Here is a 72,089-nt window from a genome sequence, read left to right on the forward strand (position 1 = left end):
TGGCATAGGAGCTGTACTAATGCAAGGAGGACGTCCCATAGCCTTTCTTAGAAAGGCTTTATCACAAAAATCCCAGCAATTATCGACCTACGAGAGAGAGATGTTGACAATTCTGCATGCAGTGATAAAGTGGAGGCCTTATTTGATCGGTAGGTGATTCATTATTCGAATTGATCAAAGAAGCCTTCCATACTTTATGGGAGCGTATTCACACTCCGGCACAGCAGAGATAGGTCACAAAATTGCTAGGGTATGATTATGAAATTCAATACAAGAAGGGAATGGAAAATAGAGCGGTGGATGCACTATCGCGCCAACCCGATACTGCTGAGCTCGCAGCCTATTCTTCTCCAACTTTCTTTTTCTTGACAAGTTGAGATACGCATGTACATCTAACCTAAATTTTATGAGATTGTTATAGGAGGTATTGGATGATCCAGAGCACCATCCGGAGTTGGAGAATCGAGGTGGTTTGCTGCTAGACCGCGGGTGCATTTGGGTGCCCGCAAATTACAGATTGCGGTAGAAATTATTAGAGCACTTCCACCAAACTCCAGAGGCTAGTCATGAGGGTGTCTTGAAGACTTATAGGAGGATAATACAGAGCTACATGTGGCCAGGACTAAGGCGAGATGTGAGGAGTTTTGTCCGTATTTACGAAGTCTGTCAAATGGCTAAGGCAACCACATTAAAACTGATTGGATTACTTCAGCCTCTACTGATACCAGACCATATTTCAAAAGATATTTTATAGATTTTATAGAAGGTCTTTCGCTGGTACGTAGTTATTCTATTATTTTTGTGGTGGTTGATAGATTGAGCAAGTATGCACACTTTTTCTACATTATCACATCCATTTTCAACTAAGTCAGTGGCTAAAATTTTTTTAGAGATGTTGCTCGATTGCATGGCATGCCACGCACGATTATCTTGGATTGTGATCATGTATTTGTGAGCGACTTTTAGATAGAGTTTTTCATATTGCAAAAGACTCGATTGAACATTAATTCAGCCTACCATTCACAAACGGACAGCCAAACCGAGGTGGTCAATCGAGGTATTGAACATTACTAGCAATACTTTGTTGGAGAGATGCTAAGACGATGGTTGGAGTCTTACCGTGGGCGGAGTGGTCTTACAACACCGCCCACCACAGTAGTATTGACATGACTCTATTCGAGATGGTGTAAGGGTGCATGGCTCCGACATTACGCGCCTACGACCTAGTGGCATCTGCAGATTGAACAGAGGTGGATTTAGCTTTGATGGATAGAGACGCCACATTGAGAAGGTTGCGTACCCATCTTAAACTTACTCAAAACCGCATGAAGCAAGTTTATGATCACAGCCATTAGGGGCAGGATTTTGACATCGACAGTTCGGTGTTCGTGAGGGTGCAACCGTATCGATAAGTGTCCTTGCGTCCGATACGAAACCAAAAGCTAGCACATCACTATTTCAGTCCATTTCGAGTGTTAAAGCATATCAGTCCATTTGCATATCACTTAGAGCTACCTAAAGGGTCGAGAGTACATCCTGTCTTCCATGTTTAATTGTTGAGGGAGCAGATTAGTGATCATCAAGTTGTTGGATCAGTTTTACCGGAGCCATTGGAGGAGAAACAGATTATGGAGCCAGTTCATGTACTTGCAAGGCGCCAATGACGTCATGATACTAGATTAGAGATGGAGGCCCTAGTTGAGTGCATGGCAAGCCATCCAAATGAGCCGACATGGGAGTTGGAGATGGATATTTTGGAGCATTTCCCTGACTTTTCATCTTGAGAACAAGGTGGGGGAAGCGTGGTGGCCTAATACACATAGTTCGAGTCTTTTCTTATTATATTAGTTATTTATTTTTATTAAAATAAATTTTTTGTAGGTCGCATTCGAATACGGAAGGGGGCGCGTTCGAACGCCTTTGTGAATGCCTGCATCAGTTCACAAAAATAGAGACGTGAAATATGCGTTCAAACGCGATCGGGCACATTCGAACGCCCGCATACAAACACCTGCATCAGTTCACATCCACAGAGAACGTCTTTTGTGCATGAATGCAGTCGACCCCGTTCAAATGCGATCGGCAGGAGTCCACTAGAATTAGGGTTAATAAATATTATTTTGGCTTGTTGGCTAGCCTCTATAAAGGTGTAGATGGCAGCCAAAATTATTATAATGAATGAATATTAGTTTTTATCTTCTTCTATCCTCTCTCTAGTCTCTCTACTCTAATCTACCTCCTCCCTCTTCACCAACATGCCACCTCTACCGTTGACAAGGTCTCATCTATCTTCTAATCTCCCTTATCTATCGAGTCCTCCCTCCTCCTTGAGATCTCGACCACTTCTTCCCTTTCGTCCCTATCTTTTAAACTACATCAACCATCCACCCTTATCTCCATTATCATCCATAACCCTAACATCCACTCTACCCGTCACCATCACCTTCATCCCCACTCTATCGTGTTTTTATTCTAGCTACAATTCAAATCTGCGAAGAGCATAAATACAAAATTGTCATGCATCCTCTCTCTTCATAATTTTTTGACTACGGGAGAATATTTGGTAAATATTTTTATTCTAGTCACATCCCCACTCTTCGTAATTTTCTAACTATGAGAGAATATTTGGTGAATATTTTTTCTCGATTGCGTGAACTGCTTCCTACAATCAATCTAGATCTCGAAGGGATCATTCTGTAACTTATCAATTGCATAGCCACAAACTACCACACATTGCCATGTAGCCTACACTGCTATGCATTGCCATGCACTATCACGCATTGTCATGCACTACCATGCACTGCATAGTTATATGTCTGTATTATCACGCAGTACATAATTATATATATTTTCACTACGATGCACTATATGGCTATATGTCTGTATTGCCACACACTACATGGCTAAATTTCTGCATTGTCATGTAGTACATGATTATATATTTGCATTGTCATGTAGTACATGATTATATATCTACACTACAATGCACTATATGACTATATATTTGTACTGCTACACACTACATGCTTAATGTCTATATTGTTATGTGTTACATGGCTATATGTCTGCATTGTCATGCACTACATGGTTATATGTCTGCATTGCCATATATTTATAAGTTCGTATTTTTTAATATGAATATATGAAGCATTTATAGCCTATATTTATAATAAAAATATTATAATGTCAAAAAATATATATTAATACTATTCTTCACATCCAATTAAGAATTTTCTAATACAAATTCGCTGTTGTCCAATATTTCAATATCAACTTTATGTCACATCAAATATAATTTTTGCTCCTTATACAAGTATTAGCTTTCTTCTTCTGGTATTAAAATTTTAAATAATTATTCTAGAATAGGCCTTATTCCACAAGTGAACAAGACATTGAAATGATACGAATGATGATACTTGAAAGTCATTGTAGTGAAATGAAATTCTTTAAGTGGCGATCGCAGTTGTTGTTGGTATAATGTGAGGTCCTCATTTTATTGTTAGTGTATACCCTTCTTTCTTAATTCATTGGTAGTTGGCATTATTTTTTTTTTTGTAGAAAGTTTATGTTGTGGTTCATGATTAGGAAGTAGTTTTCTTGTTTATGGATTGTAGTAGTTTATGAATTGTTGAGTACTTAGTTTGTTGCTGGAATAAGCCCAGAGAATTCAAGTCTCTAGTTCCAGTGTTTGAACGGCCCAGCCCGACGTTTGAACATTTAGCCCGAGAGAAAAAGAATAGTTCTAGCGTTTAAACATCCCTAGCCCGATGTTCGAACCAGTAGCCCAAGAGCAGAATAGTAGTTTAGGCGTTCGAACGGCGAGCCTGTTATTCGAATGTTGTAGCCCGAGAGTAGTAGAGCAGTTTAGGCAATCGAATGGCCTAGTTCGACGTTTGAACACTATACCCTAAGAGCAGAAGTGCAGCTTAGGCATTTGAATGACTAATGATTGGGATATTTCGTATTAGGGTTTATTTATTATTTTTAAACGTATGGCTATCCTTTAAATGTGCGGAATGATAGCTACTTTGGCATTATAAATAATTTTGGGCATTTGTTTAGTAGTTAGGCTTGAGCCAACATTCTCCCTCCTCCTCTCTCCCTAATACAGTTAGTTAGAATATTTTCTTATTACATTTGGTATTTATTTTTATTAAAATAGAATGCTTGCATCAAGTTTGCAAATACAGAGAATACATATGGTGCATTTGAACGCGGTCGGGCGAGTTCGAACACCTATGTTTGAATGCCTGCATCGCATTCGCACATACAGAGAACGTGTTTTGGTGCGTTCGAACGTGATCGGGCACGTTCGAACGCGATCGACGAGAATCCTCTAGAATTAGGGTTTCATATTATCTTAGAACTTATTGGCTAGCCTCTATATATATGTGGATGGCAGCCACATTTATTATGCAATTGGATTATTGATTTCTTGCCTCCTATCTTCTCTCTAGACTTCTCCCTCCTCCCTCTTCACCATCCTTCCACCTCTACCGTTGGCAAGATTTCTCTTAACTTCTAATCTCCCTCGACTATCGAGCCCCTCTCTTTTTTGGATCTCGACCACTTCGTTCCCTTCGTCTACATCCTTTAATCACTTTCACAATCCACCTTCATCTCCATACCCATCCATAACCCTAACATCCACTCCACCAGTCACCACCACCATCACCCAAGTTATTCCGTAGTTGCGTCCCTACTACAGTTCTAATATGCAAAGGGTGTAAATATGAAATTGTAGATCAAGATTACAGATCTAACCCAATTGGTTTCGTAATTTTCTTACTACCATAGAATATTTGACAAATATTTTCTCACAATCGTGCAAACTAATTCTTATAATACATCCAGATCTTTAAGGAATCATTGCGTAGCTTATCTTTGGTATCAAAACTTATCAAATTGGTATTAGAGCTTATCAATTTGGTATCAGGGCCTAATACTCCCCTTCAGTACCCATTCTAAGATTCAACCCACAGCCGAGGTTACACCTCCATCGCTTCTCCCTCCTCACTCAAATGACCCTCTTTTTGGTAGGTAGTCCCATTCTCTATCCTCTTCTATAACCCTAACCAATCCCAAAGCCATTCACCACCATCTTGTAACAACCAAGATTAATCTCCATTAACCTAACCTTTTGCATAACTACCCCACAACATCTCTAGAACATCTTTCTCCTTTTCGCCCTATCTAAAACTCCACTCCACCACCATCATCACATCCACAATGATCTCCTCTTCCCTTTGAACTACTCTAGCCTTCGATTTACCCATAAAAAATAGATCAATCATAACCAAAAGCCCTACGCAAGTCTATCTATCATTTCTCCTTTCAAGTTTAGTATTGATTTAGGATCGGGTTGCATCAAGTTGGTATTCGAGCCATCCTTCTTTAGCGCGCCTCCACGATGACACCAACAGCTAGATCCATGGTGACACAAAGGAGAGAAAAAAAGGAGACATCAAAGCACGAAGGGGAGAGGAACTTTACACCTCCACCCACAGGTACCCTAGGACAAGAGGACCGTGCACACATAGTGTTGCCTCCTCCACTCATCGTCATGGATCCAAACATGGAGATGCTATCGAGGACCATTGATGTTTTGGGATAGACCTTCTCCACCATCCTTGACTAAATCATCGGAACCTTGAGTCAAACGATCGCTCAACAAAACGCTAGGTTGTTATGGGCAATTTGAGAAGGGCCAACCCAAGGACAAGAGATACCCCAATCTTTCACACTTGAACCACCATGATGGGAGACCTAGAGATCACATGAATGATGACCCATGATGGTTCCATCGATCGGCCAAGGACAAGAGAGAGAACATGCCTAAGCCGAGGCTAGGTGGCCCTCGTCGGCGAGCGCAATTTGAAGATGATGATGATGATGATGATGACTATCCTTGGACTAAGGGGGATGATAAGAAAGATTGAGGAGCTGATAGAGGACATCTTTTGGATCCATGCATGGCCAAAAGAGGATCCACCTCTAATTAGGGCTAGGGCAAGATTTGACCCCAATTGAGATACTAATGTCCGCGGGTGCACCGTTCGATTAAAGTTTTTTATTTTTTTTAAGGTAGCGATTCGATTGATTAGCTATACTATGCCAAACAATTCCTCATCTTCTAGGGAATAGCTAAGGACCAAAAGATTTTTCTTGCATCCTTCCACCTTGAGGATGTGTCATTGAGATGGTTTCAGTTAGCTACCATGCATAGTCCGGTCGAAACGTGGGCTGAATTTCACTATTTGCTCTACAAATGATTCGGATCATCAGGCTACGAAGACTTCTATGCTATCTTGATGAAGATGTTTATGACGGTTAGAGCCTACCAAGAGGAATTTGAGCAAGTGTCCAAATTATGCACACCACTATCGTCGGATATTCAGATCAAATCCACTTTCATTGCCAACCTACAGGAGGATATTCAAGCCAATGTGTATGCGCTGCAACCTACGAATCTAGGTCAAGACATAGAGGATGCTCTTCTTATGGAGGATAAACATCGAGCACTTAGAGAGCACTTGAGTAGCCATAGAACAACAGGCCACCACCGAAGTCGTCGTACACCGATAATGGCTCAATTTACTGGCCTTGTGGTCTTGCTAGTGTACCTGGATAGCCTCCACCATTTCGCACTTCCATTGATGTGAAGACAGTCCCTAGGCCTCCTATGCCTATTCTAACACCTACCTAGGTGGAGGAGCGAAGGGCCAAAGTGTTCTGCTTCAAGTGCAATAAGAAATTCTCAGCCCGAGGTACTATTGCATGCAACAAACTGGGTTGGTGACGCTTATTGATGGTGAGGTTGATGAGGATGTACATGAGGATGAGGTCTCTATTAGTGATAAGCATGAGGGTGAGCAGCAGCTGGTGGCCAAGGAGGAGATTGATTTAGAGGAGTACGAATAGGCATCTTATTACAGGCCTACTCCTTAGCTGCTACACTATCGAAGACCATACGGGTAACAACATCATTAGGAAGTATATCGTGCACATCCTCATTGACACAGAGAGTATACACAACTTCCTAGATGAGCGGTTAGTTTGGAAGATCAATGTCACTTTCGAACCGGCGGTAGAATTTGATGTCACCAATGGCTCCATAAAGTGGATGTTGAGCTTGGGTCCAATCACTTTTGACTTTGGAGAGATGTGTGACATGATGGCATTCGGCCGCACCAAGTAGCTACCTTGCAGCCACTACTTAGCTTGCCAAGCACCGTCGTCCCAGCTTACTTGATGCAGCTAGCTCCCACTAAGCTTGAGGAGAGACATGAGTTAGGTATAACTGATGATTTGGCTCATGTCTTATAGGATTTTTTGATCCTCTTTGAGGAGCTAAAGGGGTTACCACCAGCGCGCAAGGCGGACCACCGCATAGAGATCATGCCGAGAGCTGGACAAGTGAGCGTGAGGATTTACTGCTACCCTCAAGTTCAGAAGGAGATCTTTAGACTGGTGACAGAGATGCTGGACTAAGGGATCATACAACCCAATTAGAGTGCATATTCTTCACTTGTGCTACTGGTGAGGAAGAAGGATAAGACTTGATGATTCTGTGTGCACTATCGGGCGTTGAACTCCATCACTATCGAGGACCAATACCCTATTTCGGTTATTAAGGAGTTGTTGGACGAGTTGGTGAGCGCCTCTTTATTCAGCAAACTTAATTTGAGGGCCGAATGCCACAAAATTTGAGTGCAATCTATTGATGTTCACAAAATGACATTTCAGACTCATGATGACCACTATGAGTTTCGAGTTATGCAGTTTGGCCTAATGAACAGATCAGCGATGTTCCAAGGCTTGATGAATGATATCTTTCATCCCTTGCTTCGTCGATATATGCTTGTACTTTTTGATAATATTGTTGTCTATAGCAAATCTTATGATGATCATTTGCAGCACTTGAGAGAGGTGCTGAACTTGCAAAAAGAAACATAAGCTCAAAGTCAAGAAATTAAAGTATTTGTGGGAAGAGCAGCAGGTGGAGTATTTGGGACATGTGATTTTAGCAGATGGCATGGACACCAATTCCATGAAGATATGTTGCATGGTGGAGTGGCTAAAACCAAAGAACGCCCATGAATTATGAGATTTTCTCAATTTGATAGGGTACTACTATCATTTTGTTGTTGGATACAGGAAGATAACTGCCTTGCTAGCTGCTTTACTAAGGAAGGATGGATTCTTATGGGGAGAAAAGGCCACAACGTCCTTTGAGGAGCTTCAATCAAGCATGACCATAGCCCTTGTTCTTTTCTTGCTGGACTTCTCCAATTATAGAGAGTGATTTATAAGGGGCCAGTATAGGTACAACTGACAATTAGTATCTTGAGCTAATATAGGAGATTATAATTAACTCGATGCAACACTAGGAGCTTGAGGCATGGGATGGGCTAATCTTGGACCATGGGCGCATTTGCGTGCTAGAGGACTTAGAGATGCGCCACCAGCTGTTAGAGCACTTCCATGAAATTCCAACAGTGGGCCATGAAGGAGTGTCGAGTATCCACAAGCGACTAGCTCAAAGATGTACCTAAGAAGAAATGAAGGTGGATGTAGAGCGCTATGTCAAGGAATGTCAAATTTGCCAACAATTAAAGACGAAGTCATTCAACCAAGTTGTATTGCTCCAACCATTGCCGATTCTGGAGCATATTTGGGAGGACATACTAATGGAATTTATAGAGGGGCTGCCCGAGATCGAAGGGTACTCAATGGGTTTTGGTGGCTATTGACAATATGAGCAAGTATGCTCACTTTTAAGCTCTTGCACATCTACTTTTAGCAAAGATAGTTGCTAAAATTTTTGAGCAAGCTCCATGGATGATCATCTCTAATAGGGATTGCATCTTCATAATTGACTTCTAAGCAGAGTTCTTCAGATTGCAGGGATATGGTTGACACTCAGTTTAGCCTACCATCCACAAATAGACGGCCAAACTGAGGTAGTCAACCAAGGCATTGAGTAGTATTTAATATGCTTCGTGGTGGATCAACTAAGATAACGGTTGCAGTATTTGCCTTGGGCAGAGTAGTCCTTAATATAGCCTACTACCACAGCTAGGGATGTAAAAGAGCTGATCTTGAGCAAGCTGGGTCTAGCTCGGCTCGGCACGAGAGGTGGGAAATCTCAACTTGGCTCAAGCTTGAGCTGGAAAAGCACAGACCAGCTCGTCTCTAGCTCAATGAGACTCGAGCTTGACTCGTCTCTACAACTCATAAGCAATTCACACCACAAGATGCAACTCGACCCACAAGGCCATCGCCAGCCTAAAGTTGAGCTTCACCCAATCCGCCACCCTCATCAGTTTGCTTGGCCTCACTCTTCTGTCTAGAGATGGAACAATCCAATGACCAAATCAAGCTCAATGACGGTGGCAAGCTCTTCAAGACCACCACCACTAGACCCACATTGAGTCGAACTCCTTCCCACTACTGGCGACGCAAAATCCTTTCGAGAAGCTTCTCTCCCCAATTAGCTTCCGATTACACAACGATGGTGAGAAATTCACCCTAGCTTCGCAAGCCCCTCGCCACCTCCCCTACATCGGCGAAAGTGACTTAACTGCATCGTCGACGAAGCTTAGAGATTTAGGCTAGATGTCGGTGTCTAGGACCTCGACGATGACATCGCACGACATAGACTCGATGGCTTGGATGGCCTAGACGGGGACAGAGGTGGGGGAGAGATCGATGGGAGCTTCAAGATGCCTCATCGCAGGAGGCAAGGAAGGGGAGATCTCGCCAACAAAGTGATTGTGGGGGTGAGGACAATGATGGACTTCCCATTTGTGAGGGCTTGGTAGAGGAGGGTTTCGGTTGTGACTAGTGAAGATGGGAACGGTTGTGAATGGTGATTTTCAGTGGTGAAGAGGATTTGGCCGATGGGATTGGAAACTTCAGGGGAGATGAAGGTTGGCTTGGGCCTTTTCTTTGCTTATACATATCATATTAACCGTTGGATCTAAGATCCAACGGTTCCAAACATATGACATATATATATACACATAATATTATGCAAGTCTAATCGTGCTGAACTTGAGCGAGCCAGTGCTAGCTCGGCTGGATAGTTTTTTTCTAGTCTAACATCTCATCTCAGTTTAGCTCATTTAGAGCTTGAGTCGAGCTCTTAACGAGTTGAGCCCACGAGTCTTGCCAGCCCACGGGCTTTTTTGACAACCCTAACCATAGCATTTAGATGACTCAATTTGAAGCGGTATATGGATGGATGACCCTCGTGCTACAAACCTTTGATCAGTTGGCAACCATAGAGAGGTCGAAGGTGGACTTGGAGCTGATGGGCCGGGATGAGACATTTAGATGACTTCGTGAACATATTGCTACGGCCGGATGAAATAGGTCTATGACCGGGGACATCACAAGTGTGAGTTTGTAGTGGGTGATTTGGTCTTTGTGCAAGCACAACCATATTATCATGTGACCTTGTGGCTCGTGCAAAACCAAAAGTTGTCCTATTGATTTTTCAGTCCATACAAGGTGTTGAAGCATATTGGACCCATATCGCTTGGAGCTGCCTAAAGGAACACGAGTATGTCTAGTTTTTTTATGTCTCAATTCTAAAGGCCTAGATTGAACTAGATCTAATCATAGGGGCTGACTTATCGGAGCCTGCTAAATATTATGAGATGGATGAGCTAGTTTGGGTCCTAGCCAAGCGGCAGCATCGACATGATGAGCTTTCGAAGACGGAGGTTCTAGTGGAGTGGCTAGGATGGATCATTTTCCCCACTTTGCACCTTGAGGATAAGGTGAGAAAAGCACGATGGATTGTTGTAGTTCATGATTAGGAAGTAGTTTTCTTGCTGATGAATTGTAGTAGTTTTTATCTATTATTGAATATTAGTTTATTGTTAGAATAAGCTTAGAGAATTCAAGTATTGAGTTCAGGCATTCGAATGACCAAGCCCGGCATTCGAACATTGTAGCCCAAGAGAATAATAGCTATTTAGGCATTCGAATGGGCCACCTGCGTTTGAACATTGTAGCCCAAGAATAAAAGAGCAATTTAGGCGTTCTACTAGCCTAGTGTTTGAATGCATACCCTGATAGTAGAAGAATAGCTTAGGTGTTTGAATGCCCAACAACTGAGATATTTCATATTATGATTTACTTATTATGTTTGAGCATATGGCTAGTCTCTAAATATGTGGAATGGTAGCCACTTTGACATTGTTGATAATTTTGAGCATTTGTTTTGCATTTAGGCTTGAGCCAACTTTCTCTTTCCTCTCTCCCCCTCAATACCCACTTCGAGATTCAACCCGTGGCCAAGGTCCGTCGCTTCTTGCTCCTTATTGCGATGACCCTCCTTCCGGTTGGTAGCCCCATTCCCCCTCCTCTTCTACATCGGTAACTGATTCCTAAGTCATTCACTCTCATCCTCTAGCGACTAAGGTTAATCTCCATTAACCTAACCTTTCACATAACTACCCCACAACTTCCCCAAGACATCTTCCACTCTTTCACCTTATCTAAAACTTCGCTCCACCACCATCATCACCTGCACAATGATCTCCACTTCCCTTTGAACTACTCTAACATTTGATCAACCTATAAAGAGTATATCACTCCTAACCAAAAGCACTGCCCAAACCTATCTATCCTTTATCCTTCCGAGTTTGATATTGATTTGGGATTGGGTTCCAATAGTTTAGTAGACTGTTATCTAAAAGATTTAAATTATTAAAGATATGTTAATAATAACTTGATATGTTGGTGGATAGCTAGATAGAATCAAAATATAAAAGTGGGCTCAAGGTCTACAAATTATTTGGATCACTTTGAACTAGGAGGGAAGCATATATTGGTTTTATTCAGATGATCTTAATGATATCGGTTGATTGTGATTTTTTGTCGTGTCTAGTCAGTTTGATAATCTTAATTCTTAGATTTGTCATACCTGGTGAAGAATTAATCTGTTTTGTTGGCAAAGCTCGAGTTGGATGTTATAATTAAAGTTTTATAAAATGACTTGTTGTATAGTATCCCAAACTGGGCGCCTATTAAGAGGAGCATTTGTGAGAAAAAAAAATCAATTTTGGGTCCTAGTTCAGAGATTTTATAATTTTTTTGTACCCATAATCATCTATAGTGTATGAGTTAAGCTAGTGGTATACTTACTTTTGCTATAAATTGGTTCTTCTAATCATTGATTTTAATATTGATAAGCTAGTCAAATCTTAATTCGGGATGTTGGCTATTAATATTTTGATTTTAGTTTTTTGTCAATTAATCTTATATCAGTCGACGGTTACCATTTAATTTTGAGGATGAATATTTTTAAAGGAGGGAGTACGGTAACATCCTATAAAATAAATAAATAAAACTAAAGTGAACACACGTGCCGGGCACATGAGCTACTATACAAACCCTTCCCCACTTCTTCTATCTCTTTCCTTTCTCCCTCACCCTGTAGCTGCTATCTTCCCCCTTTTGGTTCTTGCCGTGTTGGAACACCACCAGAGCTTGTCGTCATCGTGAAAATATTTTTTAGTAAGTGTTCTTTCAGCTTATGAAAATACAAGTGAACATAAGAATAATTATTCCCGAAATAAAATTTTTATTTAAGAATAATAAATAGGAATATTTATTCTAGAATTGACTTTATTCCTAAAGTAAACTAGTGCCAGAGCTTTAAATTAGATTTATATAGAATATATTAAAATTTGCTTGTGAAAAAAAAATTAATTAGGAATGAGTGGATCTAGGATGGAATTCTTTTAAGTCAATCTAATTAATTCAGAGAAGAATCACACAATGATGCATAAAGATTTTTTTACATGAAAAAACACTATCAATCAATGGTAAAAAGCCATTGATCATCTCTAAGGATCAAAACTAATATATTATCAAATGTAGATACAAGATGTATTTGTAATTCATCTCATCACTAGAAACTATAGTTAATTATTCAAGTTTTTCTTACTCACTAGGTCTTGTAATGAACTACTCACCATGTATTAGATCACCAACTCCATTAGTACCTATTGAGTCAAAAATTCAAGCTTTGTGGAATATCTAAGATCTTTGCATTATATCACCGCCGACGATGAAGTAGACCTTGGACAAAAATAATATCTAATATTTGTCCATAGAGCTCCTAAAATTTTGATGTGAAAAAAGTTTCCATAAAACTTATGAATGGCTTCCCAAGCATGTTCAACACAATATAGACGATGAACTCTTCTTTTGTTAGGACTAGATCTCAGCAAAAGCCCTTTCAAAGCTAAAACACTTTTCCAATATCATAGATCTTACTAAAATCTTTCTTCAAAGCATTCCAAAGATGGTCATTAAATAGCAACTCCAAGTCTTTATTACTACATCTATTCTAATATTTCCAAAATTGGCTCCAAGAACTTATTTCAAATTAGAATTATTTATTCTCTTGTTATATTGTGCAAGTGTTTGAACAAGCGTGCGAGGAGGGAAAAGAAGAACAGAGGGAAAAAAAGAGAAGGAAAAGCAGTGGCGAGGCTATGGGAAAGAAGTCCGACCGTTGATAGCCAATTAGCAGCTCCTAACCCAATCAAAACTAAGAAATTGAAAAAGAGATAAAAGAGAAAAAAGATTAGAGAGAGGAGAGAGAGAATGTTGGTGGTGATGCTTCCTAGCATGGTTCACTGAGACAATATCTTCAGGGAGAGATTAGAGAGAGAGATCGAAAGAAAGAGATAAGAGAGAAAATAATAATGAGAGAGAGAAAGAGGATGATGTAGAGAGAGTGTATTGCTAGTTTAAGAAGTGTAAGAGAAATTTAGCTAATACAACAATTTCTACTAAAACCACTAGTTAAAATAAGTGATTTCTATCTTAATATGTTATGAGTACCAAAAATGCTCATCCGTTAGCAATTTATATGAATTAAAGTTGTCTACTCGGACAACAATTTTTACTTACGAGAGCATACATAGTCAAAAACTCTTATTAAAAATTAATTGTTTATATATATATATCTAATATATTCTTGTTCTTTTGTGGGAAAAAGTGTCACACAATAATAATAAATTTAAATGCACGGAAAATAATTTAAAATAGATAATTTTTCTCAATTAGAAACTGATAGGAAGTGCATCAAAATAGCTGTCTGGTTGAGAAATGTGAGAATTGGAAGGCGAGATATAGATAGAAAAAAAAGGTACATTAACCAAATCCTCCTTTCACGCTCTCCTCAGCTATCTCCACTCCACCCACTCTTTCCAGCCAATCCGATCGTGAGGCCAAAAGCCTTACTTTTATGTTTTCTTCCCACTTCTTAACAAGGGCAAATTTGAGTGACATTCAAAGAAATCAATTATTATCACACTCTCGTGACCAAATGAGAATTAATTAATCTTATGTAGCAATTTAATCCTCCGTGAGAAAATCTTATGCAATTTTACCCCCTCATTTTCTTCGTATATCATAAAAGAAGAATATAAAGAAATATAAATACAAGTATATACTCCTCCCCCTTCTCCTTAGCTTTCTCACCTTCACTTGGAATTTCCCTACCGTTCTCTCTCTCTCTCTCTCTCTCTTTCTCTCTCGCCCCTTTCCTACCGATCGCAACGGGGGCGAGCCAAAAACCCTAACCCTAACCAATTATTTTGTGCTATTACTCTCCTCCTCCAATCGGATCGCGATCAAGGCGTGTAAATATCTCCCGCGATCGATCCGGTTGCAAAGAAACCCTACTCGGCTGCCGGTTCCACTGCGATCGCGCGGCGGATTCCGGCGGAGACGCTGTCGCCCGAGGCGATCATAGCGGGGGATTTGGTCCTGGCGATGCGAATTTCGAGATGAAGATCAAGAGGAAGAGAGCTTTGGAAGTGGTACGTGTTGTGAAATCCGTTGTTACTTTGATATGTTTCTTCGCCTTCTCTTGCTGCTTTAGTTTGGTTTAATTCTTGAAGAGGTTGAATTCTGCTTGAAAGATGTGACTTTGGAAATCGCTGCTTTGTATCCGTTTTCTATATGATCATGTAAGCTGATTGACTGTTTGGGTTACGTTTCTTGCCTCGTAATTAGAAGTAAGTTCTGTGATTTCTTCGAGTAGACATCATGCCAAAAACAACAAGGCTAACTGTTATATGGAGCGTTTTGTTTATTGGGTGTTTTCAATATCTTTTGAGCAATATATAGGTTCCGCTCTATAGGAGTTTGATGCATTGAGCCCCAATTTTTGTGGGTATCTATGGTGTTTGCCTTTTTCCTGAGAATTGAACATTTAGGTCTTAAAGAATAATGTGCTAGCTATTTGTCAGAGATTTTGTTCTTTCGTTCAACAAAATATGATTAAAGAACGTATTTATACTTTAAGCACCATTGTTAGAACTCTTCACATTTTATCTTCCATACCTATAATACTGTATGTGAGCTTATTATCTATAGTAGAAATGTCATGCACTTGTTTATGTCATAAAATGCTGACCCTCCTGTCATGTTTCATACAAATTCTATTTGTATTTTTGTAGTACTTTTATCACCATCACTTTATTGTACAGTTACAGTTCTCCTTCTATTTCTTTTGTTATGTTAACTCCTTTTTTTCTGTTTTCCTCAATGTGCCAGCTACACTTGGGTTCCACTACTTGTGTGTTCTGTCTTAGTTCTTATACTCTACACACAGATGTTTTTCAGTTTCATAATTCATGTTGTAACTCATGTTGTAGCCTCTTGATCCCATGCCAGAAGCTCTGTTCTATAGATATACCTAGTTAGATCCTAGTATTCTTTATAGGCACTTTGCAGGTTAATTGTCTGATGAAATTTGAGACCTAAGTGGAGTTCTACTTGAGTCCTAATTTTCTTAAAAGTTTACCTGAGTTTTGAAGATAAAGCCCAAAGTATGATCTATTTGGGGTCTCTGAACTAGCTAATTGGTAATCACATGCATTTTCTAGTGCTCGATTAAAATGGAATTATGGAACAGAATGCATATATGGCATGCTCTTAAAGAACCAAAATACGAAAGGAGCATTTCCTGATCTCAATAGTTCAACTATAATCAAGTAAGATCAGATATACCATTTCCTCGAGCATGACAAGAGTGCCAAAGTTTGAAGAGAAGCCAAATGAAGATTCTCACCATAAATAGTGTTTGTTTCATCAACAATGAAGCTGAACCTAAGGTGTGGAAAAAGATAAACAAAAAAAAGACTATGAGACATCATTTCCTTTAGAAAGACAAGAGTGCCAAAAGTTAGCAGTTTGTAGAAGATAGAAAAAGTCAAGGAACATATCACCATATATAATGTTGGAATCATCAACGATCAATCTGAATCAAAGGTGTGGAAAAGGAGCTAGAAGATAGCCAGGAGATGAAAGTAAAGGACCACTTATCACGTGAGTGATAGTGGACCCTGATGCTTTGCTAGTGGCTTCTGGTTATGAAGCATGAAATGACAATTGATGGTCTTGTTGATGCAGCAGGATGGCAATTTGCAGGATTTTGCAGAGAAGTCGAACTAGGAAAGCAGCTGATGATAGGATTGTAGAATTGGAGAGGCTCAAGGATGTAGTTACTAGTTAGATTATCTTATTAAGTGTGACCACTATCAACCATTTATTTGAATTGTTGAATAATACTCATGACATATTAGTATTATATATGTACCGAGTTACTGATATTGTAATGAATGTAGTCACTGCGCCTTCTTATAAAAGGAAACCATTTGTAACATTTGGGTGACTAAAGTATTGCGTGAACATGGCATGGCTTTAGTTTGTTTCAACCTCCAAATGAGCTGCATACAAATATAAAGGCAATTTGACATATTCAAGTTGAACTGTGATTGGAGTTTGCAGATTATAGGATAGTTGACTTCAGTCGATTAATGGGACATGATAAAATTTTTAAAAAGGATTGGCAATGTTCAAGCTATTGCAAGATGTAGAATCAGCCTGCTGAATAGTTATTTAAGTTTCCATATAAAATTTTCGATTAAAATCTTCTTCTATTAAACTATTTTCAGTATACTGTCATGAATGATCTTCCAATATTCTTTATAGTTGAAGTCAATATGCATTTATTATTTTCGTTCTAAGTTCTAACAAATTCATAAAGTTAACTGGTTAGTTATCTGTGACTAAGAAAATATATGTGCTTGCATATGCACCACCCACTATGACGTGGTTCCCCTATTGGCCACATTCTGCAATTGCATTTTAACCTTGTTTGAGATCACTAATTATTGTGACAATCATGCTGTCTATAAATAATTCATTGTCTAGCAAATATTTTCCATTATCATGGCATTATGATAACATAACTCCATCTGTATGTGCAGTTAGTATTATATCTGTCAACAGTTAGTCCTAAGCCTGAATAAAGTGTTGGTTGCTTTATGTAGTTTGAAAATCAGTATATTATTTTGAACTATGAAAAAGAACTTTGATAGAATCAATGCTTGTAGTATGTGAGATTATCCTCTTTACTACCTTGATGTTATAAGGAGCAAGATTTCCCAAGGGGGAAGCCAAGCAAGGGATAATGCTCCGCTTAAAGGTAGGAGCTATCCATAGTTGAAAGGTTGGGTTTTGGCTACATTAAAATGCAAAATGTTTTTTGTTTGTTTTGGCTGGTTTCGGTTCTAGTTTCATTGTGTTGGTTCCGAACTTCTTTTGATAAATAATCTTTTCTATCTTATTTTAATGCTTTACACAATATTTAATAACATGTAAGTAATGAGGTTGATATTGGGTTAGGTACAAGTTGGATTAAAGTAAAATCCAACTTGAAATCTAAAACATACTTTTAAAAAAATGTTATTAGAGACTTTCAGTTGGATACTAGTTTCGGGGGATTTTTGGATTAGATAGGACCAAAATGCTAAATATTTCAGCAAAATGTCTTGGTTTTGGATGAAACTTCAAACCCTAGAGCTATCAGCACTTACACATGGCAGATGGATAACCATTCTCTTAGTATTCTGGATAAGTGGAAGTAGAAGAGCAGAGGAACTACATGAGAGGAGCTTTTGTTAATGCCTGGAATATAAGAATTATTTGTGGAATAGTTTGATTGATAGACATGATGTTAGGAGGAAATAAGATACGTTACTTTAATTAGATAAACTGAGAAAAGAATAATGCTTAATATATAGTTTTGTACACAAGAGAAATGAAACACAAAAGTCTCTTGGGTACAATTACAGATAAGAGAAGATAGAATGTTAGCGATAATAAACTAGTATTTGTGGAAGAGATGCTTAATATCAATGGTGCTTATGCACCTCACATAGCATTATCCAATTACATCAAACATGAATTTTGGGACTATATGATTAAATAAGTTGAAGGAATCTTTATGGCAACGGATTTTAGTTGTTATATAGGAAAGTTTAATTTAAGAGAGTTGAGATTATTGGAGGCCTTGGATATAGATAAATAATAAAATAATGGATTAATGCTTTAGGATTTTGCTCTATCATATGTTCTCTGATGAGTGGGTTACCATGCTGATCGGCATGCTCTGTGTTGGTTGGCATTTGATGTGCCGACGCAGTATCCGCACAGCACAAGGGTGTCGCATGTCACCCGATGGAAGCACTGATACGAGACGAGAAAGGCGATCTGCAAGATTACTTATTGTGTGCAGAGCATCCACCGTCGACGATGCTCTCCTCTTCGTTGAGCCATCGTCCTCTTTCTCCCCTCTGTGCCTTAGATGCCGGGTTGATTGGAGAAAATAATAGATAAATTTGTCAAGAGAGCACGGATTGAGAGAGAATCGATAGGATCCACAATGTAGTGGATATTACAAAGAAGATTCATTTATTTTCGATCCATTGAGCTCTTAAAGTTGTCGTCTTCAACCTTGGTTAGTGCATGCGAGATGGTGACAGAAAGAGAGGAGGTCAGTGATGGCGATGGTGAGATAATCATTAGTAGGGCGACGAGGGTGATGACAACCTCTCTTTTTCTCCTTTTTTCTCTCCCTCTTGCATGGGACAACAATAGAGTTCTATTCTTACGGCACGATCGACAAGTGCCACAGCATGTCCGATGCGGTGTTATGCTATGTCATAGGCACGAAAATTCTTGGATTGATGAATGCTTGAAGAAATGGTAGAGAGAAAGTAAGACATGTGCCCCTTTATTAGAATTCGAATTTGGAGGATAATATGTAAGCGAATTTACTTATGGATTAATAAAACAAAGGAAACATGAAAAAAGTGGCACTGATACAGCATGGACTAAAGTTACTATTCATATCAACTAGTAAAGTAAATGGTTCTTGGTGTATCCATAGGTAGAAAAAAATAGAAAGTTGTGGAACATCGGGGTCCAAATAGTGAAATATAGAGTTATCTTATCTTAGTTATGTTTAAACGCATGCCTTCTTGTTCATTTACTTTCATGAACTCACATGCATCATGCATTTGTGATATACTTCTGTACATACATTTTTCCTCGACAACTTGCTTTGCAACATCCAAACATTGTACAGTTTGTAGAATAGATGTTGGAGGCATCTGATTCTTGTAGAACTTCTGATAAAGCAGTATGTAGGATCATTAGTGCCTGTAAATGTTGTAGTTCGTTGTTGTATCTTGTAAACGAGATAATCTGCTGAAATTACACTTTTACTTCAGAGGAGGCACAACACACATGTGGAGACTTTAGAGTTTGGACAACATATCATAATGTAGAGGTAAACTATAGCGGACGATATTGAATGAGAATGTTTGTTTATTGCTTAGCAGGAAATCTGCGTTAATCCATCTTTGATGAATTCTGCTTTAGGAAAAGAAAAGACCACTTTCAGTACAAAATTAGAGGCATTTACATACTGTTATGTCATTGAGTTTTATGGGTACTATGGAGCAAATTTTTATGTGAGGCAAAAGATCTTGTAAGAATTCAATTCTTTATGGCTTCCAATTAAATATATTTTGTATCGAGCTCCCTAGCTGATTGATTCCAAAGATAAAGACTACTTCATGCATCAAAAGCAATCATCTCTCTATTTTGACTCTTCCATGTCTATAGGAATCTTTTATAGCTTCTTCTTATTAAATGAATATAAATTACAACTATTAAGATAGACATCTCTGCCCACAAGAAGGCATTACTAGGGTTTTGAATATTGGTATTAGTATTGATATCAATATCAATCTTTGAGAAAAACAATACATATTGACAATATTAGTGTTATCAGCTGTTTTAGCCATCATATTGGCTATTTTGGTTTCAAACCTTTTTTTTAATTACTTATATTCTAAAAAATAATATAAAATGTCGAAAAATTTCAAAAGTATATAAAAAATGATAAAGATAAGAAAATTTAGATTGCTCAAATAAGATAATAACAACATAATATAAAGAGTGAAAATATTAAGAATAATATTGAATTTCGAATGGGTTCAATAACATGTACTCATTGTTGTCATCATCTCATATCAGAGGTGGTTGGAAGCCATTTATAGATTAGGCGAAGAAAATTTAGATTACTCAAATAAGATTATAGCAACATTATATAAAGAGTGAAAATATTAAGAGTAATATTGAATTCTGAATGGATTTAGTAAATACATGTGCTCATTGTTTTCAGCACCTCATAATAGAGGTGTTTCGTAGCAATTTGTAGTTTAGGCTAACAACCACCTTTGCAACAAAGGTTATTGCAGAAGGTGTTAAACGAAAAGGTAAAAAGGTGGACGAGTGGAGTGAAGAAAAAAACTTTAAACAAAAAAGAAGAAAGAGAAAGAAGAGTGGGAATAAAACGTAAAATATGGTGCCCGAGACATTAGGATATCAATTATGATTCGATCTACATATAGTCCCCATAAAAGGAAAAACAGAATTGTGTTACAGTTGATATGGCGATATGGCTGCACTTATCGGTCGACATGGGACCTATACGATCGATACATTGGCCTAAACTAAGGGAAAACCACTTTTGATGCCAGTTTTTTGATGGATACTTCAAACCATGGGCACTACAAATTTCATGGTATCAAGTAGCAAATCAACAGGACAGAAGGCCCAATTGGGAGATGAAAAAGGTGAAGGAGACGAACCAATTGTGTAGAATTACTAGGACTACTGGACTCCCCTTTTGCATTTTTTAATCTGTTCTCTTTTATTACAACATCTAACACCATTTGGCATATCTCAGTTTGATAGTATAAAAATCTGCCTACAAGTGACTGCCTTTTAGAGTAGCATGTTCAGTTCCGCTTGGCGCTTGCTCTAATGCCTCTTGATTTTTATCGAAATGCCTAAAATCTAGTTGGTAAATTTTTTTTTCCAGTAAGCTATTTTGTATGCACATTATATAATATACCCTTCTTCACAGCCTCCAAATATAAGATGCTTCATCAATACTGTCATTTCTGCTGCTCTCGAGAATATAGAGGAGCCTCTAAAAACTTTTGTCTGGGAGTTTGACAAGGTTTGCTTTTCTTAACTTATTTCCTGTAACTTTATTCTTGATGTATGAAATGTCAAACATTTCTCCTGAACTCCGTGCAGGGAGATTTCCATCATTGGATTGACCTTTTCAATCACTTTGATTCTTTTTTTGAGAAGTTCATTAAACCGAGGAAAGATTTGCAACTCGAAGACAATTTTCCTGATGTGGATCCTCCATTTCCTAGGGAAGCAGTTCTTCAAATTCTTCGAGTGACAAGAATAATCTTGGAAAACTGTACAAATAGACACTTCTACAGTTCTTTTGAGGTATGTTCTTCTAAATGAATGCATACTTCTTTTTTCTTGTCCCTGTTTTATTCTAAATTGTACTTGTCAAATTGTAGGAGAGAGAATAGATTATAATTTCTTAATCTACTGATTTTACCCTCATGATTTATATGCTCGATTTATTCTCCTTCTGCTGGTCTTTCATGAATGCAGCAGCATCTATCATCCCTTCTAGCCTCAACTGATGCAGATGTCATTGAGGCGACCCTTCAGACGCTGATGGCATTTGTGAAGAAAACAGTTGGAAAAAGTTGCATACGAGATGCTTCTCTGACTTCAAAGTTATTTGCATTTTCGCAAGGTTGGGGTGGCAAGGAAGAAGGCCTTGGATTAATTGCATGCTGTTTAATTAATGGATGTGATACAACTGCAGTTGAAATTGGCTCTACTCTCCATTTCGAGTTTTATGCAGTTGGTGATAGAGCAAATCACTCTAATGATACAGAATATGTTAATCAGGGATTGCAAGTCATTCATATACCGAACATTGGTTGTTACACTGAGAATGATCTTGAACTTCTATATAAATTGGTGAAGGAGCACAATGTACCTCCAAATTTACGGTTCTCACTACTGACAAGATTGAGGTTTGCAAGGGCCTTTGGGTCTTTGAAAGACCGACATCAATATATGTGTATCCGTTTGTATTCCTTTATTGTTCTTGTTCAGGCAAGCCATGATGCTGATGATATGACAGCTTTTTTCAACAATGAACCTGAATTTATTAATGAGCTCTTATCATTACTTAGTTATGAAGATGACATTCCAGAAAGGATTAGAATTTTGGGTGTCTTGTCGCTGGTTGCTGTTTGCCAAGATCGATCTCGCCAACCTACGGTTCTTTCTTCTGTGACAGCTGGGGGCCATCGCGGAATTCTTCCCAGTCTTATGCAGAAGGCAGTGGATTCAATTACTAGTGGTTCCACAAAATGGTCCATTGTTTTTGCTGAGGCACTGTTATCTCTTGTCTCCATATTGGTTTCATCTACTCCTGGTTCTTTAGCTCTTCAAGAAGCAGGATTTATACCTACTATTTTGCCCCTTCTTAAAGATACTAATCCGCAGCACCTACACCTTGTTAGTACTGCAGTTCATGTCATCGAGGGCTTCTTAGATTATCATAATCCCTCTTCAGCCTTATTCAGAGATTTAGGTGGTCTAGATGACACTATTGCACGTCTGAAGGTTGAAGTGTTACAAGTTGAAAAAGGTTCCAAGAATTCTGGAGAAGAAGCTCAGCATGATAGCAAGGGCAAACAAGTTTTGGGCAGTTTGTCTGCACTAGATATACAAACTCTTTATTCAGAAGCCATGATTTCATATCATCGAAAGTTATTGATGAAAGCTTTGCTGCGCACAATATCTCTTGCAAATTATGTCCCTGGAAGCTCTGCTCGTGTTGATGGTTCAGAAGAGAGTGTATTGCCACCATGTTTATGCATTATTTTCAGGAGAGCAAAGGAATTTGGTGGTGGTGTATTCTCACTTGCCGCGAATGTTATGAGTGATCTTATACACAAAGATCCCACATGTTTCCCTGTCCTTGATGCGGCTGATTTGCCTCGTGCATTTCTTGATGCCATCATGAGTGGTGTGCTATGCAATTCTGATGCAGTTACATGCATACCTCAGTGTTTGGATGCTTTATGCGTGAACAGTTCTGGTCTCCAGTTAGTGAGGGATTCTAATGCTCTCAGGTGCTTTGTGAAAATTTTCACTTCCAGATCATATTTGAGAGCCCTTGGTGGAGAAACTACTGGAGCATTGTCTAATGGATTGGATGAATTAATGCGCCATGCTTCTTCCTTGCGTGCTTCTGGAGTTGACATGCTTATTGAGATCTTGACTACAATTTCAAAACTTGGATCTGGTTCTGAGTGTTCCACAAAAGACTCACAGAGCTCGTGCCCAGTTCCCATGGAGATGGATGTAGAAGAGAGGTCCATTCCACAAGGAGAATTGTCCAAGGTTGGCAGTTCGGTACAGATGATTGAGGCACCTTTAGATGGTACAACTGTGACAATTGAGTCATTTCTTCCTGAGTGCATTAGTAATGCTGCTCGTCTTCTTGAAACTATTCTTCAGAATTCTGATACATGCCGTATATTCATTGAGAAAAAGGGTATAGAAGAAGTTCTCAAGTTATTGACATTGCAATCAATGCCTATTTCCGTCTCAATTGGGCAGAGCATATCTATTGCTTTTAAAAATTTTTCACCTCAGCATTCTGTATCTTTGGCTAGGGCTGTTTGCTCATTTATAAGAGAACATCTTCGGCTGACAAATGAATTAATGGGCTCAGTTTCTGGAACTAAGCTTTCTGATACTGGACCTGCTAAGCAACTAGATATCTTGAAATGCCTTTCTGGCCTGGAAGGACTGCTGTCTCTTGCTAATTTTCTTTTGAAGGGAACAAGTACTATAGTCTCAGAGTTGGCTGCTGGTGAAGCTGATATTTTGAAGGAACTGGGCAAGGTTTATAAAGAAATGACATGGCAAATCTCTTTATCTAGTGATTCCAAGGTAGATGAGAAGCAAGATACTTATCAAGAAACTGGAACAGGAGATACTTCTGCATCTTCTGTTATCGGAAGGGAGAGTGACGATGATGGAAATGTTGTTCCTGTTGTGAGATATATGAATCCTGTCTCAATAAGGAATACTTCTGTCTCTCCTTGGAATCTAGAACCAGATTTTGTATCTGTGGCACGTTCTGCTGGAAGTATGCACCGCCATGGACGCCATGCATTTTCTAGGATTCGCGGTGGCAGGCTTAGTCGGCAGCTAGATGCATCACTTACAGATACAGAGGGCTCTATTTACACTGTGGAGAACTCTCAGCTTCAAGATACAGGTAAGAGGAGTCCAGATGCTCTTGTTTCAGATGTGCTGACCAAACTCGGTTTTGCCATGCGCTCGTTCCTTGCTTCTCTTGTCAAAGGATTACCAGCTCGTCGCAGAGCTGATTCTAACCTGAGTCCTGCTTCTAGGAGCCTTGTGACTGCATTGGCACAGCTTTTCCTCTATGCTCTTAGTTACTCTGGAAACTGTACTGCTGGATTTGAAATGTCATTATCTGTTAAATGTCGGTACCTTGGAAAGGTCGTCGAAGACATGGCTGCACTTATCTTTGATAGCAGACGCCGTGCATGCAATACAGCCTTGGTCAATAGCTTCTATGTAAATGGGACATTTAAGGAGCTTCTGACTACATTTGAGGCCACCAGCCAGCTATTGTGGACCTTGCCTTTCTCTTTCTCAACAGCTGGACCTGATCAAGGAACCTCTGTTGATGAGAAGAAGGTTTGCCACAGTCCGTGGCTGCTGGATACATTGCAAAGTTACTGTAGGCTGCTGGAATATCATGTGAATTCATCATTGCTGTTATCTCCATCACCATCTCAAGGTCAACTGCTTGTTCAGCCTGTTACAACTGAACTGTCAATCAATCTTTTCCCTGTACCAAGGGATCCTGAAGTGTTTGTTCGTATTCTTCAATCACAAGTCCTAGAAGCAGTACTTCCAGTATGGAACCATTCTATGTTTCCTAATTGCAGTCCAGGTCTCATTACTTCTTTGGTTTCCATTATCAATCATATATACTCTGGTGTTGGAGATCTGCAGCGTGGACGAAGTGGCTTGGTAAATACAAACCAAAGACTTACTACCCCTCCTCTTGATGAATCCACTATTTCTACCATAGTTGAGATGGGCTTTACTAGAGCTCGGGCTGAAGAAGCTTTAAGAAGTGTGGGGACAAACAGTGTTGAGATGGCTACTGATTGGTTGTTTAGCCACCCTGAGGAATATGTGCAGGAAGATGTACAGCTTGCTCAGGCGCTTGCTTTGTCACTTGGAAATTCAATGGAGACATCGAAGGAGGATGCTACTTGTAAGACAGAAAATGCTTTTTCAGAGGAGAGGGTGGTCGATGCACCCCCTTTGGATGATATTCTTGCGGCGTCAATGAAATTATTCCGAAGTAGTGATTCAGTAGCTTTTCCATTAACTGATCTACTAGTAACACTATGCAATCGAAACAAAGGGGAAGATCGCCCAAGGGTGGCACTATATCTTGTTCAGCAGCTAAAGCTATGTCCATCAGATTCCTCCAATGATACTGGTGCTCTATATTATATTTCACACATATTGGCCTTGCTTCTTACTGAAGATAGCAGCACACGTGAAATTGCTGCTGAGAATGGTGTCATTCCAGTTGTTCTTGATATACTAAGTAACTTTAGATTGAGAAACGAATCAACAAATGAGGGTTCATCAACAAAGGCTTTGAGTGCTTTATTGTTAATAATTGATAATATGTTACAGCCCAAACCCAAATTTAATTCTGAAAACTCTGAGGGGTCTTCTAGATCGTTATCTGACTCATCTGGACTAGATCTCTCCTTGGCAAATCCATCACCCATAATTGAGAAGAAACCTGCAACTATTGACCTTGAGAAAGAATCTAGCAATGTGTTTGAGAAGATATTGGGGAAGTCTACTGGTTATCTGACTCTCGATGAAAGCCAAAGGATGCTGAAAATTTCCTGTGAACTGATCAAGCAGCATGTACCAGCAGTAGTTATGCAGGCTGTTTTACAACTATGTGCACGCCTAACAAAAACACATGCTATAGCTACACAGTTCCTTGAAAGTGGAGGTCTACCTGCTCTTTTTAGTCTTCCAAGGACTTGTATTTTTCCCGGATTTGACAGCTTGGCATCTGCCATTATTCGGCACCTTATTGAAGATCCTCATACTCTTCAGACTGCCATGGAGTTTGAGATAAGGCAGACCCTTATGGGCAGTCTTAGTCGTCATGCTGGTCGTCTTTCCCCTAGGTTATTTCTGACGTCAATGGCATCTGTAATATCCAGAGATCCCTCTGTGTTTATGAGAGCTGCAGATGCAGTTTGCCAGATAGATTTATCTGGGGGGAGGACTAATGTAGTCTTGTTAAAGGATAAAGAGAGAGATAAGGATAAAGTTAGAACCTCTTGCACTGAAAATGGAATACCATCTAATGAGCCTCTTCAGATGCCTGAAAGTAAGACAAATGATACACCAAGCAAATGTTCACGAGGCCATAAAAGGGTTCCAGCTAGTCTCTCTCAAGTGATTGACCAGCTTCTGGAAATTGTTATGAGCTTTCCATCATCAAAGAAACATGAGGATTACAGTAATTCATCAACTATTATGGAAATTGATGAACCAAACACAAAACAAAAGGGTAAATCAAAAGTTGATGAGATACAGAAGATGGACACTGATATCTCTGAAAGATCTGCATGGCTTGCAAAGCTGACTTTTGTCCTTAAGTTAATGAGTGAAATTCTTCTCATGTATGTGCACTCCGTTGGGATATTATTGAGACGGGATATGGAAATTTGTCAGCTACGGGGATGCGGTCAATCAGGTGGCTCTGGACAAGGTGGGATAGTGCATCATATATTGCATCAGCTACTTCCACTATCTCCTGGAAAATCTGCTGAAGCCTCAGATGAGTGGAAGGAGAAGCTATCTGAAAAGGCATCTTGGTTCTTGGTAGTGTTATGCGGCAGATCCACTGAAGGGCGCAGGCGAGTTATTTTGGAAATCGTCAAATCATTTTCTTCCTTATTAGATTCAGCAGGCAATTCTTCCAAAGGCTCCTTGATACCAGAAAAGAAGGTTATGGCTTTTGCGAACTTGGTAAATTCAATTTTGTCGAGAAATTCTTCTTCCAATAGTTTGCCTGGTGTTGGGTGCTCACCAGATATTGCTAAAGCAATGCTAGATGGAGGAATGGTGCAATCTCTTTCTGGTCTACTTCAAGTGATTGATCTGGATCACCCAGATGCTCCAAAGGTTGTAAACCTGATACTCAAGGCCCTAGAGAGTCTCACGCGGGCTGCCAATGCTGGTGATCAAGTGCTTAAATTGGATGGCTTTAGTAAGAGAAGATCCATGGGCTCACTTGGAAGAACTGAAGATCACACTAATGCTGGCGATGAAACTGCAAACCATGACCAAATCACAAATCATCAACAGCAGAATGATAATATCATCCAAGGTGCTACGGAGCATGTTCAGGAATTGTCTCATAATGCTAGGGATCAGGATGCAAGTCATGATCAGTCTACAGAGCATGATATGCGAGTAGAGGGGGCAGCAAACGTTGATGCAGATGTGCCAGTGGAACAAGGGGTAGAGTTTATGCGAGAGGAAATTGATGAAGGTAATGTCATTCCGAATGCAAATGAGGTTGGATTGGCTTTTCGAGTTGAACATCGGGCTGATGATGATATGGTTGAGGAGGATGATGAAGATGTGGGAGATGAAGGTGAGGATGATGAAGAAGATGATGACGAGGATGATGATGAAGATATAGCAGAAGAAGCAGCTGGCATGATGTCATTAGCTGATACAGATGTGGAGGACCATGATGACAATGGGATCGCTGATGAATACAATGATGACATGCTGGACGAAGAGGATGAGGATTTTCCTGAGAACCGTTTTATAGAAGTGAGATGGAGGGAAGGCTTAGGCGGTTTGGATCACTTGCGAGTTTCAAGGGGGCATGGAGATGGAAGTGGTTTTATTGATATTGCTGCAGAATCTTTTCAGGGTGTGGATGCAGAGGATATATACCATCTGCACCGTCCATTTGGTATAGAGCGGCGTCGCCAAAGTGGTAGCAGGTCTTTCCTTGACCGGTCAAGATTTGATGGGAATGCTTTTCCACATCCACTACTTGTTAGACCTTCTCAATCAGGGGAACTGATTTCTTCATTGTGGTCCTCAAATGTAACCTCCTCTAGGGACTTGGATGCATTATCGTTTGGGAATCTAGATGTTGCTCATTTCTACATGTTAGATGCTGGGCTTCCATCCGATGTTGCTGCTTCTATGTTTGGTGATCGTTTGGTTGGTGCTGCACCCCCACCACTAATTGATTTCTCTCTTGGTATGGACTCTTTACATATTGGTGGAAGAAGGGGATCTGGAGATAATCGGTGGACAGATGATGGTCAGCCTCAGGCAGGCAGCCATGCTGCTGCTATTGCACAGGCAGTTGAGGAGCAATTCGTGTCTCAGTTGCGTGGCTTGACTTCTGATGATAACCATCTATTGCAGCGACTGTCTGAGAAGCCTGGAGAAGCAACGAACCAGCAATTAACATCATTAAATGCGGACAATCAAGCACCAATAGTTGCTGATATTCCTAGTCAACCAAGTGGAAGTTTGCATCAAGAACCAGAAACCTGTGTAGTTCTTCAGCAACAAAGTATACCTCTTAATGGTGCTTCATGTATTCCTGAATTACCCAATGAAATAATTGATGCACAGTCGGTTGCTGTACCATCAGAGAACCAAGACAGACCTGAAATTAGGCAAGTATTACCTGATGATTTGAACATTATGCATAATGGTAGTGAGATGGTGTACAATGATAGACAAGGGGAAGAAATTGGCCCCAGTGAACAAGCAGGTTCTCTCTCTGAGATAGCTATATCAACAGATCATCCCATGGAAGATAGTTCTGAACCTGCTCATGCGCAAAATACTGAATTTGGAAATGATATTGGAGATCCACCATCAGGCCTAGATAGCTATTCTAGTTGTCATGCCCTTATTTCTTCAGGCAATGCACTACCAGAGCTGAGTGATGCTCATGCTGGTTCAGCTTTTGCAAGTGCTGATGTTGATATGGATGGTGTTGATGTTGGAATTGAAAACTCTGTGCCTGCTTCAAATATGAACGATTCATCTGCTGAGCAAACTGAAGGAATTCCCCAAGAGACTAATCTGGCTGATCAAGTCAATGTCAACAACGAGGCTTCTAGTGCGAATGAAATTGATCCGACTTTTCTTGAGGCACTTCCAGAGGATCTTCGTGCAGAAGTGCTGGCTTCCCAGCAAGCTTCACAGCAAACTTCCCAGCAAAATAACACTGCTCAAACTGCATATGCTCCTCCAACTGTAGAAGAGATAGACCCTGAATTTTTGGCTGCTCTTCCACCAGACATCCAAGCTGAAGTTTTGGCTCAACAGCGAGCACAAAGAACTATTCGTTCTCAGCAAGCTGAAGGACAACCAGTTGACATGGATAATGCTTCAATTATAGCTACTTTCCCTCCTGATCTCCGTGAAGAGGTACTAATAATGATTTATTATATTTTGTTATCAAATCGTGATCTCTTTGCGTTATCTCCATTTTCAGGTTCTTTTGACCTCTTCAGAAGCAGTTTTATCAGCATTACCTTCAGCTTTACTCGCTGAAGCACAGATGCTTAGGGACAGGGAATTTAGTCGCTATCATGCTCGAGGAAGCCTTTTTGGAGGTAGCCACAGACTTGGTAGCAGGAGGCTGGCGGTTGACAGGCAGACAGTCATGGATAGAGGTGTTGGAGTGACAATAGGTAGAAGGATAGTTTCTGCTGCAGCTGGCAGTTCAAAGGGTAAGGAAGTTGAGGGAATACCTCTTTTGGATTCAAATTCTTTGAAAGCTCTTATTCGTCTCTTACGGTTAGCTCAGGTAATTATTCCTTTCTTTCCTTATCTTTTTTCACTTTTTCTATGTGGTTTAAGTTGCTGGCCTTATTTGTATTAAGTAATCATCATTTTCATTTGAAGTGAACATAGAAAGACAACAGTAATGGACCCTTATTCTAAGGGGATCATCACTTAATTGGTTGGACGTAATTTTGAGATCATATTGTTATCCAAAACTTAAGGTCGATCAAGCTTTTTTTTTCTAGTATGAATTAAGTTAGGTACAATAACGCAGCCGCATTATGCATTCCTAACAAATTGGAGTATAGTTTGAAGTTTGGATTATGCAAAGTACAATTACTTCACCTCATAACATCTATTGAGGAGCTTTTCTTGGAAGTGATCAAATAATCTTAGATTGTTGTTCCAGAATGTAACTGTCCATTCATATAAAGACTCATTTCCTAATACATATATTGGAATCTCCATTATGGCCGTGCTAGTGTCACATGCTATGTCGTGCCACCATTGGCATGGCATGTGTTGGTCGGTATGGCTTGGCATGCTAGTGGCACACCTCTTTGGCACGCATTTAACTTATTTTTAGTAAAATTTTTAGAATATTAAAAAACATTTTTAAGTCTTTGGCATGTCAATCTTTGGTTTTTAGTTTAAATATATGTATTAAAACCTATATTACAGAGTTCTAATTTTAAATTATTTTTGTAAATAACCTTTTTTATTAAAGATAAAGCAATAGTCAAATTTAAATATTATTCAACACATAATATGATTACTCCATAATATAATTGAATACACAATAATATTCAATATATAATATTAATTGATGATAGTTCAATATGACAATATTTAAAACTAATATCTAGTTGAACGTAGAATAACAGTGAGGATCAAAGACTTTATATAATAATAATTGATGGAAATAGGAAAAATCTAAAAAAGAAAGGCTCTGCATTGGCACGGAGATCATTATGCAGCCGTGCTGGTTTAGCATATCTAGACACGGGGTATACCACTGCCAAATGCCGTGCCACCACCGGCATGACCATCCTTGTATTATTTAACATTCAAATCATTCAAATCATTATTAGTGTCATTAATTTCACATAGTTGCTTTTGTTGCATTAATGCCCATCATTTATATTTTTCTTTCTATGTTGTTTTTGGCAGCCTCTCAACAAAGGGCTTCTTCAAAGATTGTTGCTGAATCTATGTGCCCATAGTCTGACGCGAAGTATTCTTGTTGGCCTTCTAATTGATATGATTAAGTCTGAAGTTGATGGATCCGGTGGCTCAAGTACCATGATATTACAGCGACTTTATGGATGTCAGTGGAATGTTGTCTATGCCCGACCACAATCCTCTGATGGTACTTCTTCTCCAATGCTATGAATAATCAGTATATTTGGATCCTTTGTTAAGATAATTTTCTGATTATGTTACTTCTGCTTTTTCTGGAAGGTCTTCCTCCTCTTGTTTCAAGGCGACTTCTTGAGATTCTGACATATCTGGCATCAAATCATTCATCTGTTGCGGACATTTTGTTTTATTTTGATCCACCATCAACATCAAATTCCCCATCTACTATTGATACTGAAATCACAAGGGTTGATAAGGGAAAAGAGAATATATTTGAAACAAAGTCCTCATTAGGTGTATTGGAAGAATCGTCGAAGTATCGTACACCTCTGTTGTTGTTTCTTAAGCTCCTTAGTACACCCTTGTTTTTGCGCAGCAGTGCGCATCTTGAGCAGGTAATCTCAAGCTTGCGTTTATAGGTGGGACATTTTTATTAAAGCTTACTTTTTATGCAATTGATTTAATTTTGTTCGGCAGGTCATGTGTTTGCTCCAAGTAGTGGTTAACAATGCCGTCTCAAAATTTGATTCCCTTAATCACTCTGGACCTGTCAACTCTGAGACACAATTAGAAAATGAAGCACCATCTCACATCCCCAGTGATTCTTCTACTCATGAACAAATCCCTAATCAGGAAGTTAGTCAAAGTTCTAACTCAGAGTTGCCATTATCGGGTACCAAACGATCTTTAAATTTATCTGATATTTTGTTGGAGCTTCCTGAGTCATATCTGTGCAACCTGTGCAGTATTCTTGCACTTGAAGGGTAACTATTTCTATCCATTCTTAGATATTTTATTCTTAGAGTAATATCTCTTTTTGTTGTTGAGAAGAACTTAATAAATAGCTATCAGTTTGGATTGGATGGATCATGTCCCTTGTGAGTCAGCTTTTAGTCTGACATATTTGTGCTATTCAGTGTGAATCTTCTGTTGCTAAATTTGCGAGGGTGCATTTCATTAATACTGCTTAAAAGAATAAGTAACATATTCTTTACATTTAAAGGAATTTGAATATCATGCAATCAACCTGTTTACAAAGGTGCATTTCATTAATGCTGCTTGAAAAGAACAAGTAATGTATTCGTTAAACTTAAATGAATTTGAATATCACAACCTGTTTGAATTGTAGGAGTTGTCTTAATTTTGTAGAATTTAACTACGCTTTTATAGCCTAATTTGCTAGGACGCATTTTTTTCTTTTTTTCCTTCTTGTACCACAAAGGACAAATTCGAAGGGTCACAACAGGAAGTGTATTTAGAAACAAGAATACAACTCTATAATGTTGCAGAATAAATCATGTTGAAAACATTTTCCTGATTTCTGCGTGCAAATGTAACAGACTGACCATTTGGTTTGTCCTATAAACAGACTTTCAGATAAAGTATATTCACTTGCTGCTGAAGTAGTGAAGAAATTGGCATCCGTTGCTGCTTTCCACCGAAAATTCTTTTCACTTGAGCTAGCAAGTTTAGCTCGGAGCTTAAGTTCTTCTGCAGTTAAAGAACTTGTGACTTTGAGGAACACCCAAATGCTAGGACTTAGTTCTTGTTCTATGGCTGGCGCTGCAATATTGCGTGTGTTACAAGCCCTTAGTACCCTTACTTCTGTTGACGGGGAAAACAATAAGGAGGTTCATGGGGAGCAGGAGCAGTCTGTATTGTGGGATTTAAATTTAGGTCTTGAGCCACTGTGGCAGGAGCTAAGCGACTGCATAAGCACAACCGAGGCAAAGCTAGGGCAGAGTTCAACTTTCTCTTCTCCTACACCAATAGATGCTGGAGAATTTGGCAATTCTGCTCCTTCCCCCCCTCTTCCTCCTGGCACACAGCGACTGCTGCCATTTATAGAATCTTTTTTTGTTCTCTGCGAGAAGCTTCAGACAAACCAAACTATTGCGCTTCCAGATATTGATGTAACTGCAAGAGAAGTCAAAGAGTTTGCTGGGAGCTCATTGTCACCTTCTTTGAAGAGCAGTGGAACAGGAAATTTAACTTTTGCAAGGGTCGCGGAGAAGCATCGTCGCCTTCTTAATGTTTTTATAAGACAAAACCCAAGCTTGCTGGAGAAATCTCTTTCAATGATGTTGAAAGTACCAAAGCTGATTGATTTTGATAACAAGAGAGCTTATTTCCGCTCACGCATCAGGCAACAACATGATCAGCATCCTTCTGCACCTTTGCGTATTAGTGTTCGTCGTGCGTATGTCTTGGAGGATTCATACAATCAGTTGCGGTTGCGCCGCACTCAGGACCTTAAGGGACGATTAACTGTTCAATTTCAAGGAGAAGAGGGAATTGACGCTGGTGGTTTAACAAGGGAATGGTACCAGCTACTCTCAAGAGTTATCTTTGATAAAGGAGCTTTGCTTTTCACTACTGTTGGAAATAATGCGAGTTTCCAGCCTAACCCAAATTCTGTCTACCAAACAGAGCATCTTTCGTATTTCAAATTTGTGGGCCGTGTGGTAATACTTTCAGGATACTTCTCATTTCTATTGAATTTTCAGTTCTGGATGACTCTTTCAGTTATCTTTACTAAATTAAATTTTAATGATTTATGCAGGTTGCCAAAGCACTGTTTGATGGCCAGCTTTTGGATGTTCATTTCACTCGCTCTTTCTACAAGCACATCCTTGGTGTGAAAGTGACTTATCATGATATAGAAGCTGTAGATCCTGATTACTACAAGAACTTGAAATGGATGCTTGAGGTTTGTGTTCAGAAATATAAACATTAACATGTGTGATCTATCTGATTGTTGTTGAAACAATTTTTTTAATCGTTGTTTCTAACAGAATGATGTAAGCGAGATCCCTGATTTGACATTTAGTATGGATGCAGATGAGGAGAAACACATCCTATATGAGAAAAATGAGGTAAGAATAAGATGAAAATTTTGGGCAGTGTTATGAATCTGGAGAACTATAATTTGCATCTGTTATTGTACTCAGTTTTATCAATTTAGTAAGCAGTTCTTGGGGCTTTCTGTTTTCCCTTCGTCTATCAGAATGATTGCAACATTTTTTTTTTTTACTTCTATGCATGTTCAACTGACAATCCTTGATCTACCCTTGCACATCTTATAACAAAGGTTATGGACTATGAGCTGATACCTGGAGGAAGAAATATCAGGGTTACTGAAGAAACAAAACACGAGTATGTGGACCTTGTAGCTGAACATATTTTGACAACAGCCATTCGTCCTCAAATTAATGCCTTCCTGGAGGGTTTCAGTGAATTAGTTCCAATGGAACTTATTTCGATATTTAATGACAAGGAGCTAGAGCTTCTGATAAGCGGACTTCCAGAGATTGATCGTGAGTGTCATTGCCAACTTAAATTTTGTTGATTCTGTCTGTATTCTTTTTCTTTCTGATGACTCTTATTACTGATTGCAGTTGATGACCTGAAAGCAAATACAGAATATACTGGCTATACTGCTGCATCTACTGTTATTCAGTGGTTCTGGGAAGTTGTTAAAGAATTCAACAAGGAGGATATGGCTAGGTTGCTGCAATTCGTAACAGGAACATCAAAGGTAATATTACATGTGAAACTGGTACTTTATCTGTCTAATTAGGAATTTAATGTCATTAATGTAGATATTTCAATCATATCAAGAACACTATTCTAGGCTTCCCTCATTGTGAAAATCAATATATTTGCAGGTATCAAGCTCTTTAAACATTTGAATGTGAATTATAAGTGTACTTCTACACCCTAGAGGTATAATGGTCTAAATATCTATTAATTGATTCCCCTTGTCTCTGTTATGATGATGACTAGCATGTAAACCATCCGAAGATTGCTACAGTAACTTTTAATCTTTTATTGGTTAAAAAGAGAGGATGTTTATTAGAGAAATTGATCAGAAATACCTTTCATTTTGTTTTTATTTTCATTCACACCCTATTCCACCCTTCCATTTTGGATTTAATCATAAAAAACAATATTAGTTTTTTTAAATTGAAGGTAATTATATACATTAGTTAACTTATATGTGTAAAATGGCCAGCTACGAAGTCAAAAAAAAAAATTAATAATAATAAATGGGGCATGACTTAGTGTTTTTAATTAGGGGTAATTTAAATATTTAAATTTTTTAATTTTAGAATTAACAAAATATTCTTCATTCTGTTAGGTGCTACCTCAAGAGTGTTTTTTAGGATTAAATCCATAATGTAGGAGTAATGAGAAATATCAATAAGGTAGGTTATAAATGATAATAAAAGCAAAACATAGGGCTTTTTTGATTAATTTCCCTATTTGCTATATCAAAATTTACTGATATTGTTCTTGATCTTTGAAAAATTTGCCAAAAAATTCATGAGAATATTATGATTGCTTAAAGCGTACATCTATACAACAGGAAACATATGGTGGTGAAAGTGAAATGATTTATGAACATGCTTGAATGGTACGGGAAAATCCGGGGGAGATAAATCCTTAAACGAAAGAATATGATCACCTTTTCCTTTAATCCTTTTCTGTTCAGTAGGTTGTGTAGTCCTCCATTTTTTTGCACATTAATTAGTTATATGCATTATAGGGCAAAATCTTCCATGAGATCAATTTTCCATGGGTATCACTATAATTTCATCCCATGTATTATGGCTAGCATGGTTTTTCCATGGAAAATGCTAGATAGTAGACATGACAGACAGAACAATGGAGATTAACATGCATTCGAGTTAATCACTACATCTTCATATCAATGCCATTTCATTTGGTACTGTTAGTAAAATATTAGAATTGCCCCAGAGTTATTTGAAGTTTTGAAGCTTATGGCATTGCCTACATTGAGCTTGATAAGATATAGGTATATCTTCCAGTATAGGCCCAGTTAAGTGGCTAAGTGTTCATTTTCCTACAAATTGTAAAGATTGAACAACTTTACCTGAAGAAAATATAATGAGGCCTGCGGCCTTGGTTGCAATATTCCCTAAAATACCTTTTGGTGGATATTTCAGATTCCTTTGGAAGGCTTCAGAGCATTGCAGGGCATTTCGGGCCCTCAACGGTTTCAGATTCACAAGGCATATGGTGCTCCTGAGAGGCTTCCATCTGCTCACACATGGTAAGGCTTATTAAATGGAGCAAAATTTTCTGTCAGTTGAGTGTTAGATTTTTCTTTATATAGGTCCTTAAGTTCCAGTTTCTATGGAAGACATTAGTACCAATGATTTTGATTCAAAATTGCAGTTTCAATCAGTTAGACCTTCCAGAGTACTCCTCCAAGGAACAATTAGAGGAACGCCTACTACTAGCAATCCATGAAGCTAGTGAAGGTTTTGGCTTTGGCTGAGAATCTATGCTCCTCTGGTGCTAGCTGGGAAGCTTATGTCGCGTTCTGTTTGCCATGTACAGGTTAGCAAAATTTGTGTTACTATTAGTTAGTGTATTTCTTTTTCTTTTGATTTCTTATTTCCCCTGATTTGGCATTTGGATTCGTTTCAGAATAATTCTAGATTCCTGGTTCTTATAAATTTGTCAGATTTTGCATTCATTTTGACAGTTTTCTGGCATGAACAGTTGAGCATTACTGAGATCGCATGCTTTTTCATAAAGAATCTAGTATATTCTTTTCTATTTTTATTCTATTATCTCTGAAAATCTTGGCTACTTCTGCGACCCAAAATTGTTCATTTTATTTGTGCTTTTCACCCAAATGATTCAGAGACTTTGCATAGAATATGAGAGGAGCACTGAATTTAATAAATTGCCAAGAAATATGTTTTCTTTTTCATTCCATTTTCTTTCTATAACTGATATGTTCAAATCAACCAATGAAAGATCAAGTTATATTTGTATTGCTGCACTTTCACTGTATCTGACTTCGGATCACTTTTTCAGATTTCCTAGGCAATCAGATCAAGTCGATAACGAAAGCCTATCCTTCAGAAATGATCGTGCAAAGGAATTTTAGTAAACTAAAATTTTCTACTCTACGATCGAGAAACTCCCAGCAGAGTGGATTACAATGTCAGGGCATATATTCTGAACTCTGACGGCAATCGATTCTCGGAGGTGTTACCTACTTTTTGGCTAGCTTCATAGTTGCTTTTTTGTGGGAATGAGAAATGTAAATGAATAGAAACTCCACCTTAATTTTCATCTGTATTTTGTTTACCCTTTTTTACTGCACCGCAGATTGTGGGGTGCAGTAGTTGTCTACATAAATAAGTAGCTGGTTTCATATAATTAATTTTCATTTTTTTTTTCTCACCAATTTTGTTCTCTTTCGCTCTATATTCACAATCACGTCAGTGAGCTGAGCATGATGCTTCGATCTTGTCATCTGATGGGAGAACAAGCTCTCTTCTAGCAATAGTATTCTAATTCTTAATACCATAAGAAGAAAGCTAATATTAATATATAGCTATTCTAACATTTAGTCAATATTAGAACAAGGAATGATAATTTTATTTGGTGTAACATAAAATAGATATTAAGGTATTAAAGAATAATGAATTAGTATTTGTTGATGATTTAAAACAAATGACAGAAATATTTTTACTCATGATTTATAGCTATCCATGAGTACTTGTTAAAAGGAGTTGCATTACTGACTAGACATAGCGAAAATGTCGTATCTATTAGTTAAATGGAGCATAAATGGAGCATTTGTTTTTCTCTTCGTACCATTAAGAGCAACTACAACTAGGCTCTAAATTCTAAATTTGGAGCCCCATTGAGCTCCACTGGGGCTCTACAACTAGCTCCAAATTTGGAGGCTCACATTCAATAATTTTAATTTTATTTGTATCCTTTATTAAATAATTTAGTTAGTTAAACTGAGTATATAATTAGTTTTACTAATCGGTTTTTAACAAAAATAATACCATTGGAAAGGTCTCATCGAGACCTTTAAAATGAGTCTAATATTAAATTATTTTTGAGCTAATTTAAATTTTAAAATTTTTAATATTTATAAAAAATGAGTCTAATAAATTATGTGTCCTAAAATATAATTACTTAAAATTATTCTCAATATAAATATTAAATATTAAAATACATTAGATATGAAATACATCAAACATGAAATACATTAAAAATGAAACTGAGACCGGAACCAGTGGCTACGGAACTGGAATCGGTGGCTACGAAACCGGAACCGGTGGCTACGGAAATGACTTACCTGAATATTAAACATCTATTATTTTTATTATGTTTGGTTAATTTTTGCTTATTTTATGTAATACAATTTTGATATTTTTAGTTAATGACATAATGCTTATTTCGATGTTTATTTTGTGTAATGTAATTTTGATACGTTTAATTAAAAAATTAGTAATTTAAAATTACTTCTGAAACTATTAAATATTAGTCTTATTTTAAAGATCTCAATGAGAGTTTTCTAACCATATATTTTTTATTGAAAAATAATAATGCTAAAATGACCTATTAAGTAATTTAAAATAGCTAATATAATAATATATATTATATTATTATTTTAATATATATGGAGCCCGGTGCATTGGAGTCTACCGGGCTCTTGCTCCATTTTTGGCTCCATATTTGGAGCCTTTGGGCTCCAAATATAGAGCCACGGTTGGAGATGCTCTAAGAGGAAACTTATCTTAAGCAACTCTCCTCTCTTGTTCCGTTGGACAAATGTTCCTATCAAAGGGGAGATATATATCTCTCTATTTTAACCTACCATCCATCACATTATGTTCTATTTCTTCAAATTATATATTAGTTTCTATTTTAATTTACGATTTCTGTATTTTATGCTATTTACTATGTAGCTTGGCATACGACACAAGACCATTGGCGCATCGGATCGCCCAGCTACAAAAGTAAATTATTGGTAGAGGTTAAAAGCTAAGCACTCGAGAAAAGCCTCCTATGCAAAAAGAGGAGGATGAGGTATTATTTTGTTTATGTTTTCTATCATAATTTTTTTATAATGTCTGTGTATCAATGGTATTAAATATCAACATGCAAAATTATATCTACAGTGAGGAGGATTCCTTCGCACTGCAAAGGAATATGCCTACACTTATTATCCATTTATCGGTAGTGTAGCTAATTCACACTCTATACATTTTTATATTTGTTTACTATAGTTTTTAAGACAAAATAAAGATTATTGCTACTGTATTCAAGAAATTAAGGAGATATGTTGCACTTGAATTAAATAATATAGATAAAAAAGTAGATAGACTTGAAGGTTTTGTTGAAAGAAGTCTATCATATTGTCAAATTGTTGGTTAGAGAGGACAACTAATGAGGGTAAAGGAAGTTATAACTTGTAAGCCTTCTTATTCACTCATATTCAAAAGTAAGTGGAAAAGCTTAACCCATGCATAAGAGTGATAAATTGAAAGATGAGATTGAAGAGAAAAATAGGATTGAAGAAAAATATGACATTGAAGAGAAAAATAAGATTGGAGAGAAAGATTTCCCTAACTAAGAAGAAAATGAAAAAAAAAACTTGGTTCATCATGTCATTGACAAGGTCTATGAACAAATAGAAAATCAAACATCTAGTCAAAATGAAAATAAACCAATTTCTTTGTAAGATTGCAAGACATCTCACCTATGAAGCCTGTAATAAAGCAAATGTTTGTATCAGCGACAAAGAAAGTAGTAATCCAACATGAGAGAGACATTATTTTGAAACGTTGTTTCTGTATACTAAATGTTCTTCCATGACATTATTTTGTTAAGCATGACGATTGAATATATCTCTAGACCCGTAATGTGCACTTTGTGTATTACTATACTCACTCTAATGATATTCGATTTCTCTATATGGTGCCAAAAATGAGTTGTGTTTGCATAACCGACATCAACCAGATAATAATTCCCTATATATATATATCCATGCAATTATATATATATATATATATATATATATATATATATATATATCCATGCAATTTATAAATAACATACCAGGATGAGACACTAAAGTTATTTCTTAACTGTGCTTCTAATGATACTTGCTAATCAATTTTACTTAATATTATAAATATATATATACTTCTATGCAATTTATAAATAACGTACCAGATGAGATGCTAAAGTTATTTCTTAACTAGGCTTCCAATAATGTGTGCTAATTATTTCTTAACTATGCTTCCATATCGAATTTAACAACAATCATGACATTTTGGGCAACATAGCCCTACCGACAGCATGTACTTGTCAAAAACTCATTAGGGACAACTGTAGGAATATAGATCACATATATTACTCCTATAGCATTCTATATATTTGCAATAAAATAGAAATTGCCATTTCATAATATTTATCTAAAGATATAATAAAATAATAAATTCAAAATATAATAAAACTAACTGTGAAGTACGAAAAAAAAATCACTACTACATTTAATCCTCTCGGGGACTCCAATGTCATTGGGTGGTTTATGAATATAATTAGTTAAAAGGGAACAAATAACATTGGCAAAGTGACTGATGTAACAACAAATGGTAGTAGTAGAATGCTAGTATTTCTTTGTAAGAATCTTAACCAAGGCTCCATGTACAACCAAATACAAAAAAATAGCTAATTTCTTATTTGATGAGATACATATATTATTGATTGCTCCACTAAGTTCCAATTCTTGGCATAAAAGTGTAATAATCTACAATTCACTAGAAAGTCATTAATGGACTAATTGTTATAGCCATTTAGGATATTAAAAATAAGATCACGACCCCCAAATAGTCTAGTTCTACATGGCGTAGGTATATGGCATTGAGTATACGATAGTGAAATTTCTTACCATGTATCACTATGAGAATGATATTCATCGAAGTTACCCGAATTAGATGTGTCTAGACTAGAAGGTGACAATAGTGAAGCGGTAGAGGGTGTTCCAATTAAATGGGTTCCTTCCATGCTATAATTTTCATGACTTTATAATCATTCATGTCAAAAAAATTACTTATATTATTCATTACCAATTTAAAATAAGAATGACCAAATAAACAAATATTGTAAAAAGGATAAAGCAAATAAAAGCAAAATAAAAACAAACCTATTTGTATAACACTTTAAGGTCGTACAAATAATTTCAGCAATAAAAGAAAAGAAAGAAGTCAGTAATATATGATTGACCAAAGTAAGAACAATAATTTGATACTTAGTGTAATTTTATTTAAAGTCCGTTGGACATATGTGCATCAGTGTGAGTTTATGTGTGCTAGTGCGTACTAGTGTGTACAAGTGCACGCCAGATTTTTAGTAGTACATGTCATTATGGGCATACAGAGGTTACATAAAATACACAAACACACTAATCTATCTTAGAATAACACATTTCTATTTACTCAAGTCTACAATATAAAAATAAACAAAGAAGGAAAGAGGGTTAATGTTATATCAGTCATGTTATAATCCATATACGTCCATATAAAATACAACTATTTATAAAACTAACATACTATAGAGATAAATTATTAATAAAATTGTTTTCAGTCATTCATGTCGTGAACTACGACTACTAGTATGAACTTGATTAAAGTAGTTATCAAATTTTCTCTCTAGATTTCTCACGATTACAAGCTCTACATTGGAAGGATTTTGTGACATAATTGGTGGTTCCCGTCCTATTTTGATGTGTACCCATTTGTTGCATGCATGAGCAGTATGAAGTTCCTTTTAAATTGACCTACAACCCACATCATTAAAAGCATTAGCAAAAAAACATTATTTGTCATCATCCAAGTTTGGGAGTTCATAAGCTAGTTGAAAAGCATTTTTCCACTTGCCCTTATTTACTTAACTTATGTTCATGTTGGATCTTCTCCAACTTATTCTTGAACAACTTACCTATTGATTTAGAGCTATTTGGAAGGCCATGTCTAGCAGAAGACGATGCGAGAAATTTCTCTCTTACTACACTTGACTTACTTGAGCCAGTACTTATTCTCTTTAGTACTAGAGGAAATATGAAGATTATCATCACCCTCCAAATTTACAATTTTCAATGTAAGTGTATTTGAAGACCCGATGCTTTCATTCAATGCAGCATTAAACGTGAAAACATATGAAGTACCAAATATATAGTGTATATATAGTGTATATATAGTGTATACATAGTGTTAAAATATATTGTATACATAGTGTTAAAATATATTGTACATTCTATATCTTTATAATCATATCCTAATCTTTATCAGACAGTGCAAAAAACATAATTAATGTGATCCTAATTCTATCATTTTCTCTCCAAATGATCCTTGTGATTTCAATGAGTTTTACAGACAATTTTTCATTTATTTTTTAGATGCTCGATATTTAATTCCCTACCGGTTCTTACGACATACTTTTTTGTTATTTTCTTCCGACTATTTTTGCTATAGCTTTTACTCCTCCATCATGTTATTAATAAAGTAGGTCCAATAAAATTGAATTTCGCTGAGTAGTCCAATTGTCAATCCTTATGCTAAAAGACCTAGACTCATGTTTCCTCGACGTGTTCTCCCTATTTTTAATATAATTAAGAACAAAAAGTGTGTAACAAAATGACATACTACATATGTTAAAATAATAATAAATATTCGTGCTGTATACTCTAAGCCCATATTAACCACTAAAAAATTTATGTCTGCATACTTATAAATTCAGACTACAGAAAATAAGTCTACGCTGCATACTATAAGACTGCATTAACTACCCAAAAATTCATGCAAGCATAGTTATATATTCTCATTCATAGAAAAGAACACTTAAAGGATAGAAAATATCTAAAAAAAAATACTCTCATACATGAAAATAGAAGGGAAGCTGTCATCCAAACTCTCCATTCTTTTTATCATCATTCCCCACACCTCTACACTTACCTTTGGTCCAAATATCATGCTTTAGGATGAAACCTGCCCCAAATATGTCAAATATCCACAATCTGTAAAAGATCTTTGCATATCTATACTTCAAATATAGCAATTAGTCCCAAGCCACTTCCTCCGAATCAAATTATCTCGGATCAAAATCTATCTATTTTTCTCCCCTCTTGTGGGCTTATAGCACTGCTCAATAGCTTAAGTTCATATTTTTCTAGATCAGCGTCCAAAAACCTCTTGTGGTGAAAACTTTGGCAAGTCAGAATACTACGATAATCATCTAATACCTTCCTCAGGTATTAAAGGCAATCTAAAGTGATCCCATAGGTCTCTTGTTACTTGAAGATGGAAGCCTTGATATAATTGGAACCATATTTGATATACTAGAATCATATTCTTTGGTATTTGAATAATCATTGACATATATAGAGTAAAGGTAAGGGCCTCTGATGTACTTTGAATTAAACAAATAACATCAAAAATCTTATTCATGCAATAAATTTTGGGAAAAGAACTCAGCAAACTTTCTTTTTAATCTTGGATCCATAATTGACGTTATTGTCATCAAAGTATTGCAAAATTTTATTTCTCACTATTGTCCTATTGTCTTTATGTATTCATTGTGAGAATTTGACTCCTCCTCAATTATGACTAACAATATCTTTTGAATTTTTTTCAAACTTGCACCATGGTTCCTTAGTAAGAAGCCACCTGTCATTGACATGTCTATCTACATAGATATAAACACCATTTTATAAGTGAAAGTAGGTTCAAGCATATCATATGTAGAGTTCTACTAAGTAGGAGAATCGGTACATAATCCTCTTTTTGTAGTCAAGCTAAATTGTCTAATAATTTTATCAAATATAACGAAGTAAGGGGATAACGTTCATATAAAGTAAGTGCTGTCAATAGAAGAAGCATCCTCTATAGTCTCATTAGCATAATAAACTGAAAAAAATCAATCATTCTGAAAGAATATTCATGCACAATTATCATCTTCGCTATAATTTCTCTTATTTCGAAGTGAAGCAAAGCTAAAAATATTAGAAATCTCTAAATTTAGAAGTGAAGGGAAATTCAGCATCTGTTATTTTTTTTTCCTTTGTTTTTGATATAAATGTATTTAATCAAATTGGAACTTCATCATATCATCCTTTTAGAATAAGTCTTTTGACAATAATTAGGTATAAATAACTGTATCTAATCACCTCCACTTTTTCTTTGTTTTGTATCCAATAACTTTAGACTTCAAAAGTTTCTACACCAAAGAAATCTTTTTTTTTCCCCTCTCTTTATCTAATTCTTTTTCTATTTGCACTACATCTACTACCACTTTATCATTACTTACATCTTTATCATACTCAAGCTCAATCGAAAAGCCACAAATTGTTGCAATGAATGAAGTACACTAGACATTTACAAAAATAAATTTGTTTTTAAAAATAAATTATATATATATATATATATATATATATATATATATATATATATATATATTAAAATGCTACATATGCAGGAAGTATGCATGGATTAAATTTTTCACAAAGATGGCAAAGTAACTAAAATTTAATCTACTTATCATATTGGCACCAATATAACAAGACCTCCAAAGTGGCTCTAAATGTGTACCAGAACTACAAATGTATATAAAATCTCCACAGAGCCAAAAAAAAAAAACACTTTTCTGGAGGCTCTAAATGGAGACATACCTGATGTATTGCATCGAAGACCCTCTGCTTGTAATCAGAGGGTTAACGGTGCGCTTCTGCCAAATCGTCTGGTCCGATCTAAAGCCAAGCATTTGGATCTTGTAAAAAAAGAACCCAATCTGAACTTTATTTTGTAATTCCTTTCTTGAATGAACTGGTACACAGGCATTTCCTCAAAAAAAGAAAAAAAAAGAAAAAAAAAACCCCTTAAACTTAAGCCCATCATCTAGGTACTTATTAAAGTTTATAGCTAACTATTAAGTGTAATAAAAGAACTCCTAAGATATATTGCATTAAAAAAAAATGCTACAGTTAGTGCAATCAACAACAACAAACACTTAATTGTTAGGATAACAAAGTTTCTGAGGAACCAGCATTCGTGGTCAAAAATCAAAATATATGCGAGTTGAATCTAAGCTATCAAAAATAATCTAGCTAAAGCTCAAGCTCGACTCGATAACTCGATAAGATCTCGATCAAGCTCGGCTGATCTTTAGTCTCAGAAATAATTTCAAGCCGAGCTTGATTATCATATCTTTTCCAAATACATAGAAATTTCTATTAGTTACTTTTTTATATTTATATTTTTATAATTGAATTAGACCTTATTTTAAGCTTGATTCAATTTGAGATTGATTAGACTTAAATTAGGGTTGAATTGATCAAGACATGAAATTGCTTATTGATTGGCTCCTTCAGGCTCGAGCTCGACATTGGTCTGTATTGTAATGATATTAATTCAAGCTTGATTAAAATCTAGACTTGAAATTATTTTTAATTCAAGCTTGATCAGAGCTAGGCTTGATCAAACTCGGCTAGATTACACCCCTAGGTGAATGAGCTTATTACTTATTTAATAATCGGGTCATATTCGTTACTACCAAATTTGACACGTTAGGGTAAAATTGACACAATCCAAACTCGTTTAACATGACCCAATTATCACCATAAAGCTGATGAGATGAAAAATGTTTAGGAGAAAATGTTCTATTCATAATGTAGTAGTTTCTTAATATCAATTTTTTTTTACCGAGCTATCGATCATTGTCTTATTAGGAGATCCTCCAAAGCCTCTAAATTTGGATCAGCGATACCTAAGTAATATGTCTATGGGTAGAGTTAAGACATCTCTCACTCTTCTCTATCCATCTTCTCGCTTCTTCCCTCGAATTGCCCTGGTTGGTAGGAATTGTAACTTTTTGTACCCATGTGTGGTGAACATCTCTCCCTGATATGATTTGGGTTGTCTTTTCTATTTTGACACTACCGGAGTGCTGTCTCTTCCTAAGTATAATAAAACTGAAGCACTTATCTAGGGAACTTGCTTCCCAGGCTTCCTTTCTCTCTTCAGATAGATTCTTCCTTCTCTCCTTTAGGAGTGCCTTGTATACTCTCTTTCCTTTCCTAACATAGTCAAGGCTTCTTTTGTCTATATCTCTACACATTTGCCCCAAGGGCTCTACCACTTCATTCATGGCAACATAGGAACTGCTACAGAAAATCTCCAATCTCCTTAAAGGAGGTGTGGAAAAGAATATTCCTCTATAGCCTAAAATTTTTATTTTGGGCCGCAACCCTAGCTTATGCATGATCGAGAAATTGCTGTCGGGAAGACACATAAATGCTGAAGGCCTAAAAGTAGCATTAATTAAGTCTTGGTGTTTGGAAGGCCCCATGGAATTTATTGAGGTACGCAAAAACATCTTCATCATTATCTTTGAAACTAAGAAGGATAGAAGGCGAGTTTGGGTAGGCTCACCTTGGTTCTTTAATCTCTTTGTCATAGATCACTTCCAACCAAACCAATCGGTAGAGAAGTGAATTTTTTTCCACTATGAATTTTGCGTTCAATTTCTTGACCTCCCTCTCAAGTATTTGTCTCATACAACTACTAGAAACTAGCATAGAGAGTTAGTTCTTTGAGTTCCACCAATGCATCGAAGATGTCAAATGGACAGAGTTCATAAGGGTTCGCATAAAAGTGGACATAGTAAAGCCACTCATTGGAAACCATCCGTCACTCTGCTCAATGGGTTACAAGCTGACGTTTAGGTCAAGTTTAAGAAACTACCTCATCATTGTGTCTTCTATGGATGTATTGCCCATGAACTCTAGGAATGTTCACAGAGAAAGCAGCTTGAGAACAAGATAAAGTCAGAGTACCTCCAAAACCTCCACTCCAAGGTGCAGAGAATGCTGAAGTCGAGATTTACCTTGCTCAAAACAAGCTTCTCCTCTAAGTTCGGTTAAGGGGAAGAAAGGGAAACAATGCGGTTCTTTAGCAATCACTGCTCTCGGTAGAGAAGCCATCGCCATTACGTCAATTCAAAGTCCATAATGAAAAGCTGCACTAGGGCACTCTAATGGGGCTTGATATAATATGCTTGTCAACCTTGGGGCACTCGAGCCATATGACTACCACAAGGTGCATTTACTCCTACTCTAACGGCAGTAATCACACTACTCCTCGGTAGTCTCCTTAGATATCACTGGGAAAGAAATCTCGCCAAATCCTCTAGATCCAAAGAGCCTGCCACCTAAGCCCTCCATAGAAATTATAAAATCTAGGTTGTTTATATTCAAGTGGGATTAGTGGACATGTACCCTCCAATCTCAACTAATCAAACACTTTACCAAGGCTCATGTAGACCCTAACCTATATAGTTGATGTCACCCCTACACAATAGGCTTTTGGAAATGTAGTAATTGATCTTTCGACCCCTCAATCAAATGCCATGCATGCCCTCTTCCACAGAAATCCTAACAAACCTAGACAGCAAACTTGTAATCCCCTTTCTCTCTCCTACGGGAAAAATTAAGGACCTAAAATTAAAATCACTAAAACCAAGCAAATCTGCCCTTCGTCTCTTAAGACAAAATAAATCAAGCACATCTGGAAGGGCCATAGCGATAAGGCCTAAAACATTGGTAGCTAAAAAATGAAAAAAAATTATTTGGAACTATCGAGAGTGTTGAGGCGCCTTGATAGTTCAAAACTTGAAGAAGATCCTCTGCAGCACTGGTGCTAACATAGCATTTTTGTTAGAAATAAAATGTGATGAGAATAAAGCTAGTGTCATCCCTACTCTCCCTCTTTAGAATAGTATTGTGGTTTCCTCTATTCATTTTACTAGAGGTCTTTGGCTCATCTGGGATGATAGTATCCATATTGATATTTTTAAAGCTTGTGAAAGCTTTATTCTCACTAGGATCTGAGGCACCAACCCAAGCTAAGACTAGTTATCTTGTGGTGTTTACAATTATCCTTACCATGCCTCCTCTCTTTGGGACGACTTAGCTTTCTTTGTAGAAGACTCAACCATTCCCTTTCTGCTATGTAGGTGATTTTAACCAAATTGCTATCACTACTGTGAAGGATGGTGGCAATGCTTCGAATAGCAACTGCATAGAAGCCTTAAGTGATTGGACTAGCAAATCTAGCCTCCATTAACTTAGCTTTGGTGGGCTAACCTACACTTGGTCTAATCAAAGGGATGCATGTTTGCTTATCAAGGAATGACTAGATAGAGAGCTTGTCAACTCTGTCTAATGTAATAGACACCCCAATGCAAGAATCCTACATCTCGTAGTTATTTTGAGTGAACATAATCCTTTATCACTAGATACTCTCCTCCACTAGCCACTATGCCAGAAAGCGTTTTAAGATTGACGATTAGTGGTTTTCAAATGAAGAATTTGTTCCCTTTTATAGATATACTTGGAATGGAGTCAACTGCAGCAATTGTCTATTTCAACAAAGCTTAGTTGTCTGGCCTCACAAATTAAAAATTGGGCCAAGAACAATGTAGGAAGCCTTAGGAATAACATTATAGGTTGAAGAAAATATTGTTAACATCCAATCTAAGGCTTCTATAATGGAAGAAGACCGAGTTCAAGAGTAGATCCTAAGGAGCGCACATGATGGCTTGACACTAAAAAAGGAACAGTTCTATCATCAATGCACCCAAATGTGTTGGCCATAGCGATGTTCAAAAGTAGAAGAAAATGCATCACCTACCTCCAAGTGGAGGATGATGTTCGGACTCAAGACAATCGCAAAATTAGGGCAACCTTTGTCTCCTATTTGAGAAACATTTCAAGTCAACTAGTCCACCATCAATACTTGACTATGACATAATCAGAAAGAGAGCGGCCCTAATCATTGCTGAAGTTGAAGAAGAACTATTAATAGTCCCTCCAAATGAAACACTCTTAAAAGCTTAGCACCTAATCATGCACGAAGACCTAATGGGCTCAATTCAAGGTTCATTCAGAATTTATGGTCATGCTTGAAAAATGAAATTTGCACAACTTTCAAAAGCTTCTTTACTCTTGGTGTGACGGACATTGGTCTAAACAAGACAATTATTGCCCTAATTCCTAAGAAAGATCAACCTATGAAGGTAGGAGATTTTTGATCGATTAGCCTTTGCAACATAGTCTATAAGGTTATTATAAAGTTGTTGGTTGCAAGAATTAAGCCTTACCTCAAGAATATCATTTTCGAAACACAGAATGTATTCACCCAAAGGCGACAGATCTTGGATTGAAACTAACCAAGAGCTACAAAAGACCTTCATGTTAAAAGCTGACTGGTCCAAGGCATTTGATAGAATAAATGGGCTTCTCTTGGAGACTGTCTTAAGCTTTACGGATTTATGAATCAATTCATTAAGCTAGTCCTTAGTTGCTTGAGCACTACAAGTATGACTATTGATGTTAATGATTCTGTGGAAGGTTTTTTTTCAAGCTCTCTAGAGGCCTAAGATAAGGTTGCCCCTCTCTCTTTACCTATTTATAATGAGAGCTAATATTCTCTCCCTCTTGGTAAAGCAGGATTTACAACTCAAAAGGATTAACAACATCAAAATTTCTAAGAGAGCTCATCCTTAACCCACTTAATGTTCGCTAATGATTTGCTCCTATTTGGTAGAGCTACTCTTCATGAAGCAGCCAACATAAGGTTTTTTATAGACCTTTATACTTCTCTATATAGCTAGGAAATTAGTTTTGAAAAAGTGTCATCTTCTTCAGTAATGATGTTGAGTCAAGTTGCAAAAGCCAAGTTATGTCTACCTTAAAAGTCAAGCTATTAGAAGGTCAAGAAATCCTCTTATGCTCCCAAGATCAAAGGTTAGTGCTTATAACTTTGTTATAGAAAAATTTAAAGCCAAATTAGTGAGTTAGAAAGCAAGCCATCTCTCCCATGTAGGAAGGTTAGTTCTGAAAAAGTTAGTGCTTAGTAGCATATCAATATACTTCATGTTAAGCGTCTTATTTCCCAAGACCACACTTAGGTATTTTGATGCCTTAATAAGACCTTTGGTAGGGAAACTCAGGAGGAAAAGGTAGGCTTTCTTAGGAGTTGGAAAGCTTTTTGCAGGCTTATTGAGATTGGTGGGCTAGGCATCACAAACTCTCAATTAGTTAACTAGCCTAATCCTCAAACTTGTTTGGTGACTCATTACAACAAATGACAAATGATAGCATGTGGGCAAATTTAGTGAAAGCAAAGTATTTCCCCAAGTATACCTTTATGGGCTGCATGAAGAAGACGATCTACTACTTGGGTGTGGAGCTCAATTATGGAATTAAGAAGTACTCTAAAGAGAGCAATAAGAATAATGATTGGGAATGGCTTATCGGCTTCAATAAACGAAGATCACTAGGTCTCATGCATTGATCTCACTAGCTATAACTTTCCACATAATACCCATAGAGTAGTTATAACTTTTCACAATAAACGAAGATCCTTAGTTCCCATGCATTAACCTCAGTAGCTATAACTTTCCACATGATACCCACAGAGCAATAAAAATAGTGACCGATAATGGCCTATAGGCTTCAATAAACGAAGATCCTCAAGTCCCATGCATTGACCTCACTATCTATAACTTTCCACATGACACCTATAGAGTAGTTGACCTAATTTATGTACAAGACACCACTTGGAACATACAACTCATCAAATTTTTCCCCTGCTGAGGTAGCTAGGAGTAACTCGAAAATTTTCATCAATCTAGCATTGCTGAATAGACCATACAAGATGATTTGGACGCCCACCATGAGTGGCAAATTTACCTCTAAATCTTCAAGTGTAATTCTCTAGCAAAATGATATTAGGGTGCTTCATCTTCAAACCAAGATGTGAAAAGGCTGTGAAAGGTTCTCTAGGGTAGTGATGTTATGCCAAGGATAAAGACTTTTATTTGGTGCTATGTTGTTGGTGCCCTTCCAGTCTGTGCAACCCTTAGACCCATGATTCCTCATTTTGATAGTGTGTCCCCCTTTGTAGTTCCCATGTTGAAACAGTAGAGTATCTATTTTTTCACTACAACTTCTTCAGACTATTTAGTTTGCTGGTGGTTTTAGACTACATCCTGATGAGTTTTATGAAAGTCTACTAGATTCGGTCTTGCACTATAATACTAAATTATCCAAACAGTAACTAGATTGCCCCTTCATCATAATGTGAGTTATTTGGAAAGCAAGAAATAACCTTATTTTTTAGAAAAATGAGCTAAGCCTCAGTCAGGCTCTTAGAAAAATTAGCAACCTTATAGGAACCCTTGCTAGAGATGACTGTCTAAGTATTGGGCCAAAGTCTATCGGCTATGAGGTGATTTCTTTATAGTCAAAATTATATTCTACTAGGTAGATGCAGCTTGGAAAGGAGGAGCTAATGGTGGCATTAGAATTTTTATTACATGAGTTTTGCAGAATTTGAAAGTCTACAAGTATGAATTCATGGATCACTATGATGGAGCTTTAGTGGGGGATGCCCTCGCTTTGCTTTTGGGCATTAAAGAACTCTTCAAGTAGGAAGAAATGCAAAATTAGTTTTCAGCTACTATTTAAATGTAGTGGAAGCAATCAATGGAGACTTCAGAAATTAATTGGTCAATCATTCAAAAAGAATGCAATGGGTATATTCACTACTTTACCTCTATTAAGGTAATCCAAATAATTATACTGCTCATCATATAGCCCGTCTTGCTATTCAGACATTTTTTTGTAAGGAATAAATTGATCCATCGTGAATTATTTGTATCAAATGTTGTGAAATAAATACTGTCTACAGGACTTTCTCTCATAAAAGAAAAAATGTAGATTAAGACATTAATTTATTTAAACTAAAGAAAAATACACTAATCTTAAATTATTACCTTCTATAAAGTCGTACATATATTAAAACCTCAATTTTACCAAACACACACACACGAAGTGCCAGCTAGGCAAGGGAACTACGTGGTCCCAACTCATGCCAACCTGTCCAATTCCAGCTAACGTCCGTTACGTCTCTGTCATCCGAGCCGCCTCGTTTTCGATTTATAACCGGTCCAAGTTAACGGACCATGGCCGGTATCGCCGTTACTCTTGAACGCAGCCTCGTAGCCCGCCCACCTCACAGCTCACATGCGCAGTAGTCTTCTCCCAGTCCCAATTTTTTATTCTATAAATGGAAATAAAATACTACGAGCACTCCGACTACTTAAATAGGAGGCTGTTCGTCTCTCTCTCATCTCGGATTCTTTAGCTTGTCTGCTTGCTTTGGTGTCGGAAGAATTCATGTCGGTAAGAGTCGATTTCCCCTCATTAATTTGCGATTGTAGTGTAAATTTTGGCCTAATTGTAATCGATTCGGGAGGATACTGTGTGATTTGTGATTGTTTTTTTTTTTGTTGAGGGGATGGGATTCATTCGATATCTGGGATTCGGTGATTTGGATTGATGGTTTTGGAATCTTCGTAAAATCGATCATTAATGAGGTTGATTTGATTTATAATCTCTCCAATATGGCGATTATAGAGGGCTTTGTTTATAACTATTGTTTTGTGAATTGATGCTCTGATTTCGGTGCTTGGATATTTGAAGTGGATTCTATTGGTTGTATTTTAGTTTATCTTGTTGATGTTGATCTGCCTATAGTTGTCGTGATGCACTTGAAAGGGTTTTGATGGTGCAGAAGGCAAAAAAGAGGTTTTGTTCTTAATTTGGTCAACTCTTTTTGAGATGTCATTACTTATGACAGGTCTTGATGGTTGTAGAAAAGCTGCGTTATTTACGTTCTTGAATATTCTTTCCAATTGAATTTGTGCACATGATTAGAATTATTTCATAGTTTGTCATGCAGTTGTTTTTTCGTTAACATTTCCACTGGTGGCTATGGACATTCTCGCTAGAAACATGTCTGACTTTGGTAGAGATAATGATGAGCAAATTTATTATTATCCAGAGAAATAGATGATGATTACTTGCATTCTTCTACCTCAGACTGCTTCTCTTACCCAGGCACCATTCACTTTTATTGTTGCAGCTTCTCTGTCCCTTGTACCTTTCTACTTGGTAACTCTGGACCGATGAGTTCATTATGCAATGTAGAAAATGATTTATTGTATCTTATTGGAGAAATCTCCCCAACAACCCTGCCTTCTCCCCACACCCACCCAATTGATTTCCGGTTTTCCTCCTTTCTTGATAATCGGTCATTCAATTAATGATCAGTTTGAGCATAACATAAGAATAGCCTCTCTAGTAATGGGGGTTTGACTGTCCCGATGTTTCTTCTCTTCTCCGTTGCATAAGTTCCATCTTGAATATTGTAAACTGTCTTGATCTATATCTTAGTATTGAGGAAAGCTCACTTTTGAAACCATGTCTTTGCACATTTCCACCTCACCATTGCACAGTGAAAAAACTCAAACACGAATGCTGAACTCCCAACTTTTTACTTTAATTACGTGAATTATTTTTCTTCATTCTTTAACTTCTTTGTATCTTTAATATACGATGGGCGCCATGTCTAATGCGTTAAGACATTCTTAAAATGAAAGCAGCACCATTAAACAAAAGAAAGAGAATACATCTCTTTGTTTGCACTTTTAAATCAAAACAGATTCTGGCTTGGTGAGCAGAAATAACAGTCAGATGAAAGAAATGGGAAGAAAGGTACCCACTAGGCATACAGGGTAAAGAGGAAATGAACACACCTTACTAGGCTGTGGGGACTGGGAAGAAAAGAAGGGGGCTTAAAGTAAGAGACAAAAGAGAAGGGAAGGGAACAACACCTCAAGGATCGATGAAAATAGAAGGAAGAGGAAAAAGACATCCATAACATATGACAGAGTGGAGCGGGCACAAGGCGCTTTTTCTTTTTAGTGATATTTCTCACATCATGTATATCTTACGATTGACTGAGGCTTCATTTATGCACATTAGGATGGACCATTTTGGACTCTTTTACATAAGGAAAAGTAGTATTTGTCCAACAATGTAAGGATTTAAAACAAGACTCTTTGAGATGAGAGCATGTAACTTAGCTAAATGAGGATACTTCTTTGCTGTAAGGAGAAATTGGATCAAGGAGGAGCTGGCTTATCAAATAATATCAAGTGTTCTATATAAACTAGGATGTCAAATGTCTAAATAGGGTAACAATCTTTTTTTAACTCAAAGTCATGACCAGTCGCCTCCTTGGAGGTCCTCTATAAAGAACACATCTGTGTAAGAGTGAATAGTTAATCTCTTAAGCTCCTTGCTCTAAAATGTGGTTCATGCATCCATGCATAGGACTAGCAACATGTAAATTATTAAAGCCTCAGTATAATAATTTTCAAATACAACTATTCCTAGACATACAAAACTAATATTTGTATAGTGAAGTGTCTAGTTTCAAAATTATTCTTTCATCCTACCTCTTTTGATTTCCAATTTGCTTTTATATTCATCTATTTAAGGAGTATTTTGTATCAAATGTATATGCACCCGCATATGCATCCACAAAAATATATGTGCTATCTATGAAGCATGGACACTTCAAATAGCATGCCGTGTTAGTGTCCGTGTCTGACAAATGCACCTGCATATGCATCCACATATATGCTATCTATGAAGTATGGACACTTCAAATAGCATGCCGTGTCCGTGTCCGACACTTGTTGGACACTTATCGGACACGTGTCAGACACTTCTACAATGTATCCAATATTTAAGAAATTATAAAATAAATTCACACTCTTTGGACATTCTTGGACACTGTTAAGACATTTTTTAGGCATGAGATTTATCATAAGTTATAAAAAGTCTATAATAGAAATTATCTATTGCAAGAATTTCTTGCAAAATATAATGTAACAATCACAAGTTAGTGCATCCAAGAAAATTAATATTAATGCAAATTATTGTAAAATCATAGATTCGCCTATACCCCATCCATTATGGTTAAGTAATGATAGTTAGTTGTTTATTCTCATAATATTGAATTGTATCGTCACATATTAGCATTTTATTTTTGACTTTGTGATATTGTACATCTTATTTTTCTCTCGTGAGTAATTTATGCATGTCTTTGTATTTAATTTACAAGTTTAGAGAAATATAATCAATAATATATATAATAGTTTTATTTATTTATTTTGCCATGTCTTAAACTTTTATGTCCTATTCTTTTAGGATTTGTCATATCCTTGTGTCCATATCGTGTCGTATCTATGTCCGATGTCCGTGTCCGTGCTTTTTAGTGTGCTATGCAATCTCTTGACCACTTGCATAATGCAGCCACCTTTTAGAACTTTACTTTATTCTCAAATTCTCATCAACAAAAATTATTTCTGGTAAATATCGAGATCTTATTGGCAACTGTCCATCACTAAATAGACATGCTATACTTAAAAGTCACTCTTTTCCTCTGTAATCATTTTCTGCTTAGTCAGATAATTTTACATTAAGGAAGAAGTCATATGTAAAGAACAACGATGGTCGTGCCGTAAGAGAATGAGAGAAAGAGATACTCACCTTTGCCATTGTAGTCGCCGTCGCCGTTGTCGTCACCATCGCTCGCCGATCGCCGCCTGTTTTGTGCCCTAGCCCCTAAGAGAGGAGAGATCGAGAGAGAGACTTAAGTTTTTAACCCTCTCTCTCTCTCTCGATCTCTCTGTCTTGATCTCTCCTCTCTCGGGGGCTAGGGCACGAAACAGGCAGCGATCGGAAAGCAGAAAGTGGCGAGCAGCAAGCGTCGGGCGGCGATCGGTGATCGGCGACGAGGTCGATGGTGAGCGGTGATGCATTAGAAGGGGTGCCACGCGGCATCCTTGTGCCACGTGCCGGTACTCCGCCGACACGGTAAGTGTTTACCGGCACGCCCCGTGCCGGTCGGCACGGCCATCCTTGGTAAAGAACATGCAAGAATATTACTGCTTCATCATTTCATTTATTTTAATTTTCTTGGATTCCTAATAGATTTCTCCTGATCTGTTATACTGAGTTCTTTTGAACTTGTTGCTATGATCTTTATGGTACTAGTTTCTACATCAATGTCTCTCTGACTTATGTGCGATAGAGTAGAAATACAATCAGTTTTTTCTCTTCCTACCTGGGATTTATTTTATTTGTTTTCTATTGTTATAATTACCTTTTGAGCTGTAATAACTACTGGTCTCTTGAATCCCTACTACTTGTGCTTTTGAAATTGCCTTACTAAAAGTCTCTTGGGTAGGATGCCTCAAAAGTGAAAATTAATATTGTTAGTAATATTTATCAAGTGAATATAATTAAATTAATGTGAAAATAGTTTCTGACTACAATTAAATTTGCTCTTTACCAAGAGAATGTCTAATTTGCTCTTTAAGAAAACAATGTTTTAGTATTTGTGAATGTCCCTATAGAAGGTAAGCAATAAATTATTTTGCGGATAAGCATCAACTTCCATAGTTTCCACCACATGCTGTTTTATTGATGAAGTGGTTGACATTAGCATGGGAAGGGATCAGTTGATTACTGCAACATATTCAGTTTTGACCACGAATAGACAATTACAAATCTATCAATAAACTTATGTCCTTCATGCGATGCACACTTATGTACAAACAGAAACTTTTACTTGCTTGGAATGTACTGAACTGTGGGAATGGAAGTATGCAGATGGAAGAAAGCATTATGATATTTTAGAGTAATATGTTGACTTTCTGGTTGCTTCATAGATCAGGGAAGATGAATGGAACCAGGACCAATTCTTATAGACCAAAAGTAAAAAACAAAATGCATTTTTCTTTCACTTCTCATGGAACTTAGAGGACCTAGAATATCCAAGGTAATGTGAGCATTTCTATGCTTTCCTAATTAAAAATGATGTTATTTATCTTCAGATAATTCTTGTTGCCTATGCAGTATTTTTTTTTTCTTATTTTGTAATTTGGTAAATACGACTTTCTCATAACCTGTGAACTTGCCTTACTGTTGTATAATTTTGGCAGGACAAAGGAAGACCGTTACCAAAGTTTGGTGAGTGGGATGTCAATGACCCTGCTTCTGCAGAGGGATTTACTGTAATCTTCAATAAAGCTAGAGATGAGAAGAAGACAGGTGGCAATGCACAAGAATCTGACTTGATAGAGAAGGAAGATCGGGGATTTAAGCATGGACCATATCCTATCAAGTCTAATTCTGTAAGTTTATTCTATTTTAGATGCTATATTCAGATTTGGAACCCTTAGTAGCTATTTGTTTCCAAATCCTTATTCGGTATAGAGAAGTTAAATGCCAGTTATGTCTCTCAATCATCTGAATAGGCATTAGAATAACCTACCAAAGAATTTTTGCGGAACTGTTTATGATGATTCTATGCCTTCTTCATCTTCATATCCTATCCACCATTTCTGAAGAATAAAAGTTAAAAGAAAAACCATAGTCCTATTTGGAGAATAGCCACCTATGATATTTATCTGACGTTACTAGATTAATCAGTGGCACTTATGTAGTATGGCTTGCCTTTGATGCAAAATTAGAACGTCTGTTTAGAGTTTTCTGTTCTGCAGTTCAGTTGTTACCATGAGCTCCTTTGATATGCAGAAGAAGTGGTTTTGTTGCATGCAACCAAGTACAGCTGAATCCTGATGATCAAGCTTCTTAAAAATGTAAGACTAGGATTATGGAAATGTTTCTGTTTTGCAAAACTTTTCTGAAGGAATGAGACATTATTTGTGGCAGCGTGGGCAGTTGAAATTTCTTTGCAGTTACTGGGTCAAGGCAAGATGATGTGGAGGGGTGATGGAGGGGGTTGGAGCATGGAACAAGTAAATGTTTTATATTGATGTAATTATATGATATATAGTGGAAGACATATGAAGCTAATTTTGCCTATTGTATTTTCCATCTTATATTGGAGCGTGCTGGTTTTGTTTCTTTAAGCATTTTACTCGGTCTGTCTGTGCACAATGACTGATGATTTTATCAGTTTGCTGTTTGTTCTACCTTTCTGGACAAGAAGTGTTATGTTTTGTGGTGTGCTGTCAGTCATTATTCTGTTGTTGTGGTGTGTTTTTATTTGAACATTATAATTGTTAATATCCTTTGAGTAGTACTGTCAGCTTCAGTAATAAATATGGATTACCCTTAAAAATTCGGTACAATCTTTGTGCTTGGGTGGAGGGATCGTGCCCCTCTTTTCGTCACTTCTAGAAGGCTTGCCTGATGGTTGAGGGAAGTTAGAACTTGTGTTGTTAGATAAGAACAATCACAAAAGCTGTCCAAGATTGGAATAACTGGGACCTGGAATGCTTCATCTTAGAGTCAGAATCATTCAGTGAATTGATCTTCTGGGAGAATAAAATGAAATTTGTGAGTTTATATATTCCTCCTCTTGGTGGCTATTTTTTCTAATATGTATTTTGATGTAGTCTAGAGCCTGGAGAGAAGTAGCTCTATCGACAAGTCATACAGAATTGAATTAGATTTTTGTGCCGAAGCTGTTCGTGCTGTGAGTCATGCTAATTCTTGTATGTAGTTTCTATTGTTCTGAATGTGCCTTTTTCATGTAAAGTTAGGACATGAGATCAACATTTTGAGCGTATTATGGAGAGTCGATGATTTGTTGAGATGAAGTCTTAAGAAGCTGGGAATTTTCTTTTAAGGGAGAAAGGACCATAACTTAAAAATCATGAGAATGGCTGAACTCGAATCAAGGATAGATGATTATAGTGATTTTTTTTTTAAGTAATAATTATTGTGATATTTTTGTATATTAATATGTCAAGGAGCCTAAAGTTTGAGATGGAGGTTTTATACAAGAAGGAATTCATGTCTTGCAAAAACAAAGGAAAGATAATTGGCTACAGGCAAGGCTTCAAGTTTATTAATCCTGATATTTATAATGTTGAGATTTCAATGGATGCACTTCACTAAATTAAGAGTATCGGCTTGAATGAATTATTTTTGTGGTTTAGGTTCTAAGATTTAGAAAAATGACTCGGGTTGTTAACATAATTCATCATAACCTTAAAATTTTAAACCATCAAACTGATCATTGTGTTAATATTTTGAAGTTTAAGAAGTACATACTAATATCTTGTTACATTCAAGTCATCAACAACTTAATTTCCAGAATTAGCAAGTACAGGTTCAACACCGAAGCTTCACTTTTTGGCTGGGGAGTTTAAGATCAGACGGGCCCAAAACATTCAAAATGTTTAACATCAGTAGTTCTTGAAGATGAAAAAGAAAAGGAGACAGACAACATAGCATGTTGTTTGAGCTTTGCTAGGGTTCTGTTAGCCGTTTCCTCCTACTTTATGTTGGTCTTTTGGGCCCCTAGGAAGGTGATCGTCCCCTTCTCAGTCAGGGTCTCCTTCAAAGTTCAAATTGGGAAGGGGTACTGGGTCAACTTTTGATCCGAATAGATAGAGCAGTGATATCCCTCTATAGCCCCTCTTCCCTCAAGCCATCTTGGCTTTTACCTAGTAGAACTTGCTCCTCTCTGATGCCTTGTCTCTGAGATGCCCAAGAAGGATGGACGAGTGCATCACCTTGGAATGGGACTCTATGATGGCTATCCTCGACGGCCTTTCTCTATCAATCGAACTCTGTGAGAGTTTTCTTTTGGAGGACGACCACGACCTCACTCCTTCGCTAGTGTCCTTTCATTGGACACCACTAGGGTGGATTAGGCAAACAATTGTTTGAAAAACTTTATTATGCCTGGCCAACTATGACACCCCGAATATGAGAATATGATAGTCGTGAATCTCTAACATAAAATCTAGAGAAATATGAAAACCTAAATAATAAGTCCTTATGAGCTATTAAATTCTTGCAAAATAATAATGGATTGACATGGCAAAAATGATACTCAACCTTTAGTGTCCTGGCAAATTAAATTCATGCAAACTAATAAGTCCTTATGAACTAAACGCTTAGCAAGTAACACACTCTACTATAGAAAACAGATTATAATGATACATATAAGTGGTCTTAGAAAATAAATAATTTTTTTATCTCTTGTACTAAATTTCAAAATCCAATATATGCTAAATTAAATTATAAATTATTCATAATATCTCATATTAAATAAAATAATATAAAATAAATTGATTTACACTAAAAATGTACTATCATGGAAACTCGCCAAAAATAAAATATAATATTAAATATTTTTAGAAATCCAAAATTTCATTAATGAAATATTTTTAATTTATATTTTACTTTCTAGAAATAAAATAAATATTAAATATTTTCAGAAATCTGAAACTCCTTTAAATTGAAATATTTCTAATCAGTTAGAAATATAAAAATCGTCATCCCTTTTTATTCTAAAAATAATAAATCTGAAAATAATATTAATAGCTCTAATTCTTTAATGAAAATTCTTAAAATAATAAATTTCTTGATTTTTAAATCATGTAGAATAATTGACATCATTATATCAAAATTGTTTATCTCATAAAATTGCATATGATAGAAATAAATAAAAAGAGATATATTTCAATTAATCAACTCTATTTTTAGAATAATAAAAATTTAAGAAAATATGAATAGTAACTTGTCTTGATTGCTCAATTTAAAAATAATCTAATTTTCACATCTTAACTATAATTTGCACTTTGGTACTATTAGTTCTCCCTTTCTTTTATGACTTTTTTCCTCCTAATCTCCATACTATAACACTGCTACAGTGCCACCCCTACCTTCTTACTCCTATCTAGAATTTTATTGTAGGCTCCCTTTTTTATAGTTAAAAAATATATAATAAAAGTCCTGCTAGAATAGGGATTTTAATATCTCAAAATATACCTAAAAATTTAATTTGATATAATCCAAATCCTAAAATATAAAAGATAAAACGAAATTCCTTATAATCTAAATGATTATTTCTATTTATTTATATTTCAAAATTCTAAGTTGTTAAATTCTACCCAACTTCAAATAAGTTTCTGTCATTGAAACATTAAAACTTCAATAAATAATCATGATCAATTTATTTCTATAGTATTGATTCTTGAATCAACTGACATTCAAATAAATATATCAAATTTCTACCAAATATTTAAAATTTTCAAACATGTCAAATAATCTTCATATAACTCATTACTCTCATTTAACAAAATATCCAAAAGATAGCATTAAAGGCCTTTTCTTTTTTTTCACCAATGAAACTTGCAAATTTGAAATTTTTTTCTTCTCCTTTTCTTTCTATTACTCATCGAAATAGATTCTATCATCAATACAAGAGTCAAAAGATGAAACCAATAAACATAGACCTTCTATACAATTTTATGAAATTTAAATTGTTATGATTCTAATTGACAGATATTGATAATAATTTCAAAAGATATTGTCATTAAATATATATATATAACTTGCTGATTCAGTTCCTCTAGAGATTTCTCACATAATTCTTAATATTTGAATCATAAATTGATCGCCTATATAATTTATCAAAGGTATATAGAGAGGAAAGGAAATTTTCGATCCATTAATAAGATCAATAATATTCATAATATCTCTTTCCATATATCATCATTAATACTAAAATATAAATCATACGTCATCCTGGTATCATCTCCTCAATAGTAAGTTGACCTAATATTCTCCTCCAACTATAATATAAGTCATCCACAAACTAGCTAAACATATTTCATCTAAAATATGTTCTCATTTTGACATTATATTTATAAATCAAAATTCTAATGACTCATCTATCATAGGAAATTATCTTAGTCATAACATTAGTAACGAATTATTTTGTTCTCGACAAAATTTACATCAACATTCAAATGAGTAATAATATACTTTATCAAGTAATCAATTTAGACTAAAAATCTCACTTGTGCTTCCTTTAAATTATTGATATTATATGATCAATATAAATTCATCTTTCCAAAATAAAAATTAGATCATCTAAAAATTTTCCACAACTCTATAAATAGTGTCTTTAAGGACATCGTGTTATGCTATTATTTAACACATCTAGGTACTCATGTTAATCAAGTCTACACAAAAATTTGTAATATCATATTAAATTAAAAAGTTAAATATAATTACTTCCTTTTGCACATTCACATTACTAACCGTTTTCAAATTAATCCTCAATCTCAAAATACAATCTTAATATTAGGAATTTTATCTATATAATATTCTCATTCAAGTATCATTTTTCCCAATTTGTATAATTTTCTTATTCTATAATTTCAATGTATCAATCACATAAAATTTCAAAATATAATAATCTAAACATAAGTTCAAGTATCTTCCAACTATCATAGTCAAATCTCATTCTTTTTAATCCAAAATACAAGATTCAAATCCTCAAATATAATTCAATTAGATGAATTTATGAAGTAATAATCCAAAAATAATTTCAATTATCTTCAAACATCAAAAATCAAATATGTGTCACTTTCTAGAAATGACTGGATCTTCAGTGGAATACTATAACACCAAATCCAAAAATAGTCATATGATTTTTATTTATCTCGATAATATTGCTCATAATCATTAGAAATAAATCTATGTTCTACGCTTCTGCTAGCTACTCTGATAATCACATACTATATTGATCTAACTATCTGACTTGAATGATTTTATAAGAAAATATCCGTAAACTAAATCTTGACTATTCAATCTTAAGGACTCTGAGTACCGAATCTCCACAATGAAACTACTAGGTAGATTAAAAGCGTAGTGTCACGGACAAAGTCCCTCAACTTTCAAGTAGCAAAGTTAAGTCAGTCGTTCGCTTCACAAGCGATGCACCTGTTTCTGGATTGCGACAAAGCAAAGACAAGCAAAATACAAAGTTTGGCAAATAAGATTGCGATTCTTTATTGATTGGAAAGGAAGTTACAAGACATGCCAACGACAAGAAAATTAAAGGGGCAGGATAGCCATCGAGGGCAAAATGAACACCATTGAACCAGTGGCACTTCGGCATATCACCTTGCCAAAGAGTGGCATCGGAATGCAGAGATTACCAAAGCCTATCTTGAGAAGGCAGCACAAAAGATGAAGTGGGCGGACAAGAATAGAAGGCCGTGGGACTTTAAGAAAGGCGATTTGGTGCTGGTCAAGCTTCAACCGACATTGCTCAAGTTCTTTCGCAAGGTGCATAAAGGACTTGCTCGCAAATATGAAAGCTCTTTTCCTGTCATCAACAAAGTAGGCAATGTGTCCTACCGAGTGCAACTTTCGGCTTTGCTTAAAATCCATCCTCTTTTCCATGTGAGTTGCCTCAAAGCGTATCATGCCGATCGCGAAGACCCTTCTCGCAATGTGTCAAGCCGGCCAAACCCCACAACGGCGTCGCTTGAAAGGCAAGTTGACACCATCTTAGCAGGTAGAGTGCGGACTCTACCCAATGGAGCTACAAAGACCGAATACTTGGTCAAATGGAAGAATCTTCCAATGTCAGAAGCTAGTTGGGAACTTGAAGAAACTCTACGGCATGAAGAAGACAAAGTTCAAGCCTACCGAAAGAAGAACTTGGCGAGCACGTCAAGATGAAGTCAAGCATCATGGTAGCAGTCGAAGATCACCTCGACGAGGACGTCGAGAGTCTAAGTGGGGGAGTCTGTTAGGACCGTTTTGTTTGCAATGTCGGTCCTATTGTATTTTTCGCTTTTTGAGTATGTAAATGGGATACCAACCCCATGTCTTTTGCATATTTTTGAGTGTCTTTTGGTTTCCTTCAAGAGGTCCTTGCGAAGCAACCTTGGGATCGCAATATTAGTGTCGTCGCAACACTAGTTTGGATTTTTCCCTGCACGTGATTATAAAACTCATGGGCCAAAACTCAAATGGGGCTTACTTTCAAAACGTAACGCCCCACAAGACCTTTGAACCCCTTGGGTTGCAAAATTGGGGATGCTCATACTTAGTAGTATAGGAGAACTATCGAGAAGCATTAAGTGAGCCAGCTTCGCAACCGAAGTGCCACTGGTTCAGTGGTGTTCATTTTGCCCTCGATGGCTATCCTGCCCCTTTAATTTTCTCGTCGTTGGCATGTCTTGTAACTTCCCTTCCAATTAATAAAGAATCGCAATCTTGTTTGTCAAACTTTGTATTTTGCTTGTCTTTGCTTTGTCGCAATCCAAAAACAGGTGTATCGCTTGTAAAGCGAATGGCTGACTTAACTTTGCTACTTGAAAGTTGAGTGCCGCGCAGTCGTTGTCTATCTCGAAGACTTTGTCCGTGACAGTAGGCTCTGATACCATTCTATCACGCTCCGAATCTAGGAATATGATGGTCGTAAATATATAGGATAAAACCCTAAGAAACACAAAGACCTAAATAATAACCACACCCTAAAAATAGATTGACATAGCAAAAATGGTACTCAGCCAGAGTCCTTAATAATTGGCTTTTTAAATTTTTGCAAAATAATAAGTCTTCATGAGAAATGCCTAGCAAGTTACTCACTCTACTAAGAATATATCTAACGATAAATATTAACATGTAATACATATAGTAGTAAAAAAATAGATCATAATGATACATATAAGTATGTCTTGGAAAATAAATAATCTTCTTATCTCTTGTACTAAATTTCAAAATCTAATATATGCTAAATGAATTATAAATCATTCATAATATCTCATATTAAATAAATCAATATAAAGGAATTGATCTCTGCTAAAAGTGTATTATCATGGAACCTACCAAAAGTGATAAAATACCATATTATTTCTTTAATGGGTATTTTGACTCGTGGCCACATCGCATTACTACTTACCATCAGGATGGCGCTTGGGATTTTTTAAGATAGCCGATTTGTCTAAGGTTATAATAGGTACTCTGTAATGATCTATCATTTTCTCTAACAATTGAGTAAGATTAGAGTTACTAAGACGAAAATCCAAGAATCTATTCCTTAATCTCACTAGAGTCACCTGATAGCACCTCGCAATATTATATTCCAAGAATCTTTTCCCTAGATGTATCTTTTTAAAAGCAAACTAGGTTCCAAATCTCACTTTTATCAGTATTCAGTTATACTAATTCATTCTAATTCTTAAATATCAAATTCCTCTATCATCGAGATTCTCAATTCTTCAATTTATGAATGAATTATCTATAAATCCAAATGCTAATATTTTCTCTAACATATATATATATATATATATATGAATCAATTTTAATAAGTCAGAAAATATGAATAAATAATAATCTAACATTTGATCTTATAAAATTTTACATCTCAAAAATAATATTTTATTTATGATCATCTTCTCAAAGTTTTTCCTTTTGTAAATATCTCAAAAATAATTTTTTATTCATAAAAATAAATTCCTCTGTTATTTTATGAAAATAAAATAAAATACTAAATATTTTTAGAAATCCAAAATTTATAATTTACATCTTATTTTCTGGAAATAAAATAAATAATAAATATTTTCAGAAATTTGAAAGTCCTTTAAAATCAAAATATTTCAAATCTGTTAGAAATATAAAAATCATCATCCCTTTTTATTCCGAAAATAGTAAATCTGAAAATAATCTTAACAGCTCTAATTTTTCAATGAAAATTCTTAAAATAATAAATTTCTTAATGTTCAAATCATGTAGCATAATTAACATCATCATATCAAAACTACTTATCTCATAAAATTGCATATGATATGAATAAATAAAAAGAGATATTTTTCAATTCATCAACTCTATTTTAAAATGATAAAAGTTTAAGAAAATGTAAGTGAGAACTTGCCTTGATTGCTCAATTAAAAAATAACCTAATTTTTACACGAATTTTGATGTACTTCATTATTGCGTTCCTCTTTTATTTATTCTTTTTTCTCTCTATTCTCTCTCTTTGGTAGTTTTGATTCTCCCTTTTTTCTATCTCTCTAATTTATTCTCTCTCGGGTATGACAATTTTTTTCCTCCTAATCTCTTCGTACAGTGTCGTCCCTATCTTTTATCTTAAACTCCCATCTAGGGTTTCATCTAGGCTCCCTTTGTATAGTTAAAAAATATATATATAATAAGAATCCTATTAGAATAGGGACTCTAATATCTTAAAGATATACCTAATTTTTTTTAAATTTAATTTAATCCAAATCCTAAAATATAAAAGATTAGACAGAATTCCTCATTATTTAAATAATTATTTTTATTTATTTATTTATATTTCAAAATTCCACGTTGTTACACCAACTATAACAAGATCCATATAACTGACATCTTTTGCTCCAAAAAGGTTCAATGGTCTGATAGACTGATAGGCTATTCGCCTTATGATGGTGAGATGGAGTCACTTCACTGCCTTCATTTTGGGTGCTCCTTCACCCTGCACTTGCACTTTTGGGAATCTCTCATGCCAGTCCTAGGAGCAACGAGTCATTTAGCCTCAATAAGATTATTGATCTTGGTGAAGATTCATTGGCTGCTCCTTTGGAAGGAGTGCAATGAAATGAGATTTACTGATTATAGATGGGTTACTTTCTTCCATTCTCTTATGTCTCCTTTGAAGACTTCTCCTCCCTTCTCTCTCTTTCTCACTCTAGCTCCTTCTGTAAATCGTTCTTTGCTAATATTTTAACTGGGCCATGCCTACTTTTCTCAAACAAAAAGAAAACAAAGCACGGTGAATATTTCACCTCTTACGTATGAAGAATATGAACTAGTAGATTAATTCTTCATTTTTCGATTATGTTGCCTTATGTGAGTTATATGAATCAAAGATACAACACTCTTCCAAAAAATTCCTTGTGAATTGTCATTCCAGCAAATTATATACACGTGCTACTTAAAATCTCAAACATTGTTTTGTAAATTCCCAATATTATTGATTAAAAAACATCTAGGAAACAATCAGCAAGTAACTCGAAAAGTATTCATGAAACCTCCTTTTATTTCTCTGTTGAATTTCTCATCAACAAGTAATTATATGGGAATTATATAAGCTAGCATTGCTAAACTGAGTGAAGTAAATGTTAGAGACATTGGAATGCAACCACCATCAGTCCGGAAGAACATTGCTTGGTAGATAGGCATGTTTATAAGAGAAATACTTCCACAGATGATAAGTTGCACCAGCATTGAGTTCATCTCTCCAGCTTCATCTAGAACCAACCTCTTGACCCCCCCTAAGAGGCAAAGAAGGTTGAGCATCGCAAGTGTATATAGGATAGTAAACATCGAAGGCGACGATGATCCGAACTCGATGATCTCTTGCTCATACCGGTTCAAGACCTCTTCATCAGCCACCTTAGCAGTGATGACGAATGCCGATTTGCTCACGCCGACCAGCTTTAGTAGGGTGTCGATGAATGCCAAAGGGTAAGAAGTTAATCTCTTGTACAGCCAAATCCTCCTCTCGTTCCACCATCCTTTCACTGTATCTCCAATCATTAATGCCTCCCACAAACTATATATAGATGTAACGACCATAACATATGCAAAAGGCGCAAACCAAATGTCTTGAACCTGTACATTAGTTGATCATCATGTTAACTCTATAACTACCTCCATGGATCAAGAAAAGACAAGAAAAACAGTAACCATTATTACGTTGGGGAATAAGGAGATGCCATGAAGGAGAGCAAAGGAAGGGATGATGACGTAGTAGAGTATTGGAACGGCGCAAGGTGCCCATAGGCAGTACATGCTGTAACCAATTTGAAGGCCTGGTTTTATTCTCTTGTAGCCATAAATGAAGGGGCAATACTTGGACAAGAAAATCTGAAAGTCTCCTTCAGACCATCTCTTCTGCTGCACCAATGTCTGAGCTAAGGTCACAGGGGCAACTCCTAAGAAGCCACTCCTTAGAGGATTGAAGTAGATGGACTTCCATCCCCTACATTGGATTGACAAGCCAGTGATCGCATCCTCTACTGGGTATCCATATTTCAAACCCATCTGCAAATTGTTCACACAAGTGTAAATTTTTTTCTTCTTCTTCTTCTAGGTGTTTGAGAGTAATTTGTCATTGACAAAAAGAGTTAGAGGGAGAGGAGAAAGAACCTCTTTGCCCCATTCAGTATTGTCCTCATAAGTGCAGGATATGAGACTCTTAGCTTTCTCTTGCAGAGTTGATGTATTTGCTTCGAAGTTCCTCTCTGTTACTCTAAGTTTTGCCTTACGATCTGGATCAAATTTCTTTCCACTTAGACTTTCTCTCCTGTGGTAACAACCAGAGCCCACATAGAGAGGCCCCCCATGTCCATCCAAACCATGGAAATCCACCTACATAACCAGATAACATAAAAGGGATGAATTTGTGATGACACGCCCTTGATAGAGTATAAATTTGATGGGAAGTATAAATTAACCAAGAAGCGTACGAACACTTTGTAAGTTATCACATGCATCGATCTAGATGGTTTTAATGCCTACCTCGAATGCAATTCTGAAGCGATTACCATAAACGTCATTCTTGGTGATGTTATCGAAGCGCTGAGGAAGTTGAACATAGGCGAACTCATGGCCCTTCTCTTCATCCATGAAGAAACACAACGCGTCATTGATGGTCTCAGAGTTGTTGGAGTACATATCACAGTCTACATTGAGAATGACTCCACCATTGCTTATCTCTGATGAAGCTCTCAGCTGTGCATTTCGAGAAAGAATGGTAGTTAAAGATAAAATTAATTTGTGGTCATCTAATTAAATGCATTTAAAATAAAAATTAGGAGACGAGTGAAAGAGCACGTACCAGAGAATTCATGGCTCCAGCTTTGAAGTTATGGTGGTGATGGGGACTCTTTTCTCGAGCCATGTAAACAAGAGTAGGTAATAAGAATCCTTCATTGTCTATTGCGTTTTTATCTCTGCCATCAATTAGAATCTAGAGAAACTTTTTCATCAGAGCAAAACAAAGTATATGTAATAGGAAATTTTTCATTTTGCACCCTGTTACTCATAACTATCCTTTTGTCATTTGTGTTAAGTTTTTTATCTAATTGCTGCTGAAAATATTTAAGATATCTTAATTAGCACCATAATTTTTTTTTGCAAGAAAGAAAGTTGGCTACACATATTTTATAATATAAATTTTGGAAATAAGAAGGGTATTTTAGTCATATATATATTGTTAAATTTAATAGTTATTTGTTAGAAATATTTATATGAATATTCTATTAAAAAATAACTATAATTACAAATTTTCAACAGACGGACGGACGGGATATTCTTAATTGGAGTTCAGTTATAAATATAATCGGTTAGATTTAACGGACAAAATGATATTTTTAAAATAGCTTAATTATTTCGATTGCAACTTGGAAGAAAATTATGATAATTATGATGTTTGAAAAAAAAAATGAATATTTACTTGGAGAATCGCGCAGTGATCTCGCGGAGTCGTTGCAACGTTCCATTCTGAGAAGGCTTTATGTTGCTTGCGGATGTTGTGGGGAACACTGCCACGTTCCACTGCACCATTTATTTTGTTCTCCATCTCCTTGTACAAGCTCTTCAATAAGTCCAGTTGCAAACAAGTTAATTAGTGATCAACTAAGACGGAAAACGCTCTAATGTTAGTTAATTGGGACTAACTCTAGTATAAGGCAAGTAAAAGAGGTCTGTGAGATGAGAACTTGCTAGCTACCTTTGTTGCTAACCATTCAACACCCTCAAGTCCATCTTGTGGGCCTATAGACTCTTGTTTGAAATAAGCTGCTGGGGATCTAGGCTCTACTTTGAACTTCTTGCAAAAGGGTAACCATATTTTCGCAAACGTAGATGCTTCTAAGAGGGCATAGAAGGTGAGCTCGGACCCGCCATCGTCGGAGAGGTAGACGCTTAACTTCTCTGTCGGATAGTCGTATGCCATCACCGATAGCACCGCGTTGATCACCATGATCGGCGGCTCTATTGTCGGGTCCGCCGTGCATACAAATACGTCGACTCCGGGCAAATTGTCCTTGTATCTGCACATCAAATGTAACATTTTATGTTCAAACTAATGTCACAAAAAATTGGCTCCCACACTATGTTAGATAATTAAGCTCTTAATTTGCAATCTCTAGTGAATATTTCTAATTCTGAAGAATGCTCTACTTCTCTGGGTTTCATTATAAATCCATATTCTGAAATTATTAATTAGCTTGCCTCAGATATTTAATTAAACAGTCATGCAATAATTATTATTCTTTCAAGATTTAATTAAATTTCGACACATCCACGAGCAAACACCACACAACTCTGGGAAAAGAAAAAGTTATAAATGACTGTCATAAAGTTCCAACTAGACGTGAAAAGGATTAGTATTCTAAATCACTACTTAGGCGTGCGAAGGATTTTCTTGCGAGACGATTACATTGAGTGGTTCTCCTCCCTGCCTAAACAATGATTCATGAAAAGGACAGCGTGATATATGTTGCTTTCCTCCCCAGTAGTCAATCATATCTCCAAATCTTGCAACTAACAACACCACTACGTACTATGCAAATTTCTATAGAGAGAGAGAGAGAGAGAGAGAGAGAGAGAGAGAGAATGATGCTTGTAGTTACCTCTTAGAGAGCCTTTCTTTGAAGGTGTGACGATAGACTGGATTCCAGCGCACGGATTGGGTGAGAAGCCAATAGAGACCAAACCAAATCTCAGCTGCAAAGAGCCCAATCCAAAGAGCCCACATCATCATCTTCTTCTTCTCCTCCTCCCCATCCTTCATTGGGATGTGGGTTGCTCGGTACACCCAAATCATACAAATCCCAGTAAAAACAGAGCAAGCATAGAGCTTGTACCATTTCCTCCCCTCTGCAACCTTGGTTTCAAATAGAGCTCCATCTTCTTGGTCCTCCTCCCATCTCTCTCTCTCTATAGAACTCTCCCCAGAACTCTCTCCCAGATATCTTATGTGGGTATGTAAAGGTAGATAATAGATATGTAGTGGTTATTGGTCTTCACAGGCAGACTGACGTCTATGCATATTTACGTTACATTGCAGTAAGAAAACGACAAATGATGAGCTGGTAACAAAAGGCAGTCAACCAGACGAATTCTGGCGGCCCTAGCTGCATGAATTTTCTGCAGTCGGATTACATACATGCTTACGTGCGGAGGTTTTGAACAAACTAGGCTATAAATTCATTCACCCAAACAGTTTATCTTCCAAATTTAATTCTTAAAAGAGACATTAATAGTTACCTCGTGGGGGCAATTTGCAGCAAAAAGTCTCTCAATTATTAAATTGGTAGAAATAGGAATTGTAATTTTGATTTACAGATTTAGATTAATTTATTTTTTCTCTAACCCAACCCGACCGTTTTTATCTAATCTAATTAATTAAATCTTTAACCCCTCAAACCTCTTCATTTTCTTCTTTTCAATTATTTTTCTCTTCACATATCAAATCGGTTTTTTCTCTTCACATTCAATCCCAACTTCCTCTCTCACACATGGAGCCCGTCTTCCTCTTCTTCATCTTGTTCCTATATTTTCTCTCTCCTCTCTTCGTTATTCTTTCATTCTCACGCATCAAACCCTAATGCACACATCGACCATAATATTTTACCTTAAAGTTGTTTGCATCAAACCCTAACACACGCATCCAACTCTTCTTTATTCAATTCTTGCTATCTTATTCTCTTCTTCACTGCGTTCACTATTTTCATTTGATTTTATGGCTCCTAGGCAAAGATGCAAGACAAATTCTAATGTTATTTCAGGTAATTAGTGTTTTAATTAGTATGAATTATTTATTTTTTTCTATAATTTTGAATTATTTTGTTTATCATTATTTGTTCTTTCTTATTTATTTTCCCTTATGTTTAATTTTGATCAT

At 36.6% G+C, this 72,089-nt stretch overlaps 3 protein-coding genes across 12 annotated transcripts; 2 read left to right on the forward strand and 1 right to left on the reverse strand.

Annotated features, from left to right (window-relative positions):
* Positions 1–14,535: 14,535 nt before the first annotated feature.
* LOC140793344 (E3 ubiquitin-protein ligase UPL1-like) lies at positions 14,536–37,813 on the forward strand. Of its 3 annotated transcripts, none has more exons than XM_073144767.1 (16): positions 14,536–14,852; positions 21,323–21,418; positions 21,499–21,705; positions 21,880–29,865; positions 29,933–30,247; positions 31,396–31,594; positions 31,687–31,979; positions 32,062–32,348; positions 32,954–34,049; positions 34,148–34,294; positions 34,380–34,460; positions 34,676–34,901; positions 34,983–35,122; positions 36,555–36,661; positions 36,787–36,951; positions 37,438–37,813. In XM_073144767.1, exons 1-15 carry the CDS (start codon positions 14,820–14,822, stop codon positions 36,887–36,889), a joined length of 11,316 nt encoding a protein of 3,771 aa, XP_073000868.1. In that variant the 5' UTR covers positions 14,536–14,819; the 3' UTR covers positions 36,890–36,951; positions 37,438–37,813. The 3 variants fall into 3 exon arrangements, with proteins under 3 accessions (XP_073000868.1, XP_073000871.1, XP_073000869.1); XM_073144768.1 differs by having other exon boundaries at positions 14,681–14,852; positions 21,883–29,865; XM_073144770.1 differs by lacking the exons at positions 36,787–36,951; positions 37,438–37,813 and adding an exon at positions 35,253–35,310.
* Positions 37,814–52,504: 14,691 nt separating this feature from the next.
* Positions 52,505–58,390, forward strand: LOC140794327 (protein NOI4-like). 8 transcript variants are annotated; one of them, XR_012110117.1, is made up of 5 exons: positions 52,571–52,672; positions 57,076–57,185; positions 57,349–57,540; positions 57,910–58,008; positions 58,082–58,097. XR_012110117.1 is itself a non-coding variant. In XM_073146328.1 (5 exons), the coding sequence occupies exons 2-4, from the start codon at positions 57,156–57,158 to the stop codon at positions 57,986–57,988; spliced, it is 267 nt and encodes an 88-aa protein (XP_073002429.1). In that variant the 5' UTR covers positions 52,586–52,672; positions 57,076–57,155; the 3' UTR covers positions 57,989–58,008; positions 58,091–58,281. The 8 variants fall into 8 exon arrangements, 6 of the variants coding, with proteins under 6 accessions (XP_073002431.1, XP_073002433.1, XP_073002434.1 ...); XM_073146328.1 differs by having other exon boundaries at positions 52,586–52,672; positions 57,944–58,008; positions 58,091–58,281; XM_073146327.1 differs by having other exon boundaries at positions 52,591–52,672; positions 57,944–58,008; positions 58,082–58,390.
* Positions 58,391–67,124: 8,734 nt separating this feature from the next.
* On the reverse strand, positions 67,125–71,097 carry LOC140793913 (cellulose synthase-like protein E6). Its single transcript, XM_073145685.1, has 8 exons — positions 70,816–71,097; positions 69,912–70,233; positions 69,636–69,776; positions 69,018–69,149; positions 68,699–68,911; positions 68,327–68,548; positions 67,874–68,221; positions 67,125–67,789 (listed from the first exon to the last, which is right to left on the reverse strand). Exons 1-8 carry the CDS (start codon positions 71,007–71,009, stop codon positions 67,247–67,249), a joined length of 2,115 nt encoding a protein of 704 aa, XP_073001786.1. The 5' UTR covers positions 71,010–71,097; the 3' UTR covers positions 67,125–67,246.
* Between the last annotated feature and the right edge of the window lie 992 nt (positions 71,098–72,089).

This window comes from Typha latifolia, chromosome 8, assembly GCF_019914945.1.
Source record: "Typha latifolia isolate L0001 chromosome 8, TyphaL0001v2, whole genome shotgun sequence".
In the NCBI taxonomy this organism is placed as follows: Eukaryota; Viridiplantae; Streptophyta; class Magnoliopsida; order Poales; family Typhaceae; genus Typha; species Typha latifolia.

What these genes read in the sequence shown, in the direction of transcription:
- LOC140793344 (XM_073144767.1), top strand. Translation starts at nt 14,820, where the DNA reads ATGAAGATCAAGAGGAAGAGAGCTTTGGAAGTG. An exon ending in ACTTCTACAGTTCTTTTGAG is followed by an intron (nt 21,706 to 21,879) that starts GTATGTTCTTCT and finishes TCATGAATGCAG; the next exon opens with CAGCATCTATCATCCCTTCT. An exon ending in CGGACTTCCAGAGATTGATC is followed by an intron (nt 34,902 to 34,982) that starts GTGAGTGTCATT and finishes TACTGATTGCAG; the next exon opens with TTGATGACCTGAAAGCAAAT.
- LOC140794327 (XM_073146328.1), top strand. Translation starts at nt 57,156, where the DNA reads ATGGAACTTAGAGGACCTAGAATATCCAAG. An exon ending in GAGGACCTAGAATATCCAAG is followed by an intron (nt 57,186 to 57,348) that starts GTAATGTGAGCA and finishes TAATTTTGGCAG; the next exon opens with GACAAAGGAAGACCGTTACC. An exon ending in ATCCTATCAAGTCTAATTCT is followed by an intron (nt 57,541 to 57,943) that starts GTAAGTTTATTC and finishes TTTGATATGCAG; the next exon opens with AAGAAGTGGTTTTGTTGCAT.
- LOC140793913 (XM_073145685.1), bottom strand. Translation starts at nt 71,009, where the DNA reads ATGATTTGGGTGTACCGAGCAACCCACATCCCAATGAAGGATGGGGAG. An exon ending in AAAGAAAGGCTCTCTAAGAG is followed by an intron (nt 70,234 to 70,815) that starts GTAACTACAAGC and finishes TTTGATGTGCAG; the next exon opens with ATACAAGGACAATTTGCCCG. An exon ending in ATCACTGCGCGATTCTCCAA is followed by an intron (nt 69,150 to 69,635) that starts GTAAATATTCAT and finishes AAGTTTCTCTAG; the next exon opens with ATTCTAATTGATGGCAGAGA.